General features: G+C 40.9%; 2 protein-coding genes across 2 annotated transcripts; one reads left to right on the plus strand and one right to left on the minus strand.

The window, feature by feature from the left end:
* Positions 1-6,423: 6,423 nt before the first annotated feature.
* On the minus strand, positions 6,424-19,048 carry LOC147830269 (uncharacterized). Its single transcript, XM_087185282.1, has 5 exons — positions 18,973-19,048; positions 18,077-18,873; positions 16,268-16,425; positions 13,506-13,656; positions 6,424-12,391 (listed from the first exon to the last, which is right to left on the minus strand). Exons 1-2 carry the CDS (start codon positions 19,046-19,048, stop codon positions 18,080-18,082), a joined length of 870 nt encoding a protein of 289 aa, XP_087041408.1. The 3' UTR covers positions 6,424-12,391; positions 13,506-13,656; positions 16,268-16,425; positions 18,077-18,079.
* Positions 18,060-44,182, plus strand: Has2 (hyaluronan synthase 2). The gene is made up of 4 exons (XM_004838010.3): positions 18,060-18,223; positions 28,382-29,008; positions 38,811-38,912; positions 40,149-44,182. The coding sequence occupies exons 2-4, from the start codon at positions 28,382-28,384 to the stop codon at positions 41,076-41,078; spliced, it is 1,659 nt and encodes a 552-aa protein (XP_004838067.1). The 5' UTR covers positions 18,060-18,223; the 3' UTR covers positions 41,079-44,182.
* The last annotated feature ends 27,907 nt before the right edge of the window (positions 44,183-72,089 follow it).

Below are 72,089 nucleotides of genomic sequence, written 5' to 3' on the forward strand. Positions count from 1 at the left end.
GCTGCAGTCATGAGGCACTAGTCCTACTCCACCCTGGGATGAGGTCCATGAGGCATGCAGGGATCCAGGGCTTTCCCACTGCCTCCAGCTGCTGTGTCAGTGCAGGACACACAGGCTGCATTAACACACTCGTGACAGCTGGGGCACAGCAGTGGAAATCAAAGGACGAGCCAGAGTTCGACCTGCACCCAGGAATAGCAGAGCCTCCCTCAGATGTCAATGTGGCGAAGTGGAAAACATGGCAATTTTGCTCCCCTGATGAAGATGGGGATGCACCTTTTTTACCTTCTCAGAGTGCTGTCAGGAAAAAGAAAAGATTATCACAGGGTTTAAATAAAATCCAGAGTATTATAACATAATATCCCAAGTCCCCAAGTTGTAATACAGAATCAGTCATTGGACCACAAACAGAAAGATCTCAAAAGGAATGCAAAAATGTCTACAGATATTAGCACCAAGATGAAAGGTATGTTGAATTATCTCACAATAATTTTAAACAATTATTATACAGATGTGTAAGTTATTTTAAAATATCATAAAATGAACAATTATGAACACTCACAACTGAAAGAATAGAAAGCTGAAGCAAAAATCCAGAAGATATATGCATTAATAATGTGAGATTCAAATATCCTAATTTCAACAATGGTCAGAATTTCATGCTGCAAAATCAGTAAAGAAGTAGAGTACCTGCATAATACACTCCAGACCAAATGGTAATGATGCATGCATACAGAACATTATTCCAGCAGCAGCAGAATGCACATTCTTCTCAGGTTCATGTGGGTTTTTCCCAAGGACATATTGCATGTTAGTCACAGAACAACTCTTTAAAAATGTAAGAAGCCTGAAAGCATACCAGGTATCTTTTATTATCACAGTGGAATGAAACTAGAACACAATAGCAAAAAGAAAATTGGAAATTTCATAAATTATAATTTAATCCAACACACTAGTAAGTCAAAGAAGAAATAAAAAAGAAAGTTACAAAATAACTCAAGATGAATGAAAATGAAATACAACATACCAAAACTTATTGGATGCAGCAAAAGCAGTACTATAAGGGAAATTCATAGCAATAGATGTCTATGTTTAAAAAGTAGAAAGATCTCAAGTAGATAGCCTAGCTTTACACTGTGAAGAATTATAAAAAGAACTAATTCCAAAGTTAGCAGAAGGAAGTAATTAACAAAGATAATGGCAGAAATAAAATAGAAAATAAAACACAATAGAAATCAGTAAAAATAAGAGTTGGCTTTTTGAAAAGATAAAACAACTCTAAGGCAGACTAAGAAAAAAGAAAGATTATTCAAATAAATAAAATCAGAAGTCAAAGAAGAGACATTATAACTGCTGCTACAAATATAAAAAGGATAATATATTTTGATGAAAAATTATATACCAACAAACTAAATAACCAAAATAAATAGATAAATTCTGAGAATTATACAACATACCAAGACCAAATTATGAAAAAATAGAAAATATGAATAGAATAGGAATTAGTATGTATGTTGAGTCTGTAATCAAAAACCTTTCAGTATGGAAAACCACAGACCAGATGGTTTCATTGGAAAATTCTGCCAAGAATAGAAAGAACTAATGCCAATCCCTTTGATATTCTTCTTACAAATTGAAGAGAAAGGAACACTCCTAAACTCATTTTATGAAACATTTTTGTGATATCAAAGACAGCCAAAGATATTACAAGAAAACTACAGGCCAATTTCCCCAATGCATATATGTCATAGTTACTTTTTGCATTGCTGAGATTATAAACCATGATCAGCTGGCCTCAAGGCAGGGTGGTATCACAGAGAAGCAGCTCATGGTGGGCAGAAGATAATTAAGCAACAAGGTATGACCACAGCTCTTTCTGACCCTTATATTTTATCCAGGCTACTGGGCGGCAGCACTCACACCCTTAATCCTAGTGACCTTGAGCCTAGTACTGCACCACGAATCATTCCCATCATTGCACCCTCTAGACCCAACCACTTCTGAAAAAGCCCCACCTATGACCGCATGAGGCTTTGGAGGGACATCTAGACACAAGTCATAACAATATAGATGAAAAAAATCTTCAACAAAATATAGGAAATCCAAATCAACATCAAATTTTAAAAGATTATAAACAATGACCAAGTAAAATGTTTCCCTGTAGTTAAAGGACAGTTTGGCATTCAAAACTCAATCAATGTGTTATATCACATTATCAGAATAAAGGATAAAAATCACATGGTCACCTCAGTTGATAAAGAACAATGTTTGACAAAACTCCCTCACCATAAAAAGTCTTGCCAAAGTAGGAATGGAAGTCATTTCAGTGTAATCAAGGAGATACATATTTAGAGCTGGGGTTGTAGTTCAGTAGTAGAATCCTTGCCTAGTATTTATGTGGCCTTGGGGTCCATCTCAACCCTGAAAAATATCACTGTGTATGTATGCACGACCAATGCACTGCTAGAAAAGGGAATTAGGGAAAGAATCTCATTTAAAATAGCACCAAAATTAATAGATAAGTACATAAAAAACTTAACCAAGAAGATAAAAGACTTTAGTACTGAAAGCTACAAAACACTGATGAAGAAATCAAACAACATAAATAAAGGAAATATTGTTGTAGTTACTTTCTCCTTGCTGAGACAAATACTGAATACCTAAAACTTCAAGGAGGAGAGGTTTATTTTGGATCCCAGTTTGTAGAGGTTTTAGTCTACAGTCTGGTGGCTCCAAGGCAGGCAGGGCAGAGGGGCTGGCAGAGGAGAGCCAGTGAGCGCATAGTGGCCTGTAAGCAGAAAGAGTGAAAGGAAGAGCTATGGAGGGAAACAGACCTTTCCAGGCCAGCCCTGCACCTTCCACTGGGCCCCACCTCCTAACAGCACATTTAGCTCTAAACTTGCCATTGGACTGGTCCCCCATGATCCAATCACCTCCCAAAAGCCTCACCTGTGAGCTTTTGAGCCTTGGGAGGACATCTAGATGTAAACCATAACATTACTCAAAGTGATCCACAGATCCAATGTATTTTCTTTTACAATCTCAATGTCATACTTTTTTTAGAGAAAGCAAATCAAGAGTATTTTGATCCTTGGGTTTGCACTCTGAATCTCAAACATGCTTAGTACGTGTTCTACCCTTGAGTTATACCTCCATCCTTGAAAAGCAACCTTAAAGTTTGTATGGAATTACAAAAGAATAAAAATAGCTGTCTTAGTTACTTTCCTCCTCGCGGGGGCAAAATATCCAACACTCACACAGGTTAAAGAAGAGGTTACTCTGGCTCACAGTTTGTAGAGGTTTCAATGCATAATCAGCTGGCTCAAAGGCAGAAAGGCATGGTGGAGGGGCAACACAGAGAAGAAAGTCTGTGGCGTGGGGGAGGAAGCAGAGAAAGGTCAAAGGAGGAGGAGGAAGATAGATCCTTCCAGGCCAAGCCCCCAGTGGTCACCCCCTCTTACCAGGCTTCACTTCTCAACATCGCATTTAGCTATAATCTATCAGAAGACTAATCTACTGATGCCCACATGATCCATTTGCCTCCCGAAAGCCCCACTTATGAAAGCATGCGGATTTGGGGGAACATTGAGATATAAACCATAATGATAGTCAAATCAATCTTGAGAAAGAAGTACAAAACAGGAGGCATAACTTTCTGATTTCAAAATGTATTACAAAGCTACACGATGATACTGCCATTAAGACAGGCATTTATATAGAAGAGAAAAGCAAGCCCAGAAAGAAATCCACATATATACAGATGGCTGATCTGGCTTTTGACAAGGGAATCAATAATACACAATGAGAAAGGAAACTTGATGTCTACATTCAAAATAATGAAATTGGACTCTTACATGCACTCTTATACTATGTACAAAAATCAGCTCAAACTGAATTAAAGATTCAAATGTGAGGCATGAAGCAGTAAACCTAGAGGAAAATATAAAGAAGTCTTCATGACATTAGTTTTTGATAATGATTTTAAGGATATGACAAGTAGGTAAGAAACCAAAAAATAAGTAAATGAGATTATATCAAACTGAACTACTTCTGCACAGCAAAGGAAACACTCAACTCAGTGAATGGGCAACCTATGGAATGAGAAAAAAAAATTGTAAACAATACATCTGATACCTGTAAATCTCCAAAATATATAAGGAATCCCTACTACTCATTAGTAAAAGACTAAAGTCCTAATCTAAAGATTTGAATAAACATTTCTCCAAAGAAGATATACAAATTATAGATAAATATATATACTAAAATGGTTAATATCACGAATTATTAGGGCAATGTAAATCAACACCATGAGATCTCACCTTACGCCCACATGTCAACTGCATGATTACACTTAAATGATGCATTTTTAAATAGTCCAATTCATAGAATCAAAGTTTGGAATGATTGTTTCCAAGGTCTAGGACAGGAAAGAGAAAATAAGGACTCATTGGTTAATGAATATAAAGTTGTAGGCAAAATTAACAAGCTCTGGAGATCTATTATACAACATCATACCTATAGTCAACACTAATGTATTATACACTTAGAAGTTTGTCCAGAGTGTTTAGCTAGTGTGAAATGTTCATATCATAAAATAAAATAAGACAAGAAAAGACAAATATAAGCTAAAATGAATAGGAGATTTAAAGAAAAAATACACTGGAACTTCAGAACTGAAAAATATAATAACCCAAGTAAAATCTTTAGCAAGTGTGGTGGCACATTCCTCTAAACCCAGCACTCTGGGAGACTGAGGCAGGAGGATCACAAATTCCAGCTAACAAAATAGTGAGGACATGGCTCAAAATAAAATAAAGTTTCCTTCCCATAAGGGCTGGGATGTAACTCAAGGCAAAGCCCCTTGTTTCAATCCACCATGCTGCAAAAATGAAACAAAACACAAGAATCCTCAATAGAATAGGAACATAAAGGAAATAACCCATGAACTGGAGGACAGATCTTTCCCAGTCTGGAACCTGGAGAACATAGACTGTGAGAAAATGATCACTGCCCCAGGAACCTGTCTGAATACAATAAAAAATCTATATTTGTGCGGTTGGGGTCTTGAATGGAAAGAAGAGAGTAGAGCTAAAAAGCACTCAAAGACTAAAAAATTCCAAATTTGCGGGGAAAAAAGATAGAAGAGCAGATTCAAGAAGCTGAAAAAACCACAAAAGAGTAATTCCAAAGAAATCCACAACAATGTACATCAAACCTTTGGAAACAAAAAGAAAATATATTAGAACCAGCAAGAGAGAAATGACTCATTGCAGTAGGGAGAAACAATCTCAAAGGCAGGAAGCTCGCAGAAGTGAGGGAGCCTGCTGCCAGGGCTGGTGGGAAATCACTGTCAGCTGAGAATGTCAGCGATGATTGTCCTGTACTCTTGAAAATATTCTTCGACAAGGAAAGAAAAATCAAGATATCCTCAGATAATGGAAAACTAAAAACAGTTGTTGCCAGGCAGACCAGCCCAAAATGAATGGCCGGTAGGTGTTCTCGAAAGAGAAAGGAAATGATAAAAGAAATAATGATGGAAAAAGAACATCAGAAAAAATAAAAATATAGCAAAGGCAATCCATTTTCTTTTTCTGCTAGCATTTTCTATTATGTAATATGATTCTAAATGAGTGGAGAAGAAATTTTGAAGACAATCATAAAAGGTAGAGGTTAAAGGAACCTAAAGTAAGATATAGTTCTTGCATTCCCCTCAAGCTGATCAAATCTTAACACCAACAGTCTTCACGTAAGTTGGGTATATATAAGGTAGTATAGATATTGTATAATATGATACATATTGATATGAGATAGGCTGAAAATACTATAAATAAAACAAAATAGAATTTTAAGAAATTGTTTAAGCAGCCTACAGGAAGGAAGATGCAATGGGCTGAATGTCCCCTCCAATAGTCATGTTGAAATTTAATTGCCACTGTACGAAGAGGTGGCCTAGTAGGAAGAGTTTAGGTCCCAAAGGGTTCACTCCCATGAACGCACTGATGCTCCTAAGACAATAGTGGTCAGTTGTCACCAGGTGGGCTCACTATAGAAAAAGAGACTGGCCCTGGGCCTACTCTGGTCAGATGCCATTCCCCTCACCAGTGTGTCCCTGCAACCTTGGATCTCTGAGCTACTAGAACTGGAAAAGTGAAATTCCTACATTTACAAATTACCCAGTCTGCAGTATTCTGGTAACGCAGTAGTAAATAGATTAAGACAGAAAAAGAACATATAAAAGTGAAAATCAAAGAGAACTGGAAGAGCTAAGTTGATAAAAGGCATAACATAACAATAACATTCAATATAAATGATCTAATTATACCAACTGACAGAGATGGGCAGAGTGGAATAAAAAACATGATGCAAGCAATATGAACCTAATTGCAAACATAATGATATTTTGAAAATAAAAGGATGGAAAAAGAGATGTCATACAAACATTAAAAGAAAGAGTGTGTGGCTCTACATTAATATTACTTAAAATATAGTAATGAAATTGCCAGTAACTGAAAGGCATATTTCATAATGATAAAGTAGCAGTCAAAAGAACAGCAATCCTAAATATATATGGAACAACCAAGAGAACAGCAAGCCAGGCAAAGTGGTTCGATCCTGTAATCCCAGCCTTCTTGGAGGCTAAGAGAGGATCACAAATTCAAGCCCAGCCTGGGCAATTTAGCAACTTAGCAAGACCCTGGCTCAAAATAAAAAGTAGACAAGGGCTGGGAATATAGCTCAGTGCAAAGACCTTGGGGTCAATTTCCAGGATTGCAAAGAAAAACGGAATGAAGAAGGAGGAGAAGGAGGAGCAGGAGGAATTGCAAAACCTATGAAGGCAAAAGTGATTGAACTGAAAGGAAAGGGAGCCAAATTCACAATAATGGAAACTTCAACTCTTTCTTAGCCCTCTTCATAACTAATTGAAAGAACTAGATAGACAATCAGTAAAATAATATAACCGAACAATACCACTTACCAACAAATTGTAACTGACATTTATAGAAACTTCCATTCTCCAAACAGAATATATTCTTCTCAAGCACAGAACATACACAAAGGCCATGTCATGGGCCATAAAACAAAATCTCAAATAATTTAAAAGAATTAAAATCAAGCCATGCTAGTAGCACATGTCAGTAATCCCAGCACTCAGGAGGCTGAGGCAGGAGGCTCAAAAATTTAATGCCGGCCTGGATAACATACATAAAAACATACAGAATGTGTCTTCTGACCATAATGGAGTCAACCTAGAAATCGATAACACAAAGAGAACAAAATTGCCAAACATATGAAGTAAACAACATACTTTAAATAATTCATGATCAAAGAGAAAGCTGCAAGGTTAAAAAAATATATAAATAAAGAGCAAAATAAAAGACAGATAGTAAGAAGTAGGGAGAGAGATGTTTTTTCTCAAATGGAAAAGGGGGAGAGGGAAGCAGTGGTGGAACACTTCCTAAGCACATGTGAGGCCCTGCCTTGGACTTCTAGCACCACAAAAGAATCCAAACGAAACTTGAACTGAATCCAAACAAAGCACAGCAAATCAAGATATGTGGAATATAGCTAAGACAATGCTTAGAGGAAAATTTATAGTCTTACATTTACATTAAGACACAGGAAATATCTAAAATTACTGAGACGAGTTTTAAAAATACCTAGCTATTAATTTAGAATTTACTTACATATTCTTACAGTTCTATCAGTTGTTACTTTATTTTAGTACTACTAATGTCCATGTTTATATGACTGTGAAACAAAAAGAATATTGCTAATATTGTAAAATAGATAAAAATCAAAGATATAAAGTAATAAAATTACCTACAAAGTAGTAGTAATAGAGTAAGTTCACAACTTATATTAATTTGGTATCCTGTTTTCATTTGGTGCATATTTCTCATCATTCTCAAATTTCTATTGTTTTTTTCTTAATTTATGTATTGTTTTTATTTAGCTTTTTTTGTCTCGAAAATTTGAAAATGAACCTAATCTTAATTGGGTTGTCATTGTGGAAGTTTTGAAATACATACAATTCCACTTATCAAAATAAAAACATGCCAATGACAATGATTACTAAAGAATAAAATAATATTTTGTAGCAGATATTAGTATAAAACTTTCTTCTCCATCTATCTATCTGTCTGTCTACTTATCTACCTATCTGCATTTGTTTTGGGTTTTTTTTGGTACCGGGGATCGAACTCAGGACCTTGTGCTTACAAGGCAGGCAGGCGGCGGCACCATTGAGCTACATCCCCAGCCCTTACCTATAAATCATCTATTGTCTGGCAGTGTGGTTCGTGCTAAGGATTAGTCAGACAATAGGACAGACTCAGTCCCCGCTATCATTGAATGACATGTGCTTAGTAGGTAGAACACATCTTTCCTCACCTGAATAAGTTACAAGATTTTCAAAGAGCTTCAGCCTTCACTAACTGGAAAAAAGCAAAACGTGTTGGTAATTTAGTGTCTGGTTGCCCTCAAGTGTTGCTGGTTTAACTCTTGGAGGTTAGAGAAGAAATGGAAGCTTGTTAGTCTTACTGCACAATTTATATTTTTCCTTTGGTAAATCAGTGACCCCTGAACATATAACTATTCCAAGAAGCCAATTACTGCAGCAAATCTATATTACAGAAAAAAATCATCATTTAGGTATTTAGGTAAATAAATTCCTAAAACTGGAGTTTCTCTAATGTCAAAAGGAACTATGTTACCCACTCTTGTATCTCAGGGTACCTGATACAAGGCCTTAAAAGTAATATGTACTTAATAAATATTGGTTGAATAAATTCATGAGTAAAGAAGTAATTGGTTACCTAATATCTATTTATATAACTAAACTACTGGATATTCCGAGAAGAGGCAGACTGGATTTATGCTACTTCTTTTCACAGAATGATTGCAATAATTTTTTAAAAAGGAAATAATAAGCCTTAAAATAATGGACTAAGAGACATTTGCAGTGAACACTGACTATGTTTATTTGATCCTCCTAAAGTTACCAAGTTCTGACCCCAAACTGGATTATTTTTCCCTCTCGGAATTTTGGCACCAAAAACAAGACTGAGTAGTGAAGGATTCTTTTATTCTTGGCCAAGAATAGAAGTGGGAGACAGAACCCACAAATCAACTTCTCCACCCATTGGAGTCAGGAGGTTATGGATACAGGGCAAAAGAAATGAAGTGGAAGGGACAGGCTAATAAGGGCAGGATGGCCCTGTCTTTTCTGGGAATTCAGGTGCCACTTCTTTTTGCTTCTTTAATGGTTCTTTCTGGTAACTGTCAGGGCACTGGGCCACCCACGGCCTTGGGGAATATGCCATTTAGCAGTTGGCACTATAATGAAGTTAGAGCTTGTCTGGTGGTCACTTAGTCATCTTAGATCCAACCAGTCTGGACTACCCCACCTGAAGAGGAGCTTCTAGCCTAGAGGGAGCCTGTCCTCAAGGAAAACAAGATTAGGATGGGGTGGAACTTCAGCTGAGGTTGAGCAGTCAGTACAAGATTGGGTCAGAATAATATGAACAATCTGATGAGAAGATAAAGCCATTACTGTTGTGTCCATTTCACACATGAGGAATACTGAATCATAAGGAACAAAGGGCCTGCCCAAGACCACTGGTCCTGCAGTCATCTGGACCAGGTATAACTGTAGCACTTTACCTGGTTCCCAGCTTTGGTGGCAGGAAGTTCACGGAGGCGCTGGCCTTCTTGTTGTTTGTGTGGAGGAAGGGCAAACCAGCACACAAGGAGAGCAGGGAAACTGCATCCGGGACCCGTTCCCACAGTGACAGCAGTGACCCACCCACAAGAACGCAGCCCTGGTGACCTAACTGCCTCTTAGGGTCCTACCTCTTACCAGTGTTTACATGGCAATTAAATTTCAACATGAATGTTGGAAGGGGCTTTCAGATCATAGCAAATTATTTCAGGAAAGTATTTTAAATTGGCTTTTAAGTCTTTTTAAACATGGAGTTTCCTTTAATTTAGGCAGCTTTGATGAATGTACATACAGCAAATTCCATTTGAACTACCAATTTGATGTTGGTATTCGGCTCATTAAAAGATTTTCTTTAGGAATTTAAAATCAAATCTGTAGCTTTTAAGTCTTCAAGATTTGAGGCTTTACATTTCTGAACTCTGATTGTAATCTGGAGCTGTCCAGCAGCAGGACGCCTACCAGGGCAAGGGACAGTAAACATTTCCTTTGCAACCTATCTGGAGTTCTTTAGGATAAGTGAGCTTACCTTTCCCCTAATTGGGCTTTCTAAAATCTCCAATAATTATGCTTAGCATTTATGTCATGTTTATCAGAGCTTTAAGAAGATAACTGTGTTTACTGCCTACAATGAAGTTCTGAGAGAAGTCTTTACTATTCTACTCATCTTACTTACACACTGAGGCTTGGACAGATGAAGCAATTTTCCCAAGACCATACAGACGGTAAGTGTGAGAACACCCGAAGAGGCAGTTCAAGTCTGGGGCTGCTTTAGTGCTCGAGAAGAACACATCTGTGATATAAGTCACTAGAATAATGTGCCAGCAGGTAAGTGACTGATTACACAAAAGGAATGCTATTCAAGACAAACACACTATCATTAATCAGAAATTCAATGGAATTCACAATTGTATTTTGAAAAAAACCCAAACAGGCATTGTTAGTCTTTTGTTATCTAAATAGTGTTGAAGACAAAAATTATAATGTTAAAGAACCATACATAAAACTTAAGAAATCTATTTTTTTATCTATCACTTTATCTATCACTTTATCAAGCCTTAGACAATGTAAGAAACACCTAGGGAGGCTGTCAAACAAGGCATATTCCCTGGATCCACTACTATAAATCCTGGTGAAACAGATAGGGAGGATGAAACATTGAATGTGTATTTTTAAAGCAGCTAGGTGACTCCAATGGCACCAGCCCTTCACCCACTTTGAAAAATGCAATTTTACATTTCTTTTCACCTCTGTTTCTTGAAGCCACCTGGCTTTTCAAAACAAACAAGGAAGGTGTTGCCTACCCTGCTTAATTAGAAGACTGATAAATCCTGTGTTAGCAAACCGCAGGTGGTTTTGCAAGAGATAAGCCAAGAACAAAGTCAGATCCTAACCGTGGTCTCAGACCCACAATTGATCTGGATTCAACTTTGACACTGTAAAATACTAGAGAGGAAATTCTATGAGAGATGACATTTCTATAATTCAGGAAAACGTAATTCCTTTGATAAGCATCACAATTCTTGCTTTCATCTCAAGGTGTCCTGCTCTGGTTTTCAGGGTGCTCAGGAAGTGTATGGCTCTAGGAGCCCCACTTCTGGCAGCATCTGTGGTGCTGACAGCAGCAGTATTAGTCTCAGGTGCCGCTGGGATGGAATCTCTAACTGGGTCTTGGCACCAACCCTATCTGGAATAAAGAGACATCTCATTTGAGACTGAATTGGGCCTGGCTCTTCTCCGCAAGAACATCTGCCACTAGCTTTAAAGACAGATTTCTTAACCTGAAAGCTTCAACAGAATTTGAATTTTTCTGTTCTCCTAAAAATATATAATCAGATGTCAAAATTTGGTGTAAGGGAAATATAATGGATGCTTAAAAAGTCTTATATTCACAGCCTTCTCCAAAATGGCCAGATTCTCTTAGGATTCTTTTTCTCCCAAATTAATGTCTTATAAGAGAGTAAATGTAAACCAGTAGAGAAAATAAAGGTATTCTTAGCGTTTTTCCTCTTTTCATCTAATTTTTAAACTTTTAAGTTTATGCTGTGGCATCTAAACAGGAAGATTTAGGATTTCATAGTCTTTTCAAAGACTGCACAGTATTTCTCTGGGACGGGGAATTTTTAATCTGTTCATCAACAGATCTGAGGAGAGTTATCTACAAGGATCTAAAATTACCAGGAAAAGGCTCCGGATAAATTAGTACACCAGGCGCATAGTCACTTCCCCCACAGCACCAAAAGGTCACCCAGAAGCAAAGTGTTGAACTATACCCTTTAATAAGAAATTAGTTTTCTGAAAGTAAGTATTTCTTTTTAAAATTTTAAAAAGGTGGAAAGTTTGTTAAGCTTTTCATAAATGAGAGGAAATGTCACATAATTTCTAAGGAAGGTTATTATTTTTCTTTTTTTAAACTTTTCCATTTTACAGTGACAAATTAGAGCTGTAAACATTTATGGCACACAAAGCAATGTTACCATTTTAAATTCAATGTAGAAGGACCAAATTGAGATTGGCAAACCACCACCACCTTAAACATTGCCATCTGTGGTGAGGACACTTCGGATCTACCCTTCCAATGAAATGTACCATACTCAAATTAATTACATCAGGGAAGATTACTTACATACCATGGATACTTAATCACGACCACAATCAAGACTTTTAAACTACCTGTGGATAAATAAATACATTTCAATATCTTCCCCTTAGGCATTACAGTTAAGACCATTAAGTATCACAGGACAATGATATTTTAAGATCCCCCATCAGTAGCATTTCTGCTTTTGTTCAGCTGTCATATAAAATACAAACCCTGTCTGCTGCATGGGTATTTAAATCAAAGAGTTTTCTGCAGCCTGGACCAGGAAAGTGCAAGTGACAGAGATGTCATTTAGGCTATGGAAAATCTCCCCTCCAATCTGCTTGCTACACACATGAACCTAGAAATAATTCTTGCAAGGTAATCTAGTAACACAGAAGTAAAGTTCCTACAACAAGTGTTCAGCCATTTAAAGTACCTTTAAAAACAGGATTTTCTTTCCTTTTGAAATGAATGACTCAGATGCCTGTCTGGGATTTTGTTACTAATAATCCAGTAACAATCACTGACCCGGCATGTTTCTGAATACCTACCTTTCAGGTTTTAGCCTACGTCACATGATAATCTGAAGATACTTTCATCACCTGTTAGAAGGGCTATATAAGTGTTCTGATTATTTTTAGATTTTTAACCTGCTTCCCTTTAATTCTGGTAATCCTTAATAACTCAATTCATTCAGAGTCTAATTGGAAATCACTAAAGATAAAGAAATTACTACTTCGATATAGCAAAATCTTCAAAAACACTGATGAACAATAAATGCATCTTCCTCCACCTATATCGATGAATGCACATGTTTTATTGCCTTCTGATCTATTCCCTATCCTTGTTGGGGTGTCAGGTAGATGGCTAGACCTCCTCCCACCCACTCTGCCAATTCTAGTGACCATCACTGCCAATACCATCCCTTCTCAAAACTTTCTCTCTGTTGGTTATAGAGCCACAGGAGTTCAGCTTCAAGACTCACACTGAAATTGAAGTAGTGCGATTTGTGTTTGAAACTGGAAACCCCTTTGTATCATCCAAACTAGGAACAAGAAAACTAATTTTTTTGAACAATTCTTTTCCATCTTCACAGAGCTTTGTCTTCTAAGAAACTCTACCATTCTCGAGGCTGCCGTCTAATGCATGTTAACTCCCACTGGCACACAGCATTAGGGCTCCTGAGAGTTCGCTAAATCTCACCTGAACATGCAAGGCGAAGAGGAGTTGGGAAGTCCGTGCTGTTCACAGTCCTACTCTTTCCTGTAGTCATACTTCGCGTGACAGGACCGCTGCTCATATTCCTGTTCTTGCTGCTAGAACTCTTTTTTGCATGTGACAGTTTCCCTGTAATCTTAAAACAAAACAAAAAAATCGCCAGAATCATACACTACATCATGTAGTATGCGTAATACAAACCAGCGTTCTCCAGTGTGGCTTGTAGATCTTTGGAGGACTCTTAGACCCTTTTGGGAATTAAAACTAGTTTTACAATAACACTACGACAGCATGTTCACCGCTCCCTTGGCTGTCATTGTGTGGGCAGTGAGGGGTGAACCTGCTAGTGCCTCAGCATGGCATCAAACTCTGTCCTCGGCCACTCCCAGAGAAATGAAGAGCTGGCCTCATTTGCAAAGCTCCCGGGTAAAGCGACACAGCTTGCCAGTTTCATTAGATTTCAGGCCTTGAGTTCATGGCTTTTTAAGGTTCTGTGCGAAGAAGTGCGAAGGACACAGAACAGACTTCTGCTTCGCACCAAGTCACCATGGATGTGCGGAGGAAAAACTCAGATGTGTGGGCTACTCGCTCGCTGCTGCTCTCCCACGGAATCTCACTTTCGCCTGAAGGAATGACTGACACACTACTATCAGTCAGACGGGGTATCTGGAAGGCTTTGTTTTCTTAAATGATTGAAGTGAGCCTTTCAAAGCAAGCAACAGTATTTGTTGTGAGTGAAAATATCAAGCCCTTTTTTTAAAAAAAAAATAAAAGACAATTTTAAAGAACTTGTATTCATCATGATGGGGCTAGCAGCTTCCTAATATGTGAAGACATACTGGGTAAGATTGGCGGAAATATTAATGATTGTGCTTCTTCTTTAAGTACTGAGAATGAAATATAGTAACATTTAGAAAATGTGCGTAACACAGTATACTGACTTTTAAATGCTCCGGACATGCTATGAATTCATGAGCGTTTGTAGTTGCACAGATGTAAGACAGACTAGTATTTTAAAAACTCATTCATACTGTTTCAGGATCAACATTGCAATTTTGATGCAATGTGAGTTTTGATGTTTTATCAAAGAATATTTAAAAAGACAAAATATTCCTCCTCCATTTCAAATTGTATGTCTACGTAAGACCAGAGTTTTTTTGTGCTATATTTAAATTAATACAAGAACTGAATGGAAGCAAATATAAGACTACAGCTATCTTTAATAAAGCTAGACACTATAGAGATTTGCAAAAGTAGAAAGCAGTGCTGCTTTTCTGCCTAATTCACTTTGGAAAATATGTGTATAAAAATGTTACTAAAGTTGATGTGTATTTGGGTTTGTTATAACTTTAAATGAATCATTAAATATTTTAAACACTGTCATTCAACTTTCCTCATATGGTAAGTACTGGAAGATAGAGAAGGACAGTTTTGAGGTCTTCACTAACTTTGAAGAGTATGAAGTAGTTCTTTACTGAAAGCATAACAACCGAGTAAGAATTATAAAGACACTAACCCTCTGTTGTAGATACACTGTCAGACATTGAGAATATTTGTTTTGTGCTGTGGGAGGGAGATCAGCAGCAGTGCACTATTAGTTTGTATCAACATGGGCACAACTTTCACTGTCTGGGATGGCTCTGTTGCCTTGAACTGGGAATGCAAAAGGACTGGAAACCAGGTTGTATACGGGATGTTTCAGGAATGAAGAAATGGATGAAGGATGTCATCCTCTGATTCAAGAGCTTGAATTTAAGATAGAAAGCTGAGATGTAAATAATATCAAGTGTTATTAATTCAATATTAATTTGATATTAACTGGTTGGTGGCATAGTGTGTTGGTAAACTGAGTCTCGTATCGCTCAACTTGGTGCTTATGAATCAGGACTGGAGAGCTCGGAGCTGAAATTCTGACCTTGGACTCAGAAAAGAAGCCAGATAAAATGTGAAGGTTTGCGATATCTCCATGGGCACAGCCTGGTGCATCCTATGGGAGGGGGAGAACAGGTATGCTAGGCTTTGTGACAGAAACAACGGCCAGGGCTTCCGGTCACGGGCTGGAGAGGCATCTCCCACAGACCCGGTGTCACGGGCTTGTTCCCCAGCCCCGTGCAGTTGGGAAGGCGGGACACCGGGTGCTCTCGTGGAAGGGAACTGAGACGCCAGCTCCTGTCTGCTCCCTGGCTACCGGAGAAGTGGGCCGTCGGTCACGTTCTCCTCATAGGGGCCCAGACCCACGGCCCCCATGGCCCTGGACTAAAACCTCTGAAACAATGAGAAAAATAAACCTTTCCTCCCTATAAGCTATTAACCCACTTGCAAAAATAATTTAAGGATTAGAAGGCCAGGAGGAGAGCACTGCACCAGTGCTTTCTGGATGCTCACAACGCTGCAGACACTGATGCCTTAAGACAGCCTACCTTCATAACAACTACGTCAAGTGGGCATTTTCTTCACTTATCAGCTAGAAAATGAAGGTTGGTGAAATGTGCTTCTAGTATCTCACAAACGATAAATACCAAAAATAGGACTGAATTTTAGATTCTCATTTGGACCCCTTTGGCTTTCAAGGAAATTTATTCTCTGGCTTTCAGTTCTGTGAGCCTTTTCCCTATTCCTAGAGTGAGGAAGGAGAGAATAGAAATGCATGGACATATAATCAACTGTTATATCCAGAGGTCGAGAATTACAGGGACAAGGGGAGAAAAACAAATGTGCTAATTTTTAGTAAATACATTCAGTCTTACTGAGTGTCCTCGTTGCTTGAGCCATGAGCATCGGGACTCTCGCAGGGTACTAAGACACAGCACTGCACAACGCTGCTCCAGGCTGGAAGCTCGAAGCTTCGAAGCCTCTGGGGTCTCACAGGTTGGCAATCGTCGGAGCCAAGCAATCTCCACCCCACCTGCAAATCAACATAATCTGCATTAGGTGTCGGAATACAGAAATTAGGTACGCCATTCTAAAGTACACTTTAGTATAAAAGCAAAAAAGAAAATCGGCAGAGCTCAAGTCTCATTGAGATGAAACCGCTCTGAAACCTAAGCCAGCGTCTCCGCATTTGAAACAGGTAGGCGGGACCTAAGCAGGCTGCGGTCAAGGTTTGCCCTGGATGTGAGCAGTGGGTCTTGGAGTGGAGCGAAGGCACGGGCCCGTGCGTGTGCGTGCGTGTGTGTGTGCGTGTCCACCTAGGTGAGGGGCGTCGTACTTTGCAAGTTGGGCTCTGGGGGCTGGCGGCTGCCGGACTCGACCCAGAATCACGTTCCCTAGCACTGCACACTGTGTGGCGGGTTGCAGGCATCGCCCGGCTTATGCGACTCTGCCGTTCCCGTCCGAGGGACTTGTTCATTATTGCCCACTGCATTTTTCCTCCTAATCACAGACCAATAACCTCGTCATTAAGGTGTAGCTGAATGAGAAAGAAAGCTACACCTCAGAGGACTTTTGGAAAGGGAAGGAGAAAAAACCCAACGACAGCAACAAACCAACCCCAGGAAAAAAGAAAAGTCGCGGGCTCTCCCGTTCGCATCTCCTTCCAAACACTGCCACCTGCTGTCCACGGTGCGTCACAGAGGCGGGGAGGCCCACGGGCACGGCGGGGACAGGCCAGGTCCGTCCGGGCGTGGGAGGAGTGCAGCGGGGGAGACCCCTGGGCTCGCGGGACTAGCCAGACCGCTGCCTTCCTGCTGGCCCCCAAGAGGCGGAGGCCGCGGCCGCTCCTTGGCGAAGGAAAGTGTGCGAGTGTGCGTTGAGGAGTTCCGTCCTGCAGGAAGCGACTTTGCCCATTAAACTGTCTTTCGAACGTGCTCTGTGCATTTTTACGTTGGGGACCAAGGGGGACGACAAATAACAAGTACTTTCCGACTCTGTCTCGCTCGCCCACGGTGAGAACGAGCGCAGGAGGGCGGCGCCGACCCTGAACGTCGGCTCCAGGCGTCCGAGGCGGCCGGGGTCGGGCAGGACGGGCCCTGCGTGCCCAGCACTCGCGCCCGGCGGGGTTCCTAGGTGGAGGCCAGCCGCCCAGCGGCGCTGCTGGAGGCCCCAGATGCGGGCGTGCCGCGGACATTAAGGACCGCGTTGATTGAACCATTGGCGCCCGCGCTCGCGCTCCGCGGCTTGAGTGGCGGCTGTGCCCCGCCCCGCCCGAGCCCCTCCCCGGCCGCCGCGCGCCCCCGCCCCTCGCCCCTCCGGCCGCGCTATTAAAACTCCCACCGGCCGCCCAGGACCCTCACGCGGCGGGCGCGGACGGAGCGAGCGGCCGGCGTCCGGAGGCTTCAGCCGGCCGGGCCTCGCAGCCCCCTGAGCCCGGGACTGGACCGGCCCAGCCGAAGACTTTCCCCGCTCTGCCCTCGGCTCGCCCCTCCCTCCCTCCCTCTCCTCTCGCTCTCTCTCTGCCGTTATCACGGACAGGACTGGAGCAAAAAAGTTAATTTATTTTTAAAGCACAGATAAATTTTTAAAAGCACCAGAAGACCGAAGTGGAACGGAAATAAGAAAGAGAACATTAGTCAAATCTCTTGCTGGGTGGAGAACCAAACACTGAGACTCGCCCCTACTTTTTAAATGTTGTTTGTAAATTTCCTCTGCTTTCTGGCCGACCGTCTCAAGTCCATCTGAGCTCCATCACCTCGGCCCTGGACACTGCTCCCGCCCCGCCGGGCCGCGCAGGCAGCTGAGGACGGCTGCATGCACAGCTGAGCAAGGTAGGCTCCGCCGCGCCCGGGGGTTACGCGCGGAAGCCCGAGCGCCTCACACGCTGTCGGCGCAGGCTCCGCACCAAGCCGGGTGCACCGCAGTGGAGCTTTCCCATAGACCGGAGGCCGGGCGGCCCCTCCGACCGCCGTAGCGCTGGGTGCCCTCGTGTGCGCTCCCGGACGGGCCTCCCGCGCAGCGTCCTCGGGGCTGCTCGCCGGCCAGGAGCCCCCACTGGAGGGCGACGCGTGTGCCCCTGCCCGGCTCCCGCGGAGGGGAGGATGCTGAGCAGCCCGGCGCCTCGCGGCGGGGACCCAGGGGCTCAGCGGCCCGGGCCCGCTCCGCCCTCCTCCGCTCGCCGGGACCCGGGAGGAGGGTCCCGCGCCATCACCGCGCGCTCCGGGCAGTTCCGACGTGGCACCGAGCGCGGGCGCACCACCCCGGCGACCGGGGCTCGGGGCGCAGGCGATGTCCCGGGCACAGCTGGGGCAGCACTGTCGCGCCCTCCCGCGCAGTGCGCCGGGCTCAGCAAGGTCCTGGGAAGCGGAGGGCGGGTCGGGAGAGCGCGGCGGGGCCCGGGGCAGAACTGGCGCGGAGAGCGCCTCGCGGTGCCGGCCGGGGAGGAGGCGCCCGGGGCGGTCGCGCTCCGCGGTCCCGGTCCCTCAACCCCTCAGGGCCGGCTGAGTTTGGGCCAGGACCCGGGCTCCAGTCAGGCTCGAGGACCGCCCCGAGGAGCCTGCGCGCTCCCTCCGCTCCCCACGCTGGGCACCGCTGCTGCCACGCGGGTCTCGGGGGCAGCGGCCCACGTGGCCGGCCAGGGTGGCCTTCGACGTCATCCTGGGGGCGTGACGCAAGGCGCGGGGAAGCCTGGATTGGCGGCGGAGGGCTTCCCCAGCTGCCGGGAGCTGGCGCTCAACGCAGTCTCACTGCAGCAGCGGGGGCACCGGACCGAGCTCCTTCAGGGGCAATGGGCAGGTCATGATTTCTTAAAGGTCATTTAAGAATAAAGTTTGTAGTACTTAACACATGGCCAAATTTATGATAGGAAGTTTAAAATATGTATTTCTGTATAATGGGCTCAAAGAGATGTCTGTGCTTATCAACCTATTTGTAGATAACCTTTTAAAGTTTGGATAATTGGGTTGAGAACTTTAAGCTTTTTCTTTTTTTCTTTCCAATGTGTGCAAATCGACTCATTCATAAAACTAGCTTTACTACATTTTTTCTAGAGGCAGAATTAGGTTACATGCAGAGCTGAGATGCCGTGTAAAAACCCATCGTCTTTACCACGGGTTTCTTCAACTGTTTGGTAATTTTATATTTTCAATGAAAGTTTAATGCTTTCCCTATTGTGTTTAATGCTGTACTTACTGTGGTGTGTATATCATGTTGTATATGCATTTGCAGCCCTGGGACAAATAATTCCCAAACCTACATGAATAGTGCTAGATTAAAGGTTCGTAATTAGAATATTGTCTTTCCTGTTCCTTTTTTCTTGTAAGTTACCTGAGTCAGATGAATAGAAAAATATATTGTGATGTGCTTACAGATGCCTATTACCTGAATTGCCTGTATTGCATGTGGGACTGATTCCAAACTTTTGGTTATGCAGCATATGGTTATGCAACATATAGAAATTGAAGGATTTAACAAATTGGTGACTAGCATCAAATTTGAATATTAAGTTAGCTTGGAATGAATTTTTTTGTTAAGTCTATGAGATATAGCCATACAATATTTAGTTTCATAAATACATATAGGGTCTCTGTATCAACAGAGATTTTTGTTCAATATTCTCTCTTGAGTTTGTAAACACATACCTTTCACTGATTGATTTACTTTCTGTTATTGGCTTTGAGGAGAGAAAGTCCTTTCCTTAAGCTCAAAGAGATTCCCTAGGGCACAGTTACATTACGCAGTAACACATTCAATCTAAGAACAAGAAACAAGTAGTTTGTTCTCTTACCAGCCTCTGGATGTTAATGTAATGTGAGACCAAAGTAGAAACCCAGTGTCTTTTTTCTGAGTTCTCCTTTTTATCTGTGCACACCCAGGCCATGTTCCTCTAAGACCTGGAAAAGCAGAGCTCATAGTAGCTGATGTGTTGGCCAGGTGAGGGGCAACTCCTGAGCAGAAAACTCATTTCCACTTCCTCAGGTTCATTCTAATCTTTTCCCCTTTAGCAGCAATCTGCGCTAGAATAAATGTCATCCAATTACATGTAGCTTTACGTTACTTAAGAATGTATATGTATGTAGAATATATGTATGTATATAAATGTATATATGTACTTTGCTCATGCATGTAACCTTACATTACTGAGGAATATATATATATATATATATACACACAGAGAGAGAGAGAGAGATTATAGATACAGATATAGATCTTGCTTATGGTAGGCAAGCACACTACCACTGAGTTACATTTTCAGCCCTTATTTAAGTCTTGAATAGTTTTAAGGTAATCTATGTGGAAAATGTCATTGATACATGAGTGAATTAAATATAACAAGGTCATGGCATTAAATATTTTATTTTTAAATTAATTATTAGTGAATGTCTCTTAACTAGTACCTCAGATAATTAAAAAATAAAATTAACTTGAAGCTAGTATGATGCTGCATGCCTATAATTCCAGTTAGTCAAGAGGCTGAAGCAGGAGGATAGCAGGCTCAAGGCCAGCCCACTTAGTGAGAATGCATCTCAGAATTAAACATAAAATGGTTGGAGATGGAGCTCAGTTGCAGAATACCCCTGGGCTCAGTCCCACTAACCTCCCAACAAAAGTAAACCTCAAAGTGTTTTCAAATAACCATACTGTAAGGCAAAATATGATCTGGCCTGCAAGAAACAGTGGCTGTTGCTTATCACATGTCCAGTATGTCTCAGGCCCCAAATAGGCAGTTTGGATACATTATATTTTTCATCCTAACTTGCAAAAATAATTTTATCAATACAGGAGCCTTGCTGCAGGAAAGTTAAATCAGCTCAGAATCATAGGGCTGAGTGGCTGGAGTTCAGTCCACGAGGTCAGTGTGATGCTCTTCAACCGGATAATGCTGCAGCTGCAGCAGTGGGGGAGAGCCCTGGGGGTCTCGGACTGAGGAGCAGTCACATCGATTGAGAGGATGAGGAGAGACATCACATGGGTGGCTCCATGTGGCTGGGCTGGTGGCGGTATGTGTGCAGCCAAGATCCTGTGTCAGGTCTTCGAAGCTTTCCCCTTCACTGTGAACTAAGTTTAGGATGGTGAAGTTCAGGAACCAACAGAGCAGCTGAGGAACTGACCTCTTCGGAGCGATTGATTAAAATTGATGGTTTCAGAGAAATCTGAAACCTGCAATTCTAGATCCAGCCAACATAGGGGTGAGAAGACCTTTAAAAGGCTTGTGCCCTAATTCAGCCAGCTTGGCTCCAGAGTCTTTCCGAGGTCACCTGCAGTGGGCAGGAGAGAAAAAGGCAGACTTCAAAGCCAGAGAGACAGAGGAAGCCAGCAGGGGCCGGGGGAGGAGCTCCATGTGTGGAGCCCCAGAGGCTACTCTGTTCTAGTGTGTGACCCATCAGAGGGAGGTCTGTGTTCTGCCTCAGATTTCTAGCTGGGGACAGTGGCAGAGGGGACACATGAGGAGGTGCCAGTGTAAATGAGGGTGTGCAGCCTTTGACTAACATGGTATTGTTAAACCAAACTTTGGTGCACACTAGAATTTCCTGAGGAGACTTAACAGTAACTTTCACAGGTAACCAGGTAATGTGGTCTACAGCCAAATTTAGGAGCTACTGCTTTTTAACCTTTCAGTCACTATACCTTGATGATCCATTATTACTGAGGAGTGTAACTGTCTTATTAGACAGAAGTAGGTTTCCATCCACCTGCCCAGTGTTGCTGCCTAGATTCATATTCCCAACTTAGATTATTCTATATATAAAGGGAAGCCTATTCCTAATTCTCCCCTACAATATGAGTTTATGGCTAAAGAAAGTCTGTGTTCATGAACCAGTTCTACTTATTAGATGTAAGCTTGAGAAATGCGTTCATTAAGGAGATAGTAAAATGTCTCCTGTTATCCTTTTGCCTGTGTGCTTACATATGGACAAGTTAAAGCAACATGACTTAAAGTAGGATAGTGACTAGCCTTCAGTGGATTTCAAAATATAATGCTGAAGAAAGTACAAATGCATCTTGTAACTTGTTACTCTTCCTTTAGACTAAAAGTGGCTTGCAGTGGCAATAATAATGACAATAACAATGAATTGTTGCATGCACAACCTACTTTAAGTGCTGGGCCTTGTATATGCTACCCTTACTAGTTACTGCCATCCTGCAAAACAGTATTATTCTCATGTTGCAGATGAGGAAATGATGTAGAGGGAGGTACTCCTAAGAACTTGCTGTCTACTCTCAGGTGACTGTGACGAAGACCTGGGTGGAAATGGAGAACTTACTGCAATCTGCTTTCATGCTTTCTGTAGATATTCAGTGATGGGGCATAAATATTCAAATTAATGAATATTTTTGTCTCAAACCTACCTCTAAAAATTAGAAGTTCAAAAATATTAATTGAATTGTCCAAGTACACACGACTTACTCAGAACCCTCAAAAATTTCGTCTGTAGTCAGATAGCAAATGTAAGACAGAACTTGGATCAAATCTATTTCTTCTAATTCTTAGTCCTTCTATTCTTTTCACTATGCAGTGGTTATTACTTGTTACAAACAAACAGTGGGTTCAAGGTAAAAGAGAGTCAGGACAATTGGGTAGTTACTGGAAAGAGACTAACATTGCTGAGATCTAATTGTCAATTACTTCTTTTTAGAAATTCAGATGAATTTCTTCTTTTAATTTCATGGTCTGTTTTGTGAGTCAATATGATTAACTTCATTTTATAGGTGAAGCAACTGAAGACGGAAAGTATTTAGTAACTTGTTCAAGGTGACCCTTAGGGCTTAGATCTAAAATGTTCCCCCAAAGTTCCATGTGTTCAAAGATGGGGCTGTTGGAAGGTGATTAGATTATGCGAGCACTAACCTCGCCAGTAGGTTAATCATGGAGAAGTTTGTAGTGGGTGGGCTAATAGGAGGCAGGTCCAGCTGAGGAATGTCGGTGGGGGAGTAACTTGGATGAGTGTGTTCTGCTTGGCTCTCTCATTGTCCCTGCTTTCTGCTGCCATGAGGTGAGCAGCTTTTCTCTGTCATGTCCTTCTGCCATGATGTTTCTGCCTTAGAGCCCAGTTGACTGTGGACTAAACCCTCTAAAACTGTGAGCCAAAATAAACCTATTTTCTTTTAAGCTATACATGTTGAGTATATTGTCCTAGGATTAGAAACATGACAGCTATTAAGAGGAAGAGCCCGAATTCTATCCCAACTCAGTCTGGTTCCCCAGACCGAATTCTCTGGAATGGCAGAGCTGGATTTAATACTAGTATATCTGATTTCAGAACTCCTGCAAATCTTGTTAATGCCACAAAATTTTTCCAGTAGAAGAGCTAACACACACCGGCACACATAATCACAATTTGGTTCTAATGGAACCAAATACAAAACTGTGTGGATTAATGGACAGTAGAACGATAATAGGTTTCAGGTTGATAAAAGATGCTTTTATGATCCCTCAAATCCCAGCCTTGACCCTGGAACTCATAAGATTGCTCAGATTGCAGCTCACAGTGCTGTAGATGCTCTTGGGGAACATGCATGTTTCCCATGTTATCCAAATTTCTTCTGGAAACTCCTCACAGCCACTACCTGTAGACACTTGGCAAGAAATTATAGGGGCTGTTTAAGAAAAAAAGGAAAGAAAAGGAAAAAGAAAGAAAGACAATGCACCCTGTTTGGCTTTGAGTATCTATCCACTGCAATGAAGAGAGGGATAGAACCTGTGCTTCTCAGTCAGCATTGACTGCCTGAATCCAAATTAATTTATTCATTTACTCAAAATGTATTCCTTTAATACCTTCTGTGTGACAAGCCCAAGTTTGGTACCAGGACACAAGAGTCATTTGACATATAAGTACTTAACGGCCAGAGGTGAAGATCAGAAAAGCAAACCACACTGCCAGAGGAGACCATGTGCTGGGGTCGGGGAGAGGGCAGGGTGGCGGACTTACTTTAGAAAGCAGTGGTAAACTACAGCCTCTCAAAGAGGAGCAGCTGACTTAAGCTCACTGACTCAACAGGGGTGAATTCATTTCTGCTTTCCCATCTCAGAAGGGGAAGGTTCCTCTATGAAAGGGTGGGAACTCAGTTCTTGCCCCTGGTGGGAAGTGAGAGCAGCTGTGAGTCTCCAGCCATCCACCTTTTTGCTCTCTGGGTAATATAAAAGGTCAAGGGGGAAGAGAAGGGTCCAAGGCCCAGTAACCTGGAGTCCCTTTGCACTGTCACTGCTAACAGCGAGGCTTTGTGCGGCTCCACAGGGGACGCAGCCCCAACACCAGTGCCTTTCCTGGGGAAGCAGGGTGTCGTCTCTGGCACAGGAGCAGACTTGATGTTTCCTAGATGAAACCAGCAGCTCCGTTTGAATCGACCCCATTTCATGATCTTAGGCTACACTCACATGGGAAAGTGTCTGACCTGGAAGCCCTCGGAGTTGGCCAGCCTTGTCTTTCTTCCCCAGTAGCACACAGTCCTACTTTCAAAGACCGCCTTCAAAGTGTGTGCCCTCTTTTTCCTTGTATGGCATAGCATTTTTAGCCAGAAACAGAAAAATGCTGCCTATTTTGTCATGAAGATTCAAATCTATTGAATAAATATTTATTGTAGTCTGGCACTTTACGGTGCTGTGTGGGTCCTGTCCCTGCTCTGTGACTCTGGGCAGATAACTTAAATACTTGGCATGTTGGCTTGCTTGCGATATGCGTATGTGGTGATGGAAGATGAATGATGTATTTGCTAGCTCAAGACATTAAGATTAAAAAAGATCATCTACTAAACAAAAACATGCCCCACTGCCTGAAATCTAATAAATGAATGTTAGCTGCCGGTATAATGATGATGATAAGGTTGATGAAATTACATTCATTTATATAACAAATATTTACTGAATACCAACTATAAATCGGGCAGTTTTCTAAGTACTTGGAGCACATTAGTGTATATCTGTTGACTTAAGCCATTCCATAACCGTCAGTTTCAGGCTAGGATTCTATGGAGAAGCTATTAAATAATTGGTACCAATTTCCTATTATCCTATTATGATCTAACTAACCCTGTTTTTCTAATGTAACAAAACGCAGAAATGTAGACATGTTCCTGTTTCACCAGGAGAGTATGCTTATGAAGCAGAGCCTTTCAGTAGGGATTGTCCCAGGAAGTTGGACACATATGGTGCCCATATTTACCAAACTATTAAAGGAAATTATTTAAAAAATGGATCTTGTATATCACCCTCAGAGATCAATGTCTTCCCTCAGCAAAGCTGGCTCTAAAATGTGCTTTGGCTGCCCTGAAATGCTGTGTGTGGCCTGGAAGGCAGCTCTGACATACTGAGCAGGAATATAAAGGTTCAATTCTAGCCACGTTGCTGCAGTTTGCTGGTAAATTTTCCCAGGCTTCAAAAGGGTATTTTGTAGACTCCGATGATGTAAGAGGGTGTTCCCACTTCAGCTGTGGCCAGCAGATGCTCTGTGACTACTCTCTGGCCACATGTGCTGATAAAAGCAAGGAAAATGTGAATAATGGAAAAGAATGGCAGGCGGTTCTTTTGCTGGTGGTGGTGATTTCGAGCACAAGCTAAACACACACTTAAGCTGCTCCCTGGTGAAGTGCTTTCGTCCCCTTGATATTTTTCACTCTTGTGAGAATGACTCATGTCTTGGAAATGACAAGTTCCAAGTCTGGTGGTCCCCACACCTTTGGGCATCTGTGAATTTGCCCTTTGGGAGCGTTCAGCATCCCACCAACTCGGTTAATGAGCAAGAGATGCTTACTCCCTCACCTTTCCTGAAAACGCAGCATTTCACCATTTTCCAGTAGTCCCAACTTTCTTTTGTGTTTGGATACTTTTATCAAGCTCCCAGCTTGAGTGCCATGGTGACCTGTGCAGCTGCTGAAAGTGGACCACAAATTGGTGTTCTGTTTTGTGTATGTTTTACATTCTTAGCTATCTGATGCTTTAAACTGAACTGCATTTCTGCTTTATAAAAACTCTCAAACTTTATTTCGTTTTTCTCCTCAGAACAACCCTGTGAAGAAGTTTGACAGGTATTATTACCTGTATTTTACAGAAGAAATTGATGTCACCAAGCTTGAGTCCTGGTCTCCAGGCTGCTCTATATTATCTAGGTTGTTTTAGTTAAAATGGACTAGGTGCACAATGGGTAAACAAAGAAGCAACAAAAGCCAAGAAATGATTCCTTACTACCACAAGTCCGCCTTAGTTGGTGGGAGGCTGCTTTCTGTATGGCAGTCCAAGGGCTAAGCTTGTCTTGAGGTCTTGCAAGGCCCTAGTGTCTTTTGAGCATGTATATAAGCTGGTGGAGGGGAGAGGTGGAAGAGGTGCATTCAGATTTCCAGAGGCTGGAATGCACCAATGGCCCACCACATAGTCTGTGCTCGGGATGAGAGGTAATGAAGTTCGTAAGCAGCTATGCTGAAGTTTCCCAGGAATGAGATACAGAAGTGTAATGCATAACCAGTCAGGACCCTCAGTGTATGATCATAGAATGTGAACGCAAGAGTGATGGCCATGCAACCATTAACAACCAAGGTGGTATAGGCACTCTGTGGACATTCAATTTCGACTTTAATATGGATCAGGGAAATATAAATAGTACGCGAGCAAGAGGTTTTCCAGAGATAATTGCTTAGGTTAGGTTTTCACTTACAGTAAATATATTCAGCTTTCAAAAATTAGCTGGATCAAAGAAAAATGATTAATCATTTATAAATATGATGAGTATCCAAAGTTGATGTGAAGGACAGAAAATGGAACACTGCATTTATACCCATTATTTCGCTCATGATGCCTCACTCTTAGGACAGGAGGACATAAAACATCACGGGGAAAATAAAACTAAAAGATTTGAACCAAGCCTCCTTCCAGTACTCAGCACTGAAAATGCTTTGACAAACACACACAAAAATGGCTCTCCTGTCTATGAGTTGCTTAAAACCCTATTTAGTAGATATATAAGATATAGGGATGAGGGCCAGGGGTTTAGCTCAGTGGTTCCGGCGCCTGCCTCATAAGTGCAAGGTCCTGAGTTCAATCCCTGGTACCAAAAAAAATAGGGATGAGTTCAAAACTGGCTATTACTAAGACCTGAAACAGGTTTCAAGTCTAATATTTGCAGCTTTTGATAGGCTGGAAACTCAGCTGTTGAAATTGAGCATTAATCTATTCATTATTTTTGAAAACATTTATTGTGTGCTCATTGTGTTGCAGTAAGGTTCCCAGCCCCAGAATGTAACCGTCTAATGTTGGTGACAGTAGAGGAAGCAGACAGCTGAACAAAGTGTACAGTTTGGAGTCCTTGGGGCTTGGAGAGATAATTATGAAGAATATCTCAGGATGGAGAATTTTTAATGTCAAAGGGGAATTTGGAAGTAGTCATGTGTAAATTCCTTCATTTAATAGATTTTTAAAAAGTCCTAGAGAGGTAAGGTGACTGACAGATTACACAGCTGGTTGATGGGCTGCTACTAGAAGCCAGATATCCTGATCTCCAATTTCAGCTAGCTGCATGGAAAGGATGTCAGAATGAAATGAGATTGCACATGAGAAGTTCAGCAATCTTTGTGTTTGCTTTTCATTGACCATTATCAGGGACTGAGGGGAAGAATGGTACAGAAAGATTGTTTTGTGCTTTAAGAAAAGTCATTTCCCTTCCTACCTATGATCACATACACAGAGTGCAGCCTCAGACAAAAGCTCTCATGTGAGCAAAAACACAACCAAGTATTTGCTTAAATAGCCTGTGATATTTCAGTAGCACCATCACCTCGTTTGGTTCTTGCAGTAGCCCTCTGAATCATGCCAGAAGAGTGTCCATAAGCCGCTCTTGCAGAAGAGCAGTGTAAGGTGTGGAAAGTGCTTAGCAAGTTGAGTGAGAAGCTCAGTGTAATTCCTGAATCCTTCTTGTACGGTGCTCCTCCCATGACACCATGTGCATAACCATCCCGGCCAAGAGTGGTTAGTTAACCTGGGGTATCCTCTGATTATATTGCAGATGCATTGTGAGAGGTTTCTATGTATCCTGAGAATAATTGGAACCACGCTTTTTGGAGTCTCTCTTCTCCTTGGAATCACAGCTGCTTATATCGTTGGCTACCAGTTTATCCAAACGGACAATTACTATTTCTCTTTTGGATTATATGGTGCCTTTTTAGCATCACATCTCATCATCCAAAGCCTATTTGCCTTTTTGGAACACAGGAAAATGAAAAAATCTCTAGAAACCCCCATTAAGTTGAACAAAACTGTTGCTCTTTGCATCGCTGCATATCAAGAAGACCCAGACTACTTACGAAAATGTTTGCAATCTGTGAAAAGGCTCACCTACCCCGGGATTAAGGTTGTCATGGTCATAGATGGGAACTCGGATGATGACCTGTACATGATGGACATCTTCAGTGAAGTCATGGGCAGGGACAAGTCAGCCACTTACATCTGGAAAAACAACTTCCACGAAAAGGGTCCTGGTGAGACGGATGAGTCACATAAAGAGAGCTCACAGCACGTGACACAGTTGGTCTTGTCCAGTAAAAGTGTGTGCATCATGCAAAAGTGGGGTGGAAAACGAGAAGTCATGTACACAGCCTTCCGAGCCCTGGGACGAAGTGTGGATTATGTGCAGGTAGGTCTCCAGATTCCTCCCAGGGCAAACATATATTGAAATAAAGCAGCCTTTGTGTCTCTCCAGTCGTACTCTGTAGTCCATCCCTGTCCCTTCTGAGCACAGGGCTCCTTTCAGTCCATTGGAAAATAGCATGACTGTTGAGAGCACGTTTTGAAAGGCAGAAAAAAAGCCTTCTAAAACTGTTAAAACTACCTATGGAAATGCTCAACCTGTGCCATAGTGTTGGTGAGAACCAAGATTATTTTAATGAGAGACCCTTCCTTCCCTTTGTCCCCTCCCTCTTCCCTTCTCTGTCCCTTGGGCTCTGCCCGCTCAAATCCAACGTCATTTTCCACACTTAAAAACATCTCTAGCTCTATAAGAAAATAGTGTCTGTCTGAGCAGAAGGATCTTGAGAAAATCTGTAGCCTGAAGGGAAAGCTGTAAAATGTTTTGCACATACATTGGGCAAAATGGGAGGAGTGGCAACGATTTTGATTTGTGAGCAAGGAATTCAGAATTGAAAGTGAGGGAGAAAAGGGAAAGAATAAAAAGAAAATCTTAGAGCAAACTCAAAGTAATGTTTATTTCAATCCCCAAACAGCATTACCTCACTCACTCCAGTTTGACCTTTGAAAGCATTTGTGATGATATTTGCTTGCATGAAATCAGGTTGGCTGTGTCTCTCATAACTCCTGGACAGCTCACTTTGTGTTTCTTGGAGAAGTTCTCACCGAGGCTTTCTTCTTTTCAACATTTATAGGGTTCATATGCATTTTTAGATTTTAATTTGTAGTTTGATTTTGAGCATGATGATATCAAGAAGGGAGAAGTGTGTCTAGTTTAAGAAATACCCCAGACCCATTTTCCCCACCTCTTAAAAATAAAATCCCTATTTTCAGAAGACCTATCCTGTAGGGCCTTTGTTTCTGCAAAATTGTGCCCATCGAGTCTTGGAACAGTGAGGTGCGGGTGGGCATTGGCTCTGAGGTCAGTATTCACAGCTATTGACTGAGTCCAACTCTGAGCCGCAGGTGACTAGAGAGAACAAGCCAGTCTCATGGTGGGTTCAGATAGTTGTGTCTCATACCACATGGCAGGTGCTTTGGGAAAGTATGTATGATGTTATTGTCGCACACTTAAAGCTGTTCATACTATTTATTACATATTCACTGACCCCATACTAAAAATTCTAGTATCTGCTTTGTTACCATAGAGTTAGTAAAGTTAATGCCTGGAGAGTTTGAAGACTTTTGTTCATTGATGCTCATCTGTATACTAATCTCACTTCCAGGGAATTGGCAGAATTTCTTGAATTTCTCCTAATTTCTTGATGGTGGAACTTCATGAATAAGGTAGTTTCAGTAGCATTTACATGATGCAACTTTGCGCCTAGATGAGAAGATCTAATCTAGACATGAGCATGAGAGAGGATTTTAGAGAGGATATAAAGAATGAAGCTTTGTGCCTAATGTAAGAAAACTTCTGTTTTGATATTTTGCTTTTACTTCTAGTTAAAATAACTACTGCATTTTCAGTTCTAATCAAGACATGACTACGTGGGTTCTTCCTTTCACTTAGCCTACTCCTTCTAAACCCCTTCTCCCATCATACTTGTTTTGAATTCTGTTTGTCTCCTTGACAACTTTACTCTGTGCCTGTCCAGGAAAGAATAATGTAAAATATGAAAGGGCAGAGTAGGCTTCCTGTTTGTGCCCTTGGCCTGAGAACTATCCTCCCCACTGCAGCTCCACATGGACTGATTCTAGCAGCTGCTCTCAACCGGGCCCTGATGCATCCTGGGACTCCCAGCCAGGTGCAAACATGCAGATAAGATTACAAATGTTTTGCATTCTGCAACTGGTAATTTTATCCTGCCACCCCTCAACCAATCCCCTGATATTTAACTACTTGACCTATAAAAATGGCAATTTCATAAGGTTCATACCAAACGCAGAACACTCGTCTTTCATTCTGACTCACCCAGGCTTTGGAAATTACAAAGCAGAACCCACAGAAAGACAAGAGGGGAAGAAAGGTGTTAGGGTGTTGGCAGGGACAGCCCTGGCATGCAGGCTGATTTGGGAGAGAGGGCAGCAAAGCTCAGGTGGTGCTTCAGAAGAGAGTCCTTCCTGGAGAGTACTGCCTGACTGTGGAGATGGCCAGACACGGATTTCCAACCACATCTGGTCATCAGCACTTTTCTTCACTTGGTTTTGCATGTCTTGCTTGTTGCTCTCATGGACTGTTATTTCATACCTTCGCCATGCTCCCAGAACCCTGTCCAAACTCCTTTCTGCTTAACTACTAACAGATGACCTTGCGTCCTGCTATGGAGCAAGTCAAAAGCACTCTCCAAAAGCTTTCAAGACCATCTTTCTTCTCTTCTGCTTACACTGCCTCAGTAGTACCCAACCCACTCGTTATCTTTCTGCCTACCCTCCTGCAGCCTCTGGTCTGCTAGGCTGCATGGGAACAGCGCTTTATTGTTGACCACCCTGCCCTTTGTCTGGCTCACCTTCATTTGTCGTCTTCTCTCCTGGATACTCTTCCAGTTCCATGGGCTTTTCACTCAGTAATGCTGACACAAAGCACTGGGGAAGTCCTACTCTAGGAGACACTCACCACAGCTGCAGGTTCACCCGAGGATGGGATGCAGGTACCAGCATTCAGAGATGATGAAAATAGGAAAATGGAGGAAAAATGAAGTGAGAAAGGTGAAGGGACTGTAAACACAAAAAAGAGTATGAGGATGATTTTTAAAAATTAGTTTTGTTTTCTAGAGATCCTTGAAAACTTCTTCAATAAAGGACCAATTCTGATTGGATTAGATATCAATACTCATCAGAACAGTGCTTCCATTGACTTTTTATTTACTAAAACAGCACATTTAACAGGTTTAAAAAAAGAATTTTAAAATGGCAAAATTAAAATTATTTGCAACAGTTAAAAGACCAATGGATTAATGCTTTCCAGTGTATTTTCTTTTACTTTTTCTTCATTCTATAAACAGTTTGGGATAAATTTAACTTTTTTGGATCATTTTGACATAACATCAAAAGACAAAATATACTTTGGTATCTAGATGAGTTCCTTGTTTTTTTTCACTTTCTGTCATTGATCACACGTACAACAATTTAAGTGGTCACCAATCTTATCAGACAGGAAAATAAATAATATCCCCTAATGTGTATACGAGACATTGCCCAGGATAAAACTGTGTACTTTCCTAGTGTATACCACATATGAGCATTTTCCTAAAGGGAAGATTATGAGACAATTTTATCCGGTAGAATCCTAGATATCCAAAATGCTGTAAGTGGAAAAAATAAAGCTATGTAATTCATTATAGTTCAGTTGACCATCATTATTCATGTATTCTGTACTTGAAGGTTTATTTGCAGATTGAAATTTACTTCTAACCTCAAAAGCCATACCTGCACCAATCCAGTGTTCACTTGCATACACGAACCCTGTGGCAGACAGTGGGAGTCCCCACAGGCACAGGGGCCCGCTGGTGTCAGACAGAGGGATCCTTTGCCTCCTTATCTCAGCTTTCAGTCTGTAAACAGTTATCCTACTTATAGTCCGCTTAATGCCATGTTTCTCCTGTTTTTGTGCTTCTGCTGGTGTCCCCTGAGTTAGTGCAGAGGTTATGTCTAGATTCCCCATGCAGGGCTCCACTTGGTGCCATTTTACATCCTTTGGCCTCTTGATTCTTTCTAGCAGCCCACTGAAGTTCTGCCAGAGTGAGAGCAAAACAAAATTAAAAGGCTCATTGGAATTTGCTTTCATCAGCTACTGTCATGTTTCTCACTTTCTCTTTTAAAATCTACCCTTTTCTCGAAAGTTGGGGGTTCTTATAACGACATCCTGATTTGAAAACCATCATGGCGGGTTTCCTTAGAAGGAGAACTCCAAACATCCTGAGTGTTTTACGGACAACTGCAGAGGTGACAACATTTTGTTGTCACTTTTGCAGCTGGCTTGTCACCTTTGCTTTGTACCTCCTGTTAACTTTCATGGCCAGCTTTCCTAACAAGGAGAAGAGAAATCAGTGAGTGCTGTTTTCACTTGAATGGTGGGAGATGTTATAGGGTGACTGAAGGACCCATTTTGTAACAATTTAGAGAATTCATCCTAACAAGGAATGCTTATATCTTTCTGCTTCCTTTTAAGAAAAATAGCAGAAATGCCAAACTTCTTAGGTGGCTATAATATAGAGATTTTTTCATTGGCTAGATTTGAGAGCTCATCCTTAACTAAATTACTTTGAAAAAAATCATCCTTCCCATGCCTTATGCCCTTTCCCAAAGAAAGATGCTTATTATTATTATTAATTATTATTATATTATTATTTTAGTATATTTCGTTCTTCTGGAGTGTTTTTACTTATTAATTTCAAGGGATCTTTGTAGCTTGGAAATTTTTTAGATTTTATGATTTTGTATTTACCACATAATCGGAGGCTTATAAACTTAACTGTATACTTACATCTGCATTTCATTTATCTAGAATGCAAATAAACAGAAAATCAATACTTACAAAAATAAAGCATCATGCAGTATTTACAAATCCCTCGAAGTCTGTGGTAGTATAATTAATGACAGTTAGTGGCCATTGGTGACTGAGTTTTTTAAGTAAGTGCTAGAGATGAAACCAGGGCCTTGTGTGTACTAAGCAGACCTGTCATTCAGCTGTAACCCTAGCTCCTTGTAAGCTTTGGACAAACCTTTTGATTATGTGAGAAATTCTAAATTGTATGCAGTATTCTATGCAAAGGTTATTTTTGTCCTCAATTTTTGGTTTCCCCCTTATCCTGCACATGAAAAATCCCACAGAAACCATCATACATTACACTTTTTCACCAGACAATGCAATTTTCAACATCTAGATTTTATTAATTTATTTTACTGGCAGTACTGAAGATTGAACCTAGGGGCCCTGACCTTTTCATTTTAGTCTGAGACAGGGTTTTGCTTAGTAACCCAGGCTAGCCTCAAACCCTCAATCCTCCTGTCAGCCTCCTGAGTAGCTGGGATTATAGATATGTGCCCCATGCCCAGCTCAGGCAGCAGATTTTAAAGGTGGACGTTGCCCATCTACATTTCTATACTTTCAAAACCAAAGATCGAGTTCCCGTTATTAGTAGCATCGCATTCTGAAAGTTTAATGTTAATAAAAAGATGCGACGTGCTTGTGAAGTTCAGCGGGTCTAGGTCCACCTTTGCTGCAGGATAAGCTTCAGTGCACTACACCCCGACTTATTGCAGGTCATGGATGAATCAGAGTCATTGGCAAACTGGTGTTAATTATTTTATTTATTTTCGCCAATTAACAACCTAAAGACATTTATATTGCTGGCTCCAGAATTCAACTTGTCTTGTTTAAATTTCTTAGATACTAGAGGAGGTACTGATTTCCTTCTCTTTGAGTGCGTCATAGCTTATTTACAGTAATTATAACAAAGATCCCTTCTCTCTCTGGGGCCTAGTTTCAAGAATGTTTGCCTTCAGTTTGGTTTATCTCTTCTTAGTATTTGTGACTTCCGTTTGCTGAGCATTTACTATGAGCTAGCCACTATTAAGTGATTTACATGTATTATTTCATTGACTGTTACAACAAACTTAGGAGACCAATATGTTATCCATGCTTTTCCTGTGACGAATGGAGGCTTGTGAAGATGAGTAAAGAGACCCTAGCGAAGAAGCTTTACCAAGTTTACCTGCTGAGACACTGCAGATTGGCACCCAGACCTATCTGATTCCAAAGCCTTGCACGGTGTGTTTTTTTCGGTACACTGGTGTACTATTAGGAGTTTAGGGAGAGGGGCACCATCTTGTGTTTCCTACTAAGTAACTATTTTTGAAATTTTTATTCTTTTTTTTCATTAAGACAATGGCTGGGGAGTGGGAGAAACAGAACTTCTGTTTGCTTTGTAATTAAGTAATGGCAAGGACCAAGAGAAATTTCACAGTCTGGGTCAAGGGCAAGGTGAAGAGTCGGGGTTAAGAAAGGACTAAAACTTAGGAACAGGAGAAGGGCAGCACTAGAGCAGCAGAAGGGTTACTGATTTATTTTCAACCTGTTTCCTCATTGAAGGTGGTCAGAACAATTTCCTCTCACTGTGTTGGCTTTCAACAGCTTTTAAATTGGAATAGGAGGGAAAGGAGGGGATTCATTTGTCCAGACGAAAGGAAAGATGTTGAAGAATGAGAAAACAAGTGAACATCTAGAGACAGCACTTTAGATTGGGTCATAACATTTGGAAGGCATGGGGTAGACAGATAGTAGCGTTTCCAGAGGAGCGTTTATTTGGATTGGTGTGAAGAAGATTCCCTTTTCAGATCAATGAGATAATTTGGAATGGACAGGAGTAGATAGCTCTGGATAAATCTAAATTTGTTCATATGATAAGAGAGTTGCAATGTGGAATCAATCCCAAGTTCTTTCAATTCCTGGTGATTCACTCTGCAGCCATCATCTATTTGTGGTAGTGATTGTCATGAGTTTGCTTGCAGAGTAGAAAATTTAAGGATTATCTCTTTATATTTGCAGCATACTTCTCTGTAGTCCCCTTGTAACTCACAAAGCACATTTAGTTACATACTAATACATCAGGATGGTCGTAAAAAGCTTGTCCAAGGTCAATAGGCTTCCTAAGTTACAGGACTCAATACTTGCATTTAGGGTTCTTGATGTTGTAGGCATTTGTTCTTAAAATAGGCAGTTTTGACTAAAGACAATTTGTATAGTAGATTATTATTAATATTCTATGCTTTATGCAATAATTATTCTTCATGACGCATAAAGCAGGAGGAAACTTTAGAAAAAATCTAATGAAATTACAATAGGAATTTGAAATGTATTTAATCTCAGTGTTGCTGTTATTTTTATGTAAACAGGACCTTTCTCCTGGAACCAATTATTTTCAACCCTGAGTAACAAACTTTGCTTATTTTTATATCCTTTTGGCTGGATAATAAATATCAGGCTTTGCAACTGTTCAACTTTAGTTCTTGTCCTGTGAAAGCAGTTATGAAGTACATGTAAATGAGCGAGCATGGCTGGATTTCAATAAAGCTATTCATGGACTGTGAAATTTTAATTTCTTATAATTTATATAGAGCACAAAATATTTTTTTATTTTTTTCAATCATCTAAAATATGAAGTTCTCCACAGCTCCACGGACATAGTGAAAGAGGTAGTAGACTGGACTTCACCTGAAGGTCTCAGTTGGCCTCTGCTGCTGTAGCCAGGGAGGAGAAGGGCGGTGTTAACTCTTGGCTGGACAGGGTGCCAAAGGAGCGATGGTGACGTCTTCTGTCTTTGATGTTTTCCACTCACTCCACTCACACATTGAGACTTTGCTGCATTCCCATATCTTCTTAGGGCAAAATCTTACAAGCAGTGATCCCATGGCTTCAGAACTTACAGGAACACCTTCTGTGGGCCAGAAGACTTTTGATTGGTTCTGTTCCCTGTATTCAGACCACACCTTGTAGTTTTTCCTTATGTGAGGTCCACTTTGGCACAATCTGGTATGGATCTCGCTCAGACTCTAGCACAGAGCTGAAAAACCTACATTCATGAAACTGCATACTTGTATTAATAGGCATAAAGTGGCAAGAGATTTTGCCCTGCTATATGGATTTTAAGAGCTAAAGCCATATTCTTTATACCCTAATAGGTAAATGTCGTGGTGATGCTTTTGTAGACTAACAAAGTGTGGCTTTCTAGTTGGCATTCAGTCGGCAGACAGTATCCAGAAACGGAAATCTCTGCAGCTTTTTACTCAATATGACAAACTCCTCCCCAGGAGGTTTCTGAGAGCTTTCCCTTCTACAGAGTAATGTCCCGGAGCAAACAGTCTCTCTCACACTCACACCACATCTGGCACTGTGCATTTGGAAACTGGGAGGGCAGGGCCCATTTAAATATACAGAACCTCAGAAGTGTGCTCAAGTGCAGTCCTTTCAAAGAGGCAGTTTCCCTGGCCTGCTGTGCTCACAAGTGGGCGGAGTTATTTGAACATTAACGCTAGATTGCTCCCTTCCTGTTGTGTTTAGTCTTATTTTAGCTTTCTGGTTTTACTTTTCCCAGCTTGAGTAAATAGAGGTGGGTGTAGCCATGAAATTGAGGCGCTGATTCTAAAGGTGGGCTGGACTCTACTTCAGTTTTCTGTGCTCTCCTTTTAGGCCTTCTGCCCCCACCCTGTAGCCAGGTTCAAACCAGGGACAACCAAAGCAGTGGGGAGGCGAAAAGTCTCTATCCTGTGGCTCTGGCTGGCTTCCACAGGCTTGGGTGTTTGGATTTAAACCCAATGTTAGTAAAATCCTGTTTCTAGCATAAAAATAAATGAGACTATGCTGAATTTAAGTGAAATGCCAAAACTATGCTTTTCTTTAGAAAATGAGTACTTTTAATTAAGTAAAGTGAAATTTTAAAAGTCTGGATGTTAACTTCCAAATTGCTAAAATTAGTTAAATCTAGAGGGGTGGTTAGCTCATGTTTTATAACTAGGGGTCCCATATACTGCTTAAGTCCTTCCATTCTAATGATTCATTTAAATTACTATTTTCATTAGGAAAAACAGAGCTGTTAGTACAGTTGAGGGAGAAACTTTTGAAAAGTTTGAGATTCCTTAGCTACAGTGCGAGGGACTCCTGCTAAATATATCTGATATCATCTTCAACTTTTGAGCCTTCATGTTTCTACAAATTGCATGCTTAGTTAGAAGAGTTATAGAAGAGTTAAAAAGTTATTTTTGGTCATGAATACAGTCGTGTGTTGCTCAGCAACAGGGATGGTCTCTGAGAAAGGTAGCATGGGTGAGGTCATCATTTCGCTCACAGCCAGCGTGCCTGTGAGATCCAGGTGACATCACCATTACATGCACGTCTGTTCCTGATGGACTGTTAGAAAGCTACCTCTGGATGTGGTCCAAACAGAAAAGCCAGACTGACTGGCAGTGTGATGGACAGACCTACACCATCCAGCCTTGAATCTTCTGCTTCTGCTCTGCTTGGTTTGGTTTCAGCACTGGCTCTTTTTTTTTCCATATAAAGATTTTTTTTGAGACTGATAATTGACCTCTGTGGATTACCCTATGGTGACTTTTGAACTCTTAACACCTGGGTGAGCAGTTAGCACTCTAGAATAAAAAGGTGTTCTGAAGGCCCTACTACTCCCCTCTCGATGTAGTGTCATTTATTTGTGACAGGCAAATCATGTGAGCATCTGCTTCCAAACTGTTCAGTCATCTGTAGAAGAACTGCTCATTTCTTTTTTCTATAGAATTTTTTTCTTTTATCCTATAGGAGAATTGCTCTGTTCTTTTATTCATCTACTACATTAGAAAATCCTTGCTTAATACGTCTTCCTTTCAGTATACCACTATAGAATATTTTATTACTCAGAACTAAAGGATAAGTTGCTTAAAAGATTTACTTAAGGCACTTGGTAAAAGACATTCCCTCTGAGTTTGCCAGGCCTAGAGAATTAATCAGGACATGAGCCTCTCATTGGCGAAATTTGGGACATCTCTGGAAAACCTGAACAGGCTGCTTACCCTAAACTTCATTCCCAAAAAGTCATCTTAGCTATTCTACCTAGCAATGCCATTAACTTAAATATGGAGGCTGCTGACAAACACTTCTGCTGGCCGTGACCTCACATACCCATCATCTCTGTGATACATGTTTTCTGAGGCCTTGTCACAGGAAGCCTGAGCATGACCTTTATGCACAGCTGTGCCTGGTGAAATGCAGTCAGAGCTCTTTCTTCTCATTAAGCCATTTTCTGCTCTCCTCTTTGCAGGTTTGTGACTCCGATACCATGCTGGACCCTGCCTCATCTGTGGAGATGGTGAAAGTTTTAGAAGAAGACCCCATGGTTGGAGGAGTTGGGGGGGATGTCCAGGTGCACATGGCTTCGTTTTTGGCATGAGACACTTTTAATATGACTCACTGATTCACTGGCTACATACTTACTGCTCACCAATTCTGTGTCAATTGTTCCTGATGGTTGTGGCACATTGAACTATGGCTTGTCCTGCCTCTTTTCCAGCTAAATTAAAATGATTCATGATTTCCTTGCTGGAGTATAACCTATATCTATAGTGGCCGATAAGTATATGCAAGATGACATAGATGCTTTAATGCTTTCCACTATATATCCTTGGGCCAAAAACTGAATGTTCAAAGTTCCACTAAAATTTGACATTGGAGTTCAGCTAGTTACAAGAGTAGAGAAATGAAAGTATGGTAGAGAATGGATTATGTCTTATCCCTCTGTGCTTAAACGGTGGCCACATTTATACTAATGAGAAAGGAAAAAGTTAATAAGTGAGTTTTCCAGTATGACCCATCCTTTATTATCAGTGGAGAAACCATTTGTGAACAACAAATACAAATGAAGGAAATTTGAATCTTACAAGATGGAACAAAGAGGAGTATGTGAAAGAGTAGTAAGCAATTACTGGGATTAAAAGGAGGCCTCTGAAAACACGAGGTTAGATTTTAGCAAAAAAAAATAAGAAGAGTATGGAAAGTTAACATTAACATTTAGATGCTCTGTTGCCATCTTACCCATTTGGTATCAGATGTTGGTAGTGAAGCCAAAGAAACTGCATCAAAAAGCAAAAAGAAAGAGCCTGAGGATAACAAGGACACATGCACACTCCAGAGGAAAATGCAGTACAAATGAGACTGAGAGAGACTTTTGACATATTGCCAAGTAGCAGCTTATAATTTGTAATAGTCGTTACAGAAAGCATTATTTCAAGATTCTAATTTTATGGGGTGGCCAGAGCCAAGTCTTTCATCACTGGCATTGCAGAGAAGAATAGCAAAGGAAGCAAAGATGGACTGGAGCAGTAGGCAATTAACCAGAGCAGCAGGGACTGGGACATTCAAACCTTCATGTTGGAGATGATAGGGAAGCGTTCTTGAGAGAAGAGTTTATGGACGATGTGCACGCACAACTGAAAACAGTGTTCTTAGAGAAGACAAGATGTAACCGTGTCAAAAAGAGGAAAGATGCCAAGAATAGGGGTAGAGAGGAACAAATCTTATGCTAAGTGGTAATCTCAGGATGGTTCAGGTTTGCTTGGTATGTGCAGCTAAAACTTACCTTTATTATTTATTTCCCTTGCAGATTTTAAACAAGTATGATTCCTGGATCTCTTTCCTCAGCAGTGTGAGATACTGGATGGCTTTTAATATAGAAAGGGCCTGTCAGTCGTATTTTGGGTGTGTCCAGTGCATCAGTGGACCTCTGGGAATGTACAGAAACTCCCTGCTGCATGAGTTTGTGGAAGACTGGTACAGTCAAGAATTCATGGGCAACCAGTGTAGTTTTGGAGATGACAGGCACCTAACAAATCGGGTGCTGAGTCTGGGCTATGCCACAAAATACACAGCTCGGTCCAAGTGCCTTACTGAAACACCAATCGAATATCTCAGATGGTTGAACCAGCAGACCCGTTGGAGCAAGTCCTACTTCCGAGAGTGGCTGTACAATGCAATGTGGTTCCACAAGCATCACTTGTGGATGACCTATGAAGCAGTCATCACTGGATTTTTCCCTTTCTTTCTCATTGCCACAGTAATCCAGCTCTTCTACAGGGGGAAAATTTGGAACATCCTTCTCTTCTTGCTAACTGTCCAGCTGGTAGGGCTCATAAAATCATCTTTTGCCAGCTGCCTCAGAGGAAACATCATCATGGTCTTTATGTCTCTCTACTCAGTGTTGTATATGTCAAGTTTACTTCCTGCCAAAATGTTTGCAATTGCAACAATAAACAAAGCTGGGTGGGGCACATCCGGAAGGAAAACCATTGTTGTCAACTTCATAGGACTCATCCCAGTGTCAGTTTGGTTTACAATTCTCCTGGGTGGTGTGATTTTCACCATTTATAAGGAATCTAAAAAGCCATTTTCTGAATCCAAACAGACAGTTTTAATTGTTGGAACATTGCTCTATGCATGCTATTGGGTCATGCTGTTGACACTGTACGTGGTTCTCATCAATAAGTGTGGCAGGCGGAAGAAAGGACAGCAGTATGACATGGTGCTGGACGTATGAGCGTATCTGGTTTGGCATCTGCAGTCACACTCCCCTGACTCCCTCTTGGGGCTGTACAGTTTGTGGCCTCTGTGCCACCAAGGAGATACATCACTGCTGCTGCAACTTGAACAAAGACACTTCTATGGGTTTCTTTTGATTCTGCCAAAGTAAAATGATACATCAATAAGCAGACCCTGCGGTGTAACCTGTTATGTCTATGAAAATGGAATGAATTCCTTGTTTATGCACTTTGTCCTTACTGTGCGTCCGCCTGACAGTGTTGCCCTATATACCTCACTAGCCGTGCTTTTTGTGGGTTACCATGGAAGAAAATGTTGGAAACTCAAGGAAAAGTTCTTTCAACCTGTACAACCTAACTTACAGACTGTTTGATAGCTAATGTTTTGGAAGGATTTTCTCTTTTAATTATACCAAATGAAATGCCAAAGGAAATCTTAAAGGCCGTTGGCTGTGCTGTATCTTGATGTAATTGTACTGTGTTTTACAATTTTGTATGCCAATTTTTAAAACAAATTTTGCATATTCTATATTTTACTTCTCTGCCAAAATACACCTGTTCTTTCTTTTTTTTAATAAAATAGGTTCTGAAAAAATTCATACTTAAAAAATACCTGCCCAAAATGTGAAGCTTGGTTGACTGATTTTTATGATAGAATAAAATGTTTTTCTGTCTTTCTACCTTTTAAAACTGAATAGTTTGTGAAAATGTTTTAAAACTTTCACTATTTTAACTTTATTTTCATTTCTTTTGGAGAAGGTCAATATACCTGTCACACTTTGGGAGTAAACGTATTTACTGATATACAAAAATAAATCATTGGAAATTAAGGCCAAAGGGGTAGAAACGTGCAATTTTTTTCATGCAATTTTTTAAAAGGGAGGCTAGTCATTGAAAGGAAACACTAGCCCAGCACTGGACAAAACCTGAGCATCAGGGGTGAATAATCTGTAGAAATTCCTTCAGGTTTCCCAGGCCAAGTCAAATGGGAAGCAGAAAATTCATGTATATAATTTGGACAAATACAACACAGTGCTACGTATGCATGTGTTTTACCTGTCTATATTTTTCTGCTTGCCAATTCCATATTACATGTTAGTATGATGTTTACATGGGTGAATTGGATAAATTCTAATAATTACAAAGTGCAGATTCAAAATCGACAGATTGAAGTTGTTTTACCTTCCATGGGGGTTTCTTCTAAACTGTGCCAATAATGGCTTCATTTCTTCTGTTCTTGGCATCCGTAAAGATGTCTATGTAGTAGAAATGATAGCAAGGTTTAATGCATATATCAAGAATTGGCTTACCTATATAAAAATAATAAACCAGGCACTCTAAACTTGACCAGGTACCAGGGAGCCTCAGTGATGCAGTTTGGCCCGTTGCATGGTCGATCTTGCCGTGTAGCTGGTGCTGTGTAGACCTGTGTTGAACACAATCAGAAAACACAAAGGATACTGTGGTGAAGCAGACACATGAAGGTACGCTTTCTGCCTTAATGCTTCCTCTCCTGCAGACAACTACGTTACATTCTAAGAAAAAGCTGCACATTCTACCTTCTGGGAACAAAGAGTTACATTCACATTCTCAAACTCTCACTCATCCGAGAGCTTGTGAGACAAAACACATCATGCCGATAAATGATACTAAAACTTGAGTTTGCCTTTTTTAAACTATTTATGTTCTAAGTTAAGCTTTTATAACATTCGAATGTCAGATCTCTCACTTATAAAAATTGAATTAATTGCCTGTATTTATTTTAGCAATTATTCAATGTATTTTCAGTATAGGATGTATAGTATAATTGATTGTTTTGTAAATAAAATATTTTTGATAAGATTATCGCTGTCTTTTTTAGGGAAGGGGGAATTCTCTTTCTGATTGTAATGGTATGGATTTAAGAATGGGTATATAGAAAAAAGATCATGGTTGGTCAAAGATAATATGTCATTTCATGATACTTAGGTAGTTATCCCGCAAATTGGTATGGTTTTAAAATCTGTAAAACTTAAGAGACACACACACACAAACACACAGTTACCTTTGTCTCTGAATTTCTTTTATGTCCTTTGAAAGCAGCTCAAATTCATACAAAAGTGTTTTTTTATAGTAACTTATAGCAGGAAAAAGAACTCACTGATGTGAAGAAAACTATGAGCAAATTTGTTCATTTTAGTATTATGAAAAATAATAGCAAAATCTTAATATAAAATTAAATATGAGGGCAATGATTAAATGAATTGTGGCTTATTCAGACAATGAAGCATGGTTAGCCATAAAACTCAAGTGTTCTCTAAGAATATATGAGGATATTGGAGAAATGTCATGCTAAAAATATATAACTTTTGTACAATAAAAATCACATATTTATAAAAATTATTTAAATGTGGTTATCTCTAATATTCAGGATGTGGCCAATATATATTCTGTACGCATTTTTGTATTCTCCAAATACCATAAAAATGTATTGCTTTTACTTTTTTCTTTCTTTATTTATTTTTCGTTACCAGGTATTAAACTCAAGACCTCATGCTTGCAAGGCAGGCGTGCCACTGAGCTAAATCCCTGGCTATATTGCTTTTATAATCAAGGATAATAAATACTGTTTTTAAAATGGTTTGGGATACCCAATAGCACTTCCTGGGTTGAGGAACTTTTACAGTCAGTTATCCTGTTTTATCATTTGTCCGTTAAATCCATCTTATTTCCCAGTTTTATTTATTATTTAGCTTCTAAGGATCTAAATCCATCTTATTTCCCCATTTTATTTATAATTTAGCTTCTAAGGATCTTTAATTACTTTGGTACTGTTAACTATAGCCACTGAGCATTATTGCTATGGTAAAGAACAGAAACTATGGTTCCAGTCACCATAATTCCCTATAAAGTCAGTTAGTGGTATCTGAATGGCAACCAGTTTTCCAGGGTGAGGGGACATTCAGGCTTTGCTGGCCTTGTGTTTTGTCATAGGCTCCTCAACACTGTCATTGTAGCACAGAAGCATCCACAGCAAATACGTAAATGAAAATGGCTGTGATCCAGCAACATTTTATGAACACTGAAATTTGAATTTTACATAAGTTTCCTACTGTACGAGATGTTCTTCTTTTGATATCATTCAAAGATTTAAAAAATACAAAACTATTCTTAGTTCCTAGCATTACCGAAACAGTCAATGAGCCAGATTCATCCTACAGACCATAGATCGATGGCCACGCTCTTTAGGAATCCGTTGACTTGTTGGTACCATGAAATACACAGATACACTTTCTGAGCACATGCTAGGCCTCAGATACTGTCAGCATATTTTATAGATCAGCTACTTTAGTTACCACACCAATCTGAAGGGGTTCTGTTATTTTTTGACAATTATCAGTACATGTTTGCAGTACATGAACTCACTGTAGGGAATTGGTACATGTACTTGACACATTCCAACTCCCCTCTTTACCCCCTCCCTCCATCCCTTTTATTTCTCCAGCATTAGATTCATTTGTTTATCTTACAAGACCTATGGATTCTGTTATTACAGCAGTTTTGCAGGTGAGAAAGTTGAAGCTGAATGAAATTTAGTAAGTGAAGATCAGAAAGCCAATAAAGGTGTTGGTAGAATTGGATGTCCAGGCCCCCTGGCATCAAGCTCACCCGTTAACCAGTGCTGCCCACTGTGTGACTCCCTGTAGAGCAGCAGCAGCAGCATGGGAACCTTTGTCAGAATTGCAAATTCCTCTCCCTGCCCTCAGCATACTGACTCAAGGTCCAGAGAATCTAATAATACGTCCTGGGACACAGGTTTAACACGATCCCCAGGGGACTTTTAGGCACATTAATGTTGGGAGTCCTAATCCAGGATCCAATCACTTCTAAGATAGCTTTCTATGAAAATATTTGCATTCTCCTATTGAACTTTGCTACTTTCACCATCATTTATGGGTATTGGCAGATGTCTGGTTTTAATTAAGTTTGTTAAGTCCCAGTTATAGGCAAGAAAATAAGAGGTGTCCTTCTCTCTGTATTCAGACAGCTTATAACTGAATAAGAATGCTAAGATGTCGACACAGGATCCGATGCAAGTCAAAAGAACACGTATGTAAAGAGTGCCACAAGCATGTGAACAGAAGCTCTGTGAAGGTACCCTTTAAGATAGTGTGGTACTGGGGTTGATTCTCTAAGGATGTGAAAATGTGGGTAGGAACCAAGGACTTCCCAGTGGAAGAAACACTTGAGTAAAGTGGCAGAGGTGAGATTTTAATAGGTAGTTCTTTATACAGAACTCACACTTTAATAGAGGTGTGGGTTGTATTTAACTAAGAAGTGGGATGAAATGGAAAATTAAATTGCAAGGTGGATCACAAAAGAGCATATAACCCAGCTGGAGGAAATACCAGAATGAGGTGCTTGATTTTGATAGATCATGTAGGGATTTTGGACAAGGAGCTTCCATTATTAAAGGCAGGGTGCTTCCTGGTGATTTTAGTCTGGACACCCCACATGGTAAGTTGTCCATAATCATGCTTGGGTCTGAGCACACTTACAATAAGTGAGCTTTGCTCTCCCAGACACTTGACTACACTCATCGTCCAGCTTCTTGCTGGTCACCCTCACACTGCTTTCCCCTCTTTTCACATGGGAAGCCCTCCAGGGGTCACAGCAGTCACGTGATCCCACCTTTGCTGTCTCCCCTGCACTCATCCCCAAACTCACAAGGAATTTCTTTGTGTCTCACCTAAACCTTGAAAACAACTCTAATCACCTTTCTGCCCCATTCCTATTTTAACCAACATATTCCTCATACTTCTGTCAAAATTATTCTTTTAAAATGCAACTCTGGATGCAAAAGTTTAATTTCATTTTAAGTGTAACAGTATAAAAGCATCACACATTTAAGAAAATATTCAAGATTGATGATCAGCTATTCTTGTCTGTCGAGGGCCCTTCCTTAAGGTTTTCCATGGCGCCACTACACTGAATGTTTTGCTCTCTCTGAATAAATTTTATCTTTCTCCTTTATCTTTTCTTACTCTCAACTCAACATGCAGTTTCACCCCTCCTCATCCTTGTGTCTGCTTGTCTGAATTCTATTTCCTGCATTCAACTAGCATCTCCTTTCCCAAATACCTTAACTTAGAAGGATAGCTCCCTTCTCTTACAATATTTCATTCTATCTCTGCTGTGTAGCACTGACTGACTTCTACCTCATGCTATGGATTTTAAAGTGCATGGGGCAACTAGGTACACTAAAAGCTTTTGATATTAAGACTATGTCTTCATCACTTTTGAATCATCCATGGTAATTAGCATAATTAGATGACCAATAAAACTTGGTGAATAAACAAATGGATACATGAAAGAACAAGAAAGGAAGCATGGACCCAAGTCACGAATCTTACACTGCTGCTCTTGTCACCAGAAAAAGCACCTGTGCACTGTCTATAAAGTACAGGCATTCATTCAACAAACAAGTTTTGACTCCTGATGGTGTGCCAACCTTTCTTGGAATTTCAAAATTAGGAAATTATATTTGCCTTTATGGAGTTCTTTGAGCTGCTCCCACCTTCCTCTGGGCATTTCCCAAAACTCTTCCTGACTCCCTTCATTGCCATCACTGTCTCTGTCTTCCTAATTCCTATTCTACCTTTCCGGACTCAAAAGGAAGTTACAGAAGCACCTATCAGGAAAGGACGTTCATGAGATAGTACCAGATTGCATCCTGTGATCCTAGTCCACAGTTTTTTAGGGAATGCAAAGTCAATACGACTGAATAAATGAGTCAGGTAACGAAGCTCCCACTCGAGGCTGGGAAACTGCCAAAGAGTCAAAGTTATAAATAAGTAAAATTCCTAATTTTTTATTTATAAATAATTCATTCACCCTTGCATAGATACAACTTATGATAGACTTTGGTTGGAGGAAAAATAGCCACTTTAACAAATGGTGCTGGGGAAACTAGCTACCCACATGCTGAAGATTGAACCTAACTCCATATCTCTCACCATGCACTAAACTAAAATCAAAATGGAACAGAGAACTAAATATTAAAACACAAACAATCTGCTAGAAGACTAAGTAAAACTCTTAAAGATGTAGGCAAGGCAAAGACTTTCTGAACAGAACCTCAGTTGCATAAGAAATAATATCAAGAATCAACAAATGTGATTACATCAAATTTAAAAGCTTCTGCACAGCAAAGGAAATCACCAACAGAATAAAGAGACAACCTACAGAATAGGAAAAAAGATTTTCCAGCTACTCCTCAGACAAAAGACTAATATCTAGAATATACAAAGAACTCAAAATACTTAGACCTCCCAAATTTAATGACCCAAGCAAAAATGGTCATCTGAAATGAATAGACATTTCACAAATGAAGAGGTACAAATGGCCAATAAATACGTGAAAAAAAAAGTTCAACATCACTGGGCATTAGAGAAATGAAAATTAAAACAACACTGAGATTTCATGCTACTACAGAAAGAATGGCTATCATCAAGAATCCAAGTAGAATAAAGATAAGCCATGCATAGGAACCTAATATCCTAAATGAGTGTAAACATTGTATATTATAAGCATGAGATAAGAATAACAACATCCACAAGAACAAAAATGGGTAATGGGATTTAGTGGAAGAAGGAGGGAGTGGAAGGGAAAGGGAAGGGTATTAAGAAAGGAAGAAAACTGTAATATGCACTGTACCCACTCTCCAAGATGACTGTAAACTGAATGCACTACAGTTATGTGCCAATAAAAATACAATATAAAAAGAAAGGAATTAAAGTGAGAAACTGAAAGTGTAAACAAGGACTAAAATGTATAACAAATATTGTGAAATAGGAAGAAACGGTTCAAAGGGAAAGGGGAACTAGGGAGGAGGCTGGAGGAAAGGAAAGAAGGAGAGAAAAATATGAGAAAAGAATGAAAACACAGAAACAAAGCTTTTGTAACTAGCGAGGGGTGGAGGGGTGGAAGGGAAGGCAGGGGAATGGGAAAAAAGAAGAACCAAGGTACGTCACGTACAGGTACAAATCCCCAGTCATAAATGTGACCATAATGTGTACCTAAAATGTACTGAGAAACTTACAGGGGGGAAAAAGAAGGAACTTAAATAATAACAAATGCTAGAGATGCTGCCAGGAAAAGGAAATTGTTCTGCATTGTTCATAGGAGTGTAAACTAATACAACCACTATGGAAATCAGTATGGAGAGTTCTCAAAACACTGAAAATAAAATTCCATTTGACCCATGTTTTCCCTTTTTAGGTATCTGCCCCAAAGAGTTAGAGATCACATTACTGTGATACATAGATACCCAAGTTCATTCAGCACAATTCATAATAGCTGAATCTTGGAAGCAGTCTATACGTCCATCAACAGACGAATGGATAAAGCTAATATAGTCTTGTGTTTTTTTGGTACTGGGGATTGAACTCGGGTCCTTGTGCTTGCTCAGGCGGTGAAACCACTGAACGAAATCCCTGGCCCCAAGGTAATATGATCTTTATATGCAATGGAGTACTACTCTGACATAAAGAAGGATAAATTCGAGGCATTTATAGGAAAATTGGTGTGCCTTCTGGGCATAGCATTAAGTGAAGTAAATTAGTTTAAATATTGCACGTTTCTCTTATAAGAAAAACCCAATAAGTAACGTGCAAAATAAAAGCCAGAGAGTAGAAAAAAAAGGCAAATAGAGAGGATGAATGTATAGGGAAAAAATTCTATGAGGCGGAAGCTGCTCTTTGGCTTGGGAAAGGTGGAGTTGTACCATCACTAGAATTCCTGTAATGAGGACGCCTGGACCCTTCAAAAAACATTGTTGGTTTTTTTTTAAATTTAAATTTAATTGTTAAAGGTTACATTTTAAATTTTGGTTCCTGGTCTGTGTTTTCCTTTTTTGTTAGCTGGATAAGCACCATTGACAGGTGTTCCTATGTTGTCTCGTTTGCTAGACTATAAGACCAGTCCGCTTGTGCAACAAGACATTTCTCACACACTATTTTACCTTCCAGCAGTAAATACACCCGAGTGCTTACTGGGCCTAATAACTACAGTGCCGCACATGTGGAGGCTTCCTTTACGTGTACGCTGTATACATTTGTGCAGCCACCTGCGGGTGCAGCAGACTCCTACGTCACCTAAGCCTCACAGGGCTGCACCCTCTCAGGAGTCTGCACTTCCTTCCCTCCGCACTGTGTCCACAGCACACGCTGCAGACACCGAGCAACCTCAGGCCCACGGTAACACTTGCTGCCTTTGTCTGAGCTGGACTCTGTGCATCCCAACCTAGCCGAGGCCACTCCACTCCGCAGCCCAGTACATGCGAGTGGAATGACACCGATGTCACTGTGGGAGAGATTACTTGTAGTGCAAATCTATGTGTTCAGTGCCACTTGGTATGATTTTCATTATTCTTGCACTCATTGGATTTTTGAGAAATATTTGTTAAGCATCTACTATATTTTAGCTTTGTAATTGAAAAAAGAAGAAACGTGGATATGGTGAATATTTTCTATTTCAGTACTATAAGGTATCGGAAATCAAGAAATAAAAGATTCTATTCTGAGGCACATTTAGGAATATGTCTACTTTCTGCATTATGAAAATTCTCAGAAATCTTTAATGTGTTGAAGTTTATGAATCTGCAAGGAAGACCCATCACATAGCGAAGGCCTACGCTTGGCTAAGGTGCTCTTTCACCAGGGTGGTCACTGACATATGGATTAGCCTGATGTTCTTCGAGCATAGTTCAGACGTTGCTGGGACATAGTCCTGATGGCAAGTGGGATCTGCTTACTCTTGAGCTGGCAACATGGCTCTGATCTCAACCTCCATGTTGCTTGAGTCATCAACCCCAGGTGTGGAGACCTGGAGTCCAGGGGGGAAGCCTCCAGCTTCTCTCAGCTCAGCTCAGAGCTAGAGACTGCTCTGCTCAAGAACTCAGTTTGTCCATGCTTTCCACACTGTGCACAGGCAAACCTAAGTGCCAACTTTGCTGTGCTGCTCTGGATGATGAGTTTAATCCTGGTGTTTTGGAAAAGCATATAATTTGGCATTTATGAGAATACTGAAGGAAAAGCAGCAAAATTGCTTTATGTACCAAGGGAGAAGTTTCATTCCATTCTCTGTCTTGGACAGGATTGACTGTTGAGCTAGAAAACCAAGAACAGCCATTTTTCCATCAGGGCAGGATGAAATCACAGCAGCAGTATATACTCTCAGGATGAAAAGATGTCATGTACGTGAAAATCTCACCTCTCTGGACAGCACACAATGTGTCTCTCTCCAACTGAAAATGCAGATGGAAGTTTTAAGGAAATACAAATTCTAGAAGAAAATCTTTGGGAATCAAAGTCGAGTGGTGGTTTCACAAAGCTATTGGTAGATGCACGATAGAAAGTTACCTAGGTGTCATTTTCTCTAACCAGGCTGCCTGGAATCACATGAAAATGAAAGCAAAGGAAAGTAACAGAGGGAATGAAGAAAGGCCAGGCACCATATCACAAAGCAAACTGGCCTTAGCTTCTAGCTCCAGGTCTGAAAGCTACCCACAAACCCTGAGGCTAGAATCTGGGTCCCTTTTATTCAGACAGATGTTCTTGGACAACTTTGGAATATAGAAATCCTCAAATTTTTACCTTCTGGGCAAATTCTCCACCCTTAAACCTAACACTTTGAAGCAATTCTTAAATTTGTATTCCTTAAAAGGAGTTGTAGATTATAAGCTTTCAGACTTAGGGGTTTTTGATATTTAGATTTTAAATATAAACATCCATGAGGTAATCTAGCCCAGAACGTGAAATGTTCAGCTCCCTTAAGAACTATGATAACACACTAAAAATGGATTCTGAAGGTCTTTCCCATAATTGAACTGTTTACCATTTTGTAAATGGGTTAGGCCAGGTGACCTTGCAGTTGTGACTCCTTACATACCTGGCTTTAGGTGCAGAATGACTTTTATTATTATCCTTTAGGTTTATTGGTACATTTTAGGTATACATTATGATCACATTCATCACTGAGAATTTGTACCTGTATGTGATGTATCTTGGTTCTTGTTTTTTCCCATCCCCTCCCTCCCTTCCACCTGTCCACCCCTCCCTATTTACAAGAGCTTTGTTGTGGAGATCAGATGGGAAGAACAGGCCTAATTGGCTTCCTTGGTGAGCACTGAGGAGAAAAGGGGCATGTAGGGAAAAGGAAAAACACTTGAGGTTCATTGGTTACCTGGAGATGTACCATGGAGGGTGGGAGGCAGATGAATCCTGTGGACTCTGAATGCTTGTGCCCTTGTCTGAGTGGATAAAGCCAAGGCGAGCCAGTCATTTGGGGCTCTATGTGGAAGGGAGACATAAGCCCCCTGACCTCCCCAGATTTTAACCCATTTCTGTGTCTCTTTATTTTTCAACCTTGTCACCCCTTGGTCAGTTTCAAGCTCAGCTTGTAGGCTGGTTTCTACAGGTGGCACCCAAATAGGAACCTGGTCGAGGAAGTCCACGGGGGGTTGGGGGGTCTAGTGAATCAGTGATAGGGACTGCTGAAAAGGAATGTGAGCGTACAGGGTAGAGTCAGCCAGAGTAATGGGGCAGAAGTCACAGACTGAAGTGCAGCATTATATCCCTTTGTTGGAAATTCTGTTGTGCCAGTCTGATGCTCAAGTGAGTACCCAGTTAATTTCTCAGATGTTGCAAGATGTTATCACACATAATTCTTAGTTTTTTCAGATGGATACATTTGATGTAGAGAGTTCAGATCCAGTAAGAGAAGGTTTGGAACATGCTTGTACCCAGGGCTCTGCTATATCCCCTAAAACCTTCTCCATGTGGAGCTTGGTGCGTGCAGTCCTTTGCCCTTTAACTGGAGGGAACGTCCTACACCTAGTGCACCCTTGAGAGAAGATGCCGATGAGGGTGAAGAGCCCTGGTCCCCTCCTCTTCCTTCTCGTCCTCCACCTGTGCTTGAGACAGAAGCAGTGTCTCCTTAACAAAGATTGGCTGGGCAGGCTGCACTTGATGGAGAGCCTTCTGGGACGTGTGCATTTCCAATTATTATTCACCCGACCCTAACAATCCGCAACAGCAACAAAGTGTTCATGAGCACAGCCCTTTACGTATAGTATATGTTGCTCAAAGAATTAAAATCCAGCGTCATGAACAACGGGGTTCAAGGACCTTTCAGGACAGGCTTACTGAAGTCTATACCAGGAGCTGTGAGCTTTCCAGCTGGCAAAACCTTTATTCAGAGTACCAGAGTACTGCTCTGCTACTTTGCAACATAAAGCTGAACACTTGAGAAAATTATATCACTTCTTTGAGTCTTGTTTTACTCATCTGAATTATAAAGGCAATGACACTCACCTCTTAGTGTTATTGTATAATCAAGATACATTAAATCTGCCTAGGAAAGAACCTGCCAAATATTAAAGAGTTTAATAATTTTTTTTCCTCTCGTATAAGTAATCATGTAATATTAACATGTAATAGTTGCTTATATAGAGTACGGCATAATATTTCAACATATGCATGTGGACTGAACAAATCAGAGTAATGTTTCCATCCCTTTGTCACTTTTTATGCTTAGATCTTTGTGCTCCTCTTTTCTAGATCTATATGAAATATATGAGGTTATTCTGAAGTATATAAATGTCTAACATATCAAGAAGAACAATGAATTTAATACAGACAATTTTGCTTCTGACAAAATAATTGTTTTGGAAGGTCTAAAATATTAAGTCAATGGTAGAAAGAGCACAATATTGACAGGGGATATAACATTGGATTTAAATCGTGACTTCACTGAGTTCTGATTCTTAATAGACACGCCAATTTCTTCATTTGTAGAAGTATAAGAATTCTCATGCTTCACACCCCATAGAGATGATATAGGGATTGAAAAATAATAATAGAAAAGAAAGGCCATTGGAAATTCAGGAAAAAAAATCTTCAGATTTGAGTACCTCTTATTAGCTCTCGACCCTGGAAGGAAACATTCAGATGTTTACTGTAACAGAAGTTAGATTAGGGCTCTGAGTTCCATTGGACAACTCTCAGCACCCTCATTGCTACTATTTTAGCAACCTGCCAGAATCTTGCAGCGATCGTCAGAGAAGCCTGCCCTCTTGTTGTTCCACTCTAGCTGTCCCATGTTTTTCCATGGAACAGCCAGCAGAACTTGTCACCTACCTGCTCAGAAGTCTTTAAATGTTTTCCACTTTCAAGACCCCCATATGCCATAAGGTCCCACATGATCTGCTCTGCCTCTCTGTTTGACTACCTGTGGAAACTGAACTTCTCTCTTTTGTCCTCCTTGCATTACACACTGGCATTCTCTCTATTCCATGCCAAGACAACCTCGTTCCCACATCAGTGACATTAACCATTACTCTTTATTTTGTCTAAAGCATTCATCTCCAAGAACTTAGCATGGTTGATTTCCTCTGGTCCTTTATGTTCCTTCCCAGAGAGTCCTTTGCCTACAGTGCTATCTAATTTAATTTGCTAACTCCAGCTACTTTCTATCATTCTGTTACTTTTCTCAAAGCAACTAACAGTATTGGAAATTAGTATATTTATGTATCTGTACTTGATTTTGTCTCTCTTAATACCTACAATATAAATTTCAGAGAGCAGGGATATAGTCTATATCTCAGAGCCTAGGGTAGCCACTGGTTTATGGAAATACTAAGTGAATGTGATTGAATATATGTAGATAGAAAATAATGATCCCAAATGCTCTCAACTTTTGCTAAATCTTGGACCTACTTATCCAAAACTGAAGCATAAGGCAAACTGCAAAGGATATCAAAGTTTAAAAATGGCTAATTTGTTATTTAAATGAAAGAAAATATTTTTTTCTCCCAGGTATTAATTCTTGTGAATCAAGATCTTGTAAATTGGGTTAGAGAAAATATTTTAAAATGTATGGGATGAGTATGAATAGACTGTGAGACTAGAGCTTTCTTCCTTTTAAAAAATGTTTTAATCAATCCTGTAGGAATGCACATTTAAGCTCACAAACTAGGATTTTAATTTTTTAACTCCTCTGTTATCTGATGACCTTTCTTTATCTCTGAATATGTGGGAGTGATAATGTAAGGAGGGGAAATGCACTAATTTTTTATGTAGTGATGACTGAAGTTATTTCTTGCTCAATTTCTACTCCCCTCCAGGAAGAGTCTCACCTGATATAGCCACAAATCTAGGGTTTGGGTGGTAATTTCTGATTAGAATAGCCTTGCCTAAGTAGAACTTTGGCAGAAGAAGTAGTTAGTGATTAAGGAGTATAAAGATTGTTTTGAACTTCCAGTGACCTTGTGGGATAATGACTGAGATTGCCTGTGTTGCCTTGGCCCCATTAGATGGCCATTTCTGAAATTTTCAAAACATTTCTTCTGGGCATATAGATTTGATATCTCACTGTGTATGATAGAAGCTTGGCCCGGACAAGGTCTGATTAAGAAAATGTCTCCATGAGAATAATACTATCTGGCCAGGGGCAAATCCAATAATGTCATAAGTATTTCCCTTCTTCATTACTGAGTCATTTCCTCTATAGACAAGATAAGGAGCAGTCTGTAGAACTCTGACTGCAGAGAACACATGTACATCAGTTGAGCTGCTTCTCCAGACCTGATCTAACACAGCTGAGCTTCTGGATTCTGACAAATATGGGTCCTCACAGCCATAGTCTTACCCTCCTCTTCCACCACTGTGAATGAGAAAATATGGAACCAAGTTGTAATTTAAACCTCCATATAAAATAAGTTTTTCTATTTAAACTAATGTCTTAGTTAAAATACCTGACACTCCAAGTTAAAGGGGGAAAGGCTTATTTGGCTTACATTTCATAGAGGTTTTAGCCCATAGCTGGCTGGCCCCACAGAAAAGTGGCACGTGGCAGAGGGAAACAGTTCATGGTGTACACAAGGTAGCAAAGCAACAAGCGATCTCAACAGCGTCTTTCTGCCCCTTTTATCTAATCTAGACTTCTTAGAGTGGGCAGCACTCACACCCTTAGTCCTAGTGCCCTGGAGCCTAGCACTGCACCATGAATCAATCCCAGGATAACAAAATCTAGATCCAGCCACCGCTGAAGAAGCCCCACCTATGACCGCATGAGCCTTTGGAGGGCATCTAGACACAGCTGTAACAACTAAGTTAACAGCTGTGAATGGTGCAGTGAAGGGAAGCTGGGCTTTAGAGTAAACATTAACTAGATGTTAACTCTGATTCAGTAAGTTCCTTCGCATGAGATTTTGGTTAGTTTTTAAAGTTTAAACTCAACTAGTCCTATTATCTGACAGGAGCCAAGTGAAATATCAACCTCCTTTGTGAAGCTTTTCTAACAGTCTGTAATCCCACCTTTTATTTCCAAGTAGCATTTGTATTTTCAATATTAATGCATTTAATAAACTATGTTTATTTAAAAGTTTCTCTCTTTTCTTTCCTAATATATCATGATCTACTGAAGGAAGGGAATTGTATCTAACTCATCTTTATAAGGGAATTTTACCAATAAGAAATGCCTATTGACTAAGGGAGACTATATTTGTTGATAAAATAAGTGAATAAGTGATATCATTTATGATTTAGCAAAAAATACATTCTTTAAGTTAATAACAAATAAATACTCATTAATTACCGACCAAATGACAAGTAGTTTTGAATATATACTCCAAACAAGCCTATTAGTTAACTACTAGTAGCCCAATTAGAAAAAAGAAAGAAATCAAAACTAGAAAAATAAAAGAATTTTTCCAAATTCATGAACACACAAAGGCAAAAATCAAACCAGAGTTACTCTATTCAACTCTAATATTATTTCTAATCTGCCATAAGCATCTTTGTATATATCTTTGTCTATAAATGGTGCTGCCATAAATTAAATAGTATTTCAATAAATGTGTTTTTGTAGAGTTTTAAAAACTATGGAGTCCACAAGGATCCTTTTTTTTTCATTAAGTTTACTGGTACAATTTAGGTATACAATATGATCACATTCATCATTGGGAATTTGTACCTTTACATAATCTATCTTGGTTTTTATTTTTTCCCCTTCCCCTGCCCTCCATTCAACCCCTTCAGCCCTCCCTATTTACAAAGACTTTGTTTCCATTTTTTTCCTTTTCTCAACAAGGTTACTTTTTTATTGAAGCTTTTCGGTAGATATATGTATTCTTTTTATTGTTATTCTTATAACATCAAGTTTAGGACATGATGTTTACATTCTTTTGGGGAATTGGTCCATGAACATAATATATTTTAATTCCTTTTATATCCCCTTTCTCTTTCCTCTCTCCCCACTCCACCCAGCTCAAGCCACTCATTTTTGTCCATATTTGTAGTACCTAATGTTTACATTCTTTGTGTGGAGTTGATACATGTACATGACACATTTTAATTCCTTTTTTGATCCCCTTGTCCTTTCCTGCCTCTCCCTTCCCTCCATATTTTGATCCTTTTCCCCTTTTAGAAAAATCTACCCCCCTACTTCCTATCATCTAATTTTTAGTTTACTGTTTCTATATATTTCAGGTTTATCTTATTAGAGAAACTTTGTGATATTTTAGCTTGTGTGTCTGATTTATTTCACTTAATAGTATGGTCTAAAGGTGTATTCATTTTCCTAAAGTGATTCAAGTTTATCTTTCTTTCTGCAGAGCAGTACTTCATTGTGTATAAAAACCATGTTTTCTTTATCCATTCATCTGTTGATGGACATATAGGCTGTTTCCAAGATTTAGCTCTTATGAATTGTGCTGCTATGAACATGAGTATTCACATATCATTATAATACAAAGTTTTAAACTCTTTTGGGAAGATACCTTAATGGGGAATAGCTGAATTAAGTGGAATTTCTATTTTCACTTTTTTTAGGAACCTCCAAACTTATCTCCAAAGTGGTTGTACTAGTTTATGTTCCTACCAGCAATGTAGATGGATTTCTTTTGCCCAACAGCCTCTCCAGCATTTATTATTTGGATTTTTGAATGGAGCTCCAGTTGCACAGCAAATAGTACCAAGAATCAACAAATGGGATCATAACAAATTAAAAAGTTTGTGCACAACTGAAGCAACAACTTACAGAACGGGAGTGACATTTTTCCAGCTAGTCATCAAACAGAAGACTAATATCTAGACTATATAAAGAACTAAAAATATTAGATCACTCAACATAAGAATCACAATAAAAAATGGGCAACTGAAATGAATAGACACTTCACAGAAGAAGAAGTACAAATTGCCAATAAATATATGAAGAAATGCTCATCATTCCTGGCCATTAGAGAAATGCAAATTAACAATACTGAGATACCACCTTACTCTATAAGATAATTGTTTGATTACCAAGCAATGCAGGTATCTATATATTATCTAATAGTATTTCCATTAGAGAATATAAAAGACTGATGCATTCATCTGAGATTAGAATGGTTAAAAGCATCTATCCTTGGGTTAAAGGTGTGAATTGCAATCTCCACTCTGCCATTTCTAAGATATGAGATCCTGGAAAGATGATACAGACTTAGTGAGACTAAGTTTCCCCATTTTAAAGTAACCTTTCTCTTGGATGCAACAGAGCAAGACTAGGATGCAATGAAATGAAGTAATGAAAAGACTCATGAACGAAGACCAGATAACACACAAAAGAATACAGACATAGTTTCTGTGTGCAGCAGACATCTCCGCCCAGTTTTAGCAGACTCTGGTTAATTGCAACCCAGCCCAGCACCCTCTGATCTCTCCAAGTAAGACCAGCAGTGCCTTTCTCCTTTACAGCCCTGCCTGCATATCAACAACCATCTCCAAATGCTTCCAGAAAGATGCTTCTGCACACTTCGCACTGTGTCACTAAATGTCTTTGAAGCATACCCTTCTTACCATCCATGATTGAAGTCAATAAAATGCTGGTGCCCGTGGCACCCCTTGTCTTTGCTGTCTAGAACAGCACTGATCAGCCCCAAGACCCAGTGCTCTCTAAGTCTTGTTTCTTTTCTTACTTTTATTAGTTTGTGTTGTAGTGCCTCACAGGAGACTGTAGCCTACTGCAGAAGTCTACTGTAACATCTACATTCCCATTCCCAATAGCTGTGCATAAGGAAGAATTTTGTCTGGGTTCCTAATCTTTCCCAGGCCAACTTCCCACAATGACCAAGATTCCTCCATGTTTCTTTTTCCTATTCTGTACTCAAGAGTCAGATTCTCACCAGGGAGACTGTGATTGGAGCAGCTTAGGTTACAAGTCCAGCTTCTGACTAAAGGAGGGCAGAGTTCTGCAGAAGCCACTGCCATCAGTTCTGTACACAGTAAAGAGGAAGGCGTTCTCAAAAGGCTTTCTCCTACCAAGAAAACCCTTCCAAAATGGGAGCTCTCGATGGCACAAACATTTACGGAAGTCCTGTTAGATTAATATGATAATGAAAGTTACTAAAAATTTTAATAGTGTTGGACTTATAATCAACACAAATTCTTAATCTTTTAGTATTTCCAACAGAAACATTTGTATCTTAGAGAAATAATATTCCATACTGGTTGGAGCAGAATGTTTCAATTCAAAATGTGGTTGTTCCACTAATCACCTGTATTATCACTAGAAAGTGAAGTAACCTCTCTGCTTCACCTGCTGTGTGTCTTTTAAAAAAGAGTATTATAAAGGTATCAATCTCAAGGGTTATGAAGGTAAGTTAATTGTCTTTTATGTGCAATAAGACATCCCAGAGCCTAGCCTTATGTGGAGCCTCCTATGACCGAAATGTCCAAGATAGCTTTTCACCCAGGTGTCTTTTTTCTCGTCTTTGACTCTAGAACAAACCCAGCCAAGTCTTGATCACATCACAGTGATTTCTTAGGCAGGCAGCATCATTATCTTTCTCTCTCTTCTCTTCAAGTTCTCTTTCCAACAATGTAGCCAAATCTCTTTGTATGATATCAATGAGACCCTCAGAGAGGGATAAAACACTTTAATAGAAAAAGGCTTAGTGCACAAGTAAATATCAAGTCTTCTGTATCATATTTGCTAATACTGGATTGACCTAATCACTTTACATGACCAAGCTTAAAATTGGTGTGGAAGGACTGCATTCAGGATGTACACACTTCAGGATACACAGTTGGTTGTGATATTCAATCACCTACCTTCATGATTAAATGACATAGAACATGCAAAATATTTGAACAGTGGTGACTAAATATCACCTACGGGTCCAAGGCCTTCATTTTACAAAAGAGCAAGAAAAGAGATTTACTTTCATTGTCAGACACTTCAAACAAAATTTTAATCAAGTCTCGATCATACTGACCTGTTGCCTGGCTTCTTCTGCTGAGTGTCTACAGACACAATATCTTACCTTCTAGGTTAAGAAGGCATTCTTATATTTTAGAAACTAGACATTTAAATGGCAAGGTAAAAGTTTTATTACAATTTCCATAAGCTCACAAGCTGCAGAAGCAAGAGTGCAGGGCCCTTTTTCTCATGTAATGTATTTTATATTTGTTCTAATACTTGAATTGCAATTAGAGTGAGTCAAAAATTTACTTTGCCAATAACTGCAAAGACATTTTAAATTCATAAAGTCCTAAGAGCAGATGTTTACAGTCACTCACTTGGATAATGCAAATCCTTGGGTAGGAGCATTACTGAAGGCCAGAAATGCATCCTAATGCATGAAGATGTCCAAGCTGGAATGTTTACTCCCTTTGACTCAGTTACTTTCTCATTGATGAGACACAATACTTGACATCCACAGTGCTAGAGAGGAAAGACTTATTTTAACTCACAGTCTGTAGAGATTTCAGTCCATAGTCAGGTGGAACCAAGGAAGGGCAGCATGGCAGAGGAGAAAGAGCTTGTGGCAGGATGGTGGGAGGAAGCAGACAGAGAGAACAGGAGAGGAGGGATGGAGATAGACACTTCCAGGCCACACCCCCAAGTGACCCACCTCCTCCAAGGAGGGTTCACTTCCCAATGTCACCTTCAGCTGTAAATTCATTAGTGGATTAGTCTTCTGGTGAGTATCATGCCTTCATGATCAAATCACCTCCCTGAAGCCCTGCCTATGAGTACATGATGTTTTAGGGGGCATCTAGATATAAACTATAGTATTTCATCTCTGGTGTACAAAAGACTCATGTGCATTCATTTATAAAAAATACACTTAGTCCATTTCTAAGAGTTGCCAAAGTCCTAGCAGTTTCAGCATTGCTGAAAAGTCCAAGTCCAAAGACTCCTGAGGCAAACTCTTAGCTGTAAGCCTTATACAACCCAAAACAAAGTTAAACACTTCCAATATGCAATGGCACAAGATAAACATTCTCATCCCAAAAAGTACAAGTAGGAGAATAGAAAGGAATGGGACCAAAGCAAGACCAAAATGCCATCAGGGCAAACCTTAAAACCTATAGCTCCATATCCAACACCCAAGTCATGACGAGGCGTACACTCCAGAGATTGGGGTGGCAGTGCCAGTGGTTGTGGTCCTCATGGCCTTGCTTTTAGGCCAGCTTTACTCACTCCTTACACCTTTCCTTAGATGTTCCACATCCATGGCTTGGCTAACAGTCTGGGATTTCCAGTTCACTGGCTTCTCCTTTATAGCATCATGAACTGCCCTCTCAGGGACACACTATCTGGCCTCTGAGGCCTTCTCAAATCTGGGTGAAAGCCTTCCTTACCACACAACTCTTGCATTCTATATGTGCCTAAAACCACCACCATGTGGATGATGCCAAGATCTGCTGCCAGCTGGAGCAGTAGCTGAGCACTTTTGGATCTTTCTGTTGGTTACAGAGGCCCCTGAATGCCTGGATGGTTGAGCATGGTGAACTAAATCTTGGGGAATCAATTTTCATTCCCTAGGGTGCCACCATTCCAGAGCATGGTGCCCTGGGACTCTCTTCTCAAAGCAAGGTCTTTCACCTTTGCAATTTGAAGGTTGGAAAGGGTGGAATCTTGCTGGTACTTGGAATGCCATCAGGCCATCTTTTCTATTGCCCTATTCCAAAGTACTTGGCCTTTTGATACTAATATTTTCAGCAACCAAGCTCTCATCTGTACCATCTTTGTAGGCCCCAACTTCATCAGAACTACCTTTCTGGCCAAACTCAAAACTTTTAAAATCATTTTGCTGGGCACTTTGGTCTTGATTCTCAATATACAGCTGGCTTAAAGCCACCAACAGTAGCCATCCATTGCCTCAATATTAGACTGCCTTGAAATTTCTCCTGCCAGATTAATTAGTCTACTGGCCTTAATCTCAGTACCCCACAATGTTCCAGGACAGGAGTGGAACCAGAGAAATTATCTGCTCTAACATAACACTCATGGCTTGAAGTACAAATGCCAGTGTAGTTCTTTCCAGTTGAACACTGGTTTCCAGTTGAAACCTCCTGAGCCTGGTCTTAACCAGCTGCATTTCCATCAGCATTCTGGTCTTCTTATCTCTGACCAGAATCTTCCATCAAGATCAGCTCACGGCATTCTAGGGCTGCTTCTCTAGCTGGCCTCTCCAAGCCTTTTCAAACTCCTCCCACAAGCCAGTTCCAAAGGCTCCTGATCCATATGGTCAGGTAGTATCACAGCAATGGCCCCACTCCTGGTACCAAAATCTGTTTTAGTTACTTTCTAATCACTGAGTCACAATACCTGATATTCACAACTCTAAGGAGGAAAGGTTTATTTTTTATCAGAATTTGTGGAGTTTGTAGAGGTATGAGTCCGTAATTGGCTCTCTCTAAGACAGGGTGGCATGGCAGAGGAGAACCAACTCATGGTATGACCAAAGACAAGCACTTGCAACAGTTATGTGTATTTATATTATATCTGGCGTCCAGTTTCTCAAGAAACAGATCTTGAGATCGAGTTTTTTTTTTTTTTAAGCTGTAGTAAAATACAGTTGCAACTGAGGTCTTAGCCTATTGCTCAGGGGCTCTAGAGATAGAATGTTCCTTCAGACTTGCCCTAAATTTATACAAGAGGAATGTCTCTCGTAATCTTTCTCCTTATATTAGCCAATAATTGGAAGAAGGCTGTTTAGGGGTTGCTATGGGGCAGGGCGAAGACTCAGCCTTGGGAAAGGCAGTTCCCTTATGCTTAGGGAAATTCCTGGGAGCAACTCAACAGTCACTCAACAGAAAGAAAATCCTGGCCAACTGGGAGAATGAGTATGTAGGTCATAAGCAGGGAAGTAGGCATTGCATCTACTACCTTGTGCTCATGAAGAGTGTGGGTCCCTTCTTTCCTTTCCCCACCCCCTCCCACTTCCTCTTCCCTTTTGCACCTTTTCTTCCTATTTCACTTCATCTATTATACATTTTGGTATAAACTTTCATTTACACTTTCAGTTTCTTACACCAGAGAAACTATTTGGTATTTACATCTGTGTGTCCTATTTATTTCACTTAAGAGTATGTCCTCAATATGTATCCATTTAGCTATAAATGTCTCTAGCTTATCATTCTTTATGGCTGAGTAGTACTCCATTTTTTAATATCATGTACAGGTACAAATTCCCAATGATGAATGTGATTATAATGTATATCTAAAATGTACCAATAAACGTAATGGAAAAAAAGGAGTGTGGGTCCCTCATGATCAGATGATGTTTAGTTAATGGAACCCACGTGGGTCCCATGAATCTGTGAACCACATACTTTGTGTCTTACATTTTGATAAGATTTGCTGCAATATATAATGAAGTTAATTTCTCCCCTTAAAAAGAATAATACTCTTAAAACTTTTCCTTTCTTTCCATTCTCAGAATTTTTTGTTCATCAGCAGATGTTCTCCTTAAAAGGTTCCCAGGCTGTCTCTGGGAACAGTAGATTTGCCCTAATCCTCAAAAGTTCATGTCAAGATCTATTTCATTGTTTCCAAAATTGCTTCTTGCCATAATTTTCCGTGCTTTTCTTTTCTTAAGATGTTGTGTTATGACGCCAATATTGTTTTCTCTCCAGAGGGCAATAAGTCTGGTACTCCCTAACTTTCAATAAAATGTGACATTCTGTAGCCAAGCCTTGGGAATAAATCTCAAATCCTCCAGGAAGTACTTCAGTAAATCTCTTAGCTATACTTTAATTTTAGCAGAGACTGTTCCCAAACCTGTGCTGTAAAAATTTGGTTTATTACTCAAAAGAAGAGCATGGTGCCTCCTGTTATTTTCTTCAAAGCCACATGTGGAGAATTATTTGTGCTCTAAAGAACATTTGTGCTTTTTCACAACGAGTTTGCTATGAGACCACAGGTGTTGTGTAAACCGCCACTAAATCAAAGCCAACCTGGTTAGAAAAAGATTCACATCTACATTGTGGTTACCAGACACATGAGTTCAGGGAAGTCCCCACTACTGGCTGTCTGATTTACAAATGTAGTGGCATTGACAAAAGAACCATTGAAATGTTCGAGGAGGAGGCTGCTGAGATGGAACAAGGTTCCTTCAAGCATGCCTGGGTCTTGGATAAACTAAAAGCTGAGTGTGAATGTGGTGTCAACCATTGCCATCTCTGAGACCAGCGAGTATCATGTGACTATCACCAGTGCCCAAGGACACAGAGACTTTCAAACACAACTACAGGTGTGTCTCAGGCTGACTGTACCATCCTGCTTGTGCTGCTAGTATTGGTAAATTCAAAGCTGAGATCTCCAAGAATGAGCAGACCTGTGAGTGTGCTCTTCTGGCTCACACGCCGGTGGAAACAACTCATTGTTGGTGTTAACAAAGTGGATTCCACTGAGCTGCCTACAACCAGAAGAGATATGAGGAGGTCCTTAAGGAAATCAGCAGCTACATTATAAGAATTGGCTACAACCCTGACTAGGTAGCTTTTGTGCCAATTTCTGGTTGGAATAGTGACATCGTGCTGGAGCCAAGTGCTCCCCATGCCTTGGTTGAAGGGATGGAAGGTTGTTCACAAAGATGGCAAAGCCAATGGGACCACAGTGCTTGAAGCTTTGGATTGCATCCTACCACCCAATTCATGCAACTGACAGGCCTTTGCAGCTGCCCCTCCAGATGTCTATAAAATTGGTGGTATTGGTACAGTCCCTGTGGGCCGAGTGGAGACTGGTGTTCTCAAACCTGGCATGGTGGTCACCTCTGCTCCAGTCCATGTCACAAGTGAAGTAAAGTCTGCAGAAATGCACTGTGAAGCTCGTTCTGGAAACAGTGTAGGCTTCAACGTCAAGAACCTGTCTGCCAAAGATGGCATCATGGCAGCTTAGCTGGTGACGGCAAAAACAACCCGGCACGGGAGCAGCTGGTTTCCCTGCTAGGGGATTGTCCTGCGCCATCCAGGCCAGGTTGGGGCTGGCTGTGCCCACACTGGATTGTCACACAGCTCACGTTGCTTCCAAGTTTGCTGAGCTGAGTGAAAAGATTGATGGCTGATCTGGTAAGAAGCTGGAAGAGGGCCCCAAATTCTTGAAATCTGGTGACACTGCCCTTGTTGACATGGTTCTAGGCCAGCCTGTGTTGAGAGCTCCTCTGGCTCTCCTCCTCTGGGTCGTTTTGCTGTTGGTGATATGAGACAGACAGTTGCTGTGGTGTCGTCAAAGCAGGAGAAGAAGGCTGGGGGAGCTGGCCAGGCCACCGCGTCTGCCCGGAGAGCTCAGAAGGTAGAGGAACATCACCCCTAACCCCTGCCACCAGCCCTCATCAGGGGCAAGAGACCCGGTCTCAGAGCTGTGTCTCCAATTGACGATTTAAGTTTAATAGTAAAAGACTGCTTAATGATAATTGCATCATAAAACCTTCAGAAGGAGAGGAGAAGGCTTTGTGGAGCACTTAGGGTTTTTTGGTGTGACAATTTTAAGTTATTATTTTCTAAAAATCAACATTTTTTAATAGAAACAACTTGATAAAAACTTAGTAACAGAATTTTGATACCCATTAAAATGAAGGTTAATGAGAAAAAAGAGAGAAAAGAACATTTGTGTCAGGCTGGAAAGTCCAGAGTCGTAAACTTTTAAATGTAGGAAGGGCCAGAGAGATGGCCTTGCCATTGTTAGAAGCTATTTTTAAATCTTCTTAAAGTTCAGGTAAATATGCTCTAAATATCATGGGAATCCCTGAACAAGAAAAGCAAAACAAAGTTTGTACTGTGGCCTAGACTTGAATTCAGATTTCTCAAATACAAACCCAAGAATCTTTCTACTAAGCTAGGCAAATGTAAACAAGGATAAATCAGAAGTGCAACAAACCGACCTGGACGTGGTCTTTTACTATAATGCAGGAGAGTCCTTCATAAAGCAGGTTGATTAATCAATCCTATTCCTCTTACTCCAGAAAAGAGACCAAGGGATTGCTTTCCCCAAAATGAGAGGTATTTTTTAAAGAGGAGTTGATTCTAGAGTCAATAGGATAATAGAATGACCTCCATCTGTCACCCACAGAACATTTCTTTTTGGACTTAAAATTTTCTAAGTTAAACTTTTTTATTTAAAGACAATTATAGATTTATATGATATTGTGAGAAATATAAAAACGTCCCATATCATTTCCCCAGTTTTCTTCATTTCCTTAATGGTAAAAACTTATAAAATTAGGATGGTATCACAAATATAAATTGACATTGAAATAATCCATCAGTCCTTTTCAGATCTCTCCAATGTTACTTGTACACATGTGTGTGAGTATTTCATTCTCTAAGATTCATCCCACGTATAATCTGCGTGTCTTCCTCCTCAGGCAAGGTACAGAGCAGTTCCATCCTGAGTCCCTTTAGGCCTGCGTTCAGTAAGCTCCACACACCAATTTGCCAGCCCTGGCAGCACCTGATACCTTGCAGAGAATGAGCTGCAGAAAGCAAGTGCAGAAACGAGACTAGCAAGACTAGAAGCTAAGGGCTACTGGTGCAATTTAGCTGGCATGAAATAAAGGCCATTGAGAACATTTGTACTCAAGTGGGAGAATCTAAATTTTGAATGAACTGTGAATGGAGAATAAATAGTATGTTCTGGGATACCAAATGAAGATTGTGAGAAAAAGTGAGAAATCAAGGATGATCCCAAGAATTAAAGAGTAACTAGGATGGAGTTTCCTATCAGTGAAGATGTAAACGACTGTGGATGGATTCTATTTTGGAAAGACTAGAGATGTTGATTTTAATGTTAGATACACAGGTAAAGATGGTTATTGGAAAGTTGAAGTTTAGGACATGGGTTGAAGCTGGGAACATAAACTAGGGAGTCATCACCATATGATATTTATTTAAAGATATGGGGTCAAGGACAGCACCAAAGCAGTGGATGTGGATAAAGAAAAAAGACTGAGGACTGGGTTTCAGATTGCTTGGTTTTGTACACATCATAGCAAGAAAATCCTGCAGTTAAGAATTCTGGGGTTTTGTTCACTGTCATGGCTTAATTGTACATTCAGTTCTCTATTTTCATACTCACAGGTGCATGATGTCTGCTTTCTTTGTGTGTTCATGTCTTGCTTCCTGCAGAAGACTGAAATTCAAGTTGAGGAAGAGTGGCATGTTCTCATTTATGTAAGGATATGTGTCCCACTTTGGGTCCAATTCAGAGAGTGAAACCACACAGTGATTTGAAAATAGAAAGTTTAATATTATTAATTGTAACTAGAGACTGAAGTAATAAGGGGTAGACTAGGAAGGATTAAGTAACACTGTGGAGACCGTAGAAATTTCCCAGACACTTCTGCAGCTGAGCCGGCTAAAGTCCTCTCACCAACAGCTGAGATCCTGGCCTGGATGGAGAGGACATGACTGTGTCCCACTAATGGTCACTATGATGCTGTCCTGCAGAGCCTGTTGGAAATCTCTGCTGTGACTCCCATCGAGAAGTCCTCCCAGGGCTCCTGTACAGAAGGCTTGGTGCTCAGCTTGGCACTACTGGGAGATGGCAGAACCTTTTGGGCATGGGGCCTCCTGGGGCTTCTGCTTGGGGGGATACCAGAACCTCGGCTCCTCCTCTTCCTCTCTCTGTTTTTGCTTCCTAAGTGCCCTGAAGTGTACAGCTCCCTCCACCCTAATGCTCCCAGCGTCATGTACCATGAGGACCCAAATGCAAATGGGTCCAGCAAGCAAGGCCTGAAACCTCTGAAACTATGAACCAACACCTTGTAAGTTGATCACCTCAAGTAATTTACCACAGTGATGCAAAGCTGATTAACAGTCACCGTCCTAAACCTTGCTAGATACCTGTCCTCTGGGGCACTCCAGGAAGCATTCATAGGACTACCCAATGCACTCCAGTAAGAGACCACCATGGAGGCCTGGCAGGGGACCTACCTGATGGTGGTGGTTGCTGCCTGCCATGCACCGTGGGATTGAGGTCCTGTAGAAACCAAATCCTCGCTGGGGATTCAGCTCAGTGGTTCCACTGCCAGCCTCGCAAGTGCAAGGTTCTGAGTTCGGTCCCTGGTACAAAAAAAAGAAAAAAGAAAAGAAACCAAATCCACAGCACTGGTACCTGGTGCTAGGGAACCACCTGCACTGCAGCAGCCCAATGCCGCATCCTGTGCTGTTATGACAGGTGCTGCAGACTCGCTCACTGGACTCGGCTAGCAGTGTGAAGTCCTTCTGGAGACCTCCAAGAGGGAGCAGATCTCTTTCCTCCTGAAATAGCTCTGGCTGGTCACAGAACCTCCAGCAACAAAGTTTCATGTCAGCTCACACAAGAAAAAGAAATGTTTCAAGGGACAAAATCCACTTTCAGAGAGCAGAAAAAAATGGGTGATGTGGAACTGACAGGCAGTCAAGCAACAGACAGCACAGCATCTTATTCAGGCAATTGTAGGCACACCAAAATTTAGGTGTTAGTGGTGCTTTAAGATTGACATGAAGGATATGGAAAAAGAAGGGGACAAGGAGATGGGAGGGAAGAGGAGGGAAGGTGGAAATCGAAGGATGAGAGGAAGGAAGTCACCTTGGTCTCCAATCCACAGATTGCTGCCAGTGTTGCTGTGCCAGACTTTGTGGTGAAAATCCAAATATTCTGTCCTGATATTGCACATTAATATCATTGCTCTTCTACAGGCATATTTTCCAAGATAAGTATCTCGATCGTTTAGAAGTTAAAAATTTCCTTGAAATTGGTCACATTTAGGAATCTAGTAGAATTATGACAGCTTTGCCTGTGTGTTTTCCTATTTGTGATACTTCTTTCATGAGGCTAAGGAAGTTCTGTGTAGGACCGAGGCACGAACATTGAGCATATTGAATCTAATATACACATTAAGCAAAAATCCTGAAGCTCAGACAAATGAAAGTGTCTGCAGATACTTTGGAAAGCATAGGATATTTCACAACATAGGGGGTTTTGTGATTATTCTCCAGTCATACGGAGAACTAGGGGATGGCAGGTCAGATGCTGAGGTCACCTGTCAGATCTTGCTTTTGTCATTATCAATCTTCTCAAGCCAAGCCTCCCTGGTGCCAGGCTGTTTTATAGGCCTGAAGCATGGCTTGTGCACCCCAAAACACAACTTGCATGTCAGAAGACAGAACTCCAGAAGCAGTGTCCAAAAATCAGCTCTCTGCACAGAGAACCAAATGAGCTGGTCTCAGCTGAAGGGTGTGGACAGTGAGCTGTTGAAAGTGAAGGCACGTGATCCAGGAGGGCGGGGGCGGGGGCGGGGATACTGCCTGAGGGCGCTGCAGACCGCGCTTCCCCTACATAGAGTGCACGAATACCAGGAGGGGTTCCTTAAAGATACCGAACTAAATGAGCTCAGTTTCTGGAATAAAACTACAGGTACAAATCAAAAAACAATCACAAAGCCACATGCAACACACACAGCTTTCTGGAGGCTGAGCAGAGAACACAACATTCTGGGACACCGAATCAAGTGCCTGATCTTGCTGTAACAGAGGAGGGCTCCTGGCGACCTGCCCTCATTGCAAAGCTGTTCTCAAACTGCAGGCTCCCCCAGGGCTTGCCACCAAGGTTTTCATTTAGGCCTGGTTGGGGCCCCCGAGAAGGATGTTTGGAGGTTGCTTCTGAATCAGTTCTGTCATGCAGTACTCAGGGTGCCAAGTTTACAGGATGGGGAGAAGCAAAGCAAGAAACCCTCCTGAAGCCCAGAAAAGCTTGGCTCAAGCCTATCCGCGTAATAAAAATAATGAAGAGAAAAGCACGGTGTGTTTGTTCCTACAAAATCTGGAGTCACTACTTTTATTTATTATGAAAACTTCTGTGTCAAAATTCAGCCACAGCTGTGGCCAAATGCACCTGAGAGACAGCTGGGAGGTTAGTCCTCAGGTCAGCTCAGGTCAGGTTAGGTTATTTGCTACTTGACATAGCTTTTCCTTTCAACACCCAGGCTAATTGTCCAGGCAACACAGCCCAACCATGAGTGTCTCAGACAGAGAAACAAAGTTCCATACTTAGCACAGCAGTGAAACCACTTCTACTCTCAACTTGCACCTACAACAGGCCATCCTCAGGTCCAGGCTACCACTCTCAAGAGCACATAGAAGGCGACGCTGACTTGGCTTCTGCCCTTTAAAACTCCAGCTGAGCCAGGCTTCAAGAGGCAGAGTTCCCCACATCCCAGCTCCTGATCTGGTCTGCAGTTCGTCTCCAGGATTTGTGGGGTTTGAATCACGGCATTTCCGCCCTGTGTGGAGGATGCCATAGAAATCTCCAAACAGTTGCATTTTGCATTCATTCGTGTCCTCAGGGAAGTGTTGCACGCTCCTGTCAGCTGTGTCACTCTGCTAGCCCAGAGGCGGAGACAGAGACGGCCGTGTGCCCGCTCCTTAACATTTGCCAGGTTTAATGATTAGACCTGCAGCACAGATGTTTTGAATGCAAACTCCAAGAATCAGATTGCTGATGGTTAAATCTCAGCTCCTGTATTTCAAAACCTAGTTAGTTAACTCCCTTGAGTCTGTCTCTTCATCTACTAGATGGAAATAAAATTGCAAACATTTACTGAATTCACCCTCTATAAAATGTATTCAAAGTACTGTCTTCTTTCAACTCATTTAATTTTCACGCTATTCCTAGGAAACAGGTAATTGTACAATAGTCATCACTACTATTTTGTTGAGAATCAGAGAAAGTAACTTTTCCCAGGTGACACAACTGGTATACTGTGCATGGTGCAAGGATTTAAACCCAATGTAGGGTTAGCAATGTGGCAAGAGTCTAATCACGCCATTCCAGTGCAGTTTCCATGCATCGTGTCCTCTGTCTGGGTCAAAAAAGAAGAGCATTTCCTCAACAGGTCATCGTGAGGTTTAAATGAGTTCTAAATAAAAATCTACTGGCATAGTTCCTGGATCACAGTGAGTGTTTCATAAATCCTCACAGCACTCATTACAGATGACAGTGAGGTCACCAACACAGATATGAGGCTGTAGGGACGACAGTGACGAGATTGGAGAAACTTTCGTCCATCCTTCTGGAGCACATGTCAGCTACTTGAGGGTAGAAATCCAAGATCGTGGGTTGTCTTCTCAGTTTGAGCAGTGCTCACCAGGGAAGGTCCTACCTCAGCAAAAATAAAGCCCTCTTTCAAGCCAGCCTCCCTGGCTTCTGGACAGTGTGAAGAAGATAGATAAACAAATGATCAGACAAACAAACAAACACATAAATGAAAAAAGTCAAAGCAAGAATTTCTCTGCCCTTATTTCCCAAATTCAATCTAAACTCTGGTCCTGTACCAGGTGATTCCTCCAGCAAACTGGGTGAGTGGGTTTTATTTTCCAAATTTGCTGCCTCAGAGCCCGAGCACCTTGACTAAGACAACAGTGGAAGGACCACAAGAGAAATCCAGGCTCAAGATGCCTCCCTACTGCTTGTACTCAGGATCTGTTAGTATGAAGTAATTTAAGTAAAATCCAGAGAGGTGAAGGTAGCGCTGCCACCCCGGCGCCCCTGCATGTCTGTGGGGCAGGGGTGCAGAGCGTGTGCTGGGTGTGGGCTTCGAGCTGCCCATCAGCATGAGGCTGTCCGGGAAGGAAGCAGCCAAGCCAGGGGCTCACAGTGCATCCCTGCAAACACTCTTCTGCCCTTGTTAGCTCTCTGCAGCTAAAAATGGCTCAGGGTCTCTGAAATCTGTAAGTAATGAGACGCTCTCTCCCACAAATCCATGACTAAATCAAACCTCCAAAAAGGGCTCTTCAAAACCCCAGCTTATACCTTACAGTATAAAATGGCCCCTCATACTATCAATAAAATAGTTTTTCTACTTAAACAGTAAAGAAGAGAAGAAAACATGGCTCACAAAATTCAGGGGCTAACACTGCACACCAGTCTCATCTCAAAATCCCCGCCCTGGGTGTCTCCAGAGACGAGGTAGTTCAACATGGGTTGAGAAAGTTGTTTTTGAGGAAAAGCTGTCAATATCTCTAAGCAAGCTAAACCCAAGGCACACATTTCATAGATGTAAATGATTTTATAATCACAGGTCTTTATCGTTTGATGTGGGCCACTCCAAAAGGTATGTGAAGGGTCACAGAATGCAGAATCCATGGGTCACAGAATCCTGCCTAGGAACAGGGTCCTTGAAGATGTACTGAAGACGAAGCCATTTTGAAATAGAAAGGACCCTTCATCCAACATGGCTCTTATGAGAAGAGGCAAGTGAAATGAGAAAACGGGCACAAGGTGTCAGAGCAGCGGTTGCAATCTGAAATTCAAAGAAAGCAAGGATTGTGAACAACAGCAGAAGCTAGGAAGAGACAAGATGATCCCTAAAAGCCGCCAGAGAGCTCCTGGGCTGCCAGAACTTCACAGATCTTTCTTCTTATGTTTTATAAAGTTTTTAGGACATCATTTTGTCTCCTTGCTTTACTAATGTTTGGAGCCTCCAAAATGTGCATTGCTTAAACTGTGTTCAATTGCTTAGTAAATGTCTATTAGATGGATAAATATCCATTAGATGACATGTAGCTCATGAGCTTTTGCTTCTTCCCCTACAAAATGTATAGTAATACTACATTGTTGTGTCACCATAATTACATACTATGTTATCAAAAGTTACTGGCATAAGATGGTTTTCTCCAGTCTTTGTATATTGCCTCTTCCCACTTTACCCTTCCTTCCTT

The sequence above is a fragment of the Heterocephalus glaber genome, unplaced genomic scaffold (genome assembly GCF_053883595.1).
Source record: "Heterocephalus glaber isolate CG9 unplaced genomic scaffold, H.glaber_assembly_v1.0 deba00000281, whole genome shotgun sequence".
NCBI lineage: Eukaryota > Metazoa > Chordata > Mammalia > Rodentia > Bathyergidae > Heterocephalus > Heterocephalus glaber.

Coding starts and splice junctions, on each gene's coding strand:
- LOC147830269 (XM_087185282.1), bottom strand. CDS start 19,048: ATGACGTCGAAGGCCACCCTGGCCGGCCACGTGGGCCGCTGCCCCCGA. Junction 18,874..18,972: donor TGGCAGCAGCGGTGCCCAGC/GTGGGGAGCGGA, acceptor TGAGGGGTTGAG/GGACCGGGACCGCGGAGCGC.
- Has2 (XM_004838010.3), top strand. CDS start 28,382: ATGCATTGTGAGAGGTTTCTATGTATCCTGAGAATAATTGGAACCACG. Junction 29,009..38,810: donor GAAGTGTGGATTATGTGCAG/GTAGGTCTCCAG, acceptor TCCTCTTTGCAG/GTTTGTGACTCCGATACCAT. Junction 38,913..40,148: donor GAGTTGGGGGGGATGTCCAG/GTGCACATGGCT, acceptor TTTCCCTTGCAG/ATTTTAAACAAGTATGATTC.